Here is a 60948-nt window from a genome sequence, read left to right on the forward strand (position 1 = left end):
TGAAAAAAACACCATTTGGAAAAAGGAAAAGACAGGATTTTGAAGAGGTGAATGAAAAGTGCCTGATTTGCAAACAAAATTCATCAATGTTTGCAGGGGTCTATGAGGACACAGAGGTTTAAGGGAAAGCAGAAAGAGCTCCACACTTCAGAGAAATGCTCTGCTATGGGAGGTGATGCAAGAAGAGTGTCAATTCCCTGCCCAGCAAAGAAAACTCACAGAAGAAACCAGAAAGGTCTTTAAAAGGCAGATCTGCTAAAAGCCAACATGCATTAAGCCTTCAGCTGCACTGAAGGAAAAGAAAAAACCTCAACTGAAATGTATATTTAGAAGTTATTTGGAGGAAAAGAGAACTATGTCTTCTGCAGCAAAACAAAACAGACTTTCTAAGACACAACAGTTACAGGAAATAGTGCCAAAAAAGAATGCAGACCATTTAGGAGAGTGAGACTTTGTATAACATAGATTATTTTTCCTTGACTCCTTTCAACTGTAACGGGTGGTATCGGAGAAACTAACCCAAAAATCCTCTAAGTCAATGAAGAGGCTGCCATTGACTTTATCTGACAACAAATCCAGTCCCAAAGAAGATAAGTGCTGTGTGTGTACTTTCTGTCATTGATAAATGATGGAACTGAGAAGAGCTATTTTCCAGCCTTAACCAGTTCTTTTGAATTCAGCCAAGTGCAACTCATGGCTGAATGCAACATCCTCTGAAATACAGTCTCTGCCAGGGCAGCACACGGCTCTTTTAAACAGCACGATACAGCAGCATATCCTGCTGTAGAGATGAGAGCAGCTCAAGCGCTCAAACATTAATAGTTGGACTTGATGATCTTAATGGTCTTTTCCAACCTAGTTGATTCTACAATTAATGAAGAGCATGTACTGTGCTCTAGGGGATCTGATTGATCCCCCTGGCTCATGTTTGCCCAAACATGCATGGATATGTTTTAACATCTGGAAATCTCAGAACAAGCTAAGTGCTTGCATAACCTCCCTCAGGCTGCCCAGGATCTGGAATTCAGTCACAGCAGAGATTATATGGTTCCTTCAATCACTAGACCACCTCCCTTGGAAGATGCCAAAGTGAAGTCAGCTCAAACCTGTTTCATTGATGAGATCTGACATGACGATAGGCCAAGACCTCACAACCTGAGGGAATAGCCTTTTACATCAATATACAAAGAAAAATCTGAATCCATTACTTGCTGGAATAGACAGCATCTGTATGGTGTGGTCTTGATGATCTTAAGGGTATTGTTCAGCCTAAACAATTCTATGATTCTATGTCATGGTGCAATCTGTCAAAATAAATAACTTGGAAAGATCAACACTGGTAAAAGATACTGGGGAGAGATAGGCACTTGGCTTAGATGGGAAAAACCAAACTTTTCATCAAGGCTCTGATTTGTGCCCATAGTGCCTTGGTTATTCCTTAGATCTGACTTTTCAAAGACTTGCAGACCTGCTTACCATTGACAGACTTGCCTGCAGGTGAGCTTGGAAAGCACAAAGAGATAGTCCAGAGCCTGCCTGTAAGAGCTGTAATATCACTGCTCTTGTTTCCCTGGTAGAAACTAAGCCCTGCATTTAGCTTCAACACCCAGGCTTTGGCTGTGCTTGCTAAGACCAACTCTAGTGGCACATCACAGCAGTTAGGTTTGGTCCCTTTCTTTGAACCAGACATGGCAACACCCCTAGCCTGATCTACTGCTCTTGAACACCCATCCATGTATCCTGGGTGCTAGACCAAAACCCAGTGACTCCAGGGGCTTTTTGATGGAACTGCAGAAGACCCAGTCTGGCACAGAGATGAATGACTTTCTGATTGATAAATACTCCCTCTCTTACCTTTGAAATGCATATATTGCTGATAGCCCAGCTATTGCGTCGCATTGGAAAAGAGTGGGGACTTTTTGCTCTACCAGTTCTTGCTTTGAGCCTACCAGCTAGTTCAATGCTGCCATGAACTTTTGCCTTCTTGCATGCAGTATTTTGCTATCCAAAGCATGAAAACTATGAGAAAAACACCCAGCATCCTAGAAGGAAATTAGCATCCGGCAGCCTAATAACCCATTCTCTGCATCACTTGCAGGGTGGTGTAATTAAAGCCATAAAATATTCAGAATTGATTTCTGCATTTGGAAGATACATGCACAACATAACTAATGATGGCTGCTGCTGTGTGCCTGGGAGAGGAATTCTTCCTCCAAAAGGCTTCTCTCCCTAGGAAGCCTGCTGGTCCTATCGTGCCTTTCCCAAGGGAGATGAAGGTCAGATAACCCAGGCAGCAAATACATCCAGCTCCTGCCCAGCCCCAGCTGAAGCAGCCACAACTCAATGCTTCAAACCTTGAGATGGGCTGTTCTGCTGCAGGAAATCCCTTGGACATGTTTATGCTGACACCCAGATGCACACTCAAGCCCAGCAGCTTGTCCTGCAGCAGCACTGTGCTAATGCATAGCAGTAACCAGCCTCTGCTCACCCACTTGGTAGTGATTGAACTCGTCTGCAAAGCAAAGGGCACCAGACACCAGGATGCACCCACACATTCACAACACCTGTGGAATTGGTCTCAGCTCCCAAAAAAGCTGATGATTTACCCATGCAACTCATGGCACAGTGAAGTCTCCTCCTACTCTGATAATATCAGCACTGCTCACTGTCATAATATGGCCTCACAATTAATTTTTTATTTTAAAAATAGCTTTTTCTATGATTTCCCATAGACAGAAAGACTTCCCCAACCAAGGATGTGTTTTGGTGGTCCTACTTTTGTTTGGTACGTGTGAACGTTTCCCCACGTCTGTCATGATCCCTTTAAAGGCAGAACAAATTCCCTAATTTAGAAAGTTTGAAAAGAAGCATGAGAATTCAAGATGAAAAATCTTTTAAACAAAGTCATTGGGCAACAGTGGTTTAAGCTGTACAGTAAACACAAAGCATCCTATCTGCTGTAAGAGATCTTTAAATGCTGTATTAACACTTTTATTCCTCTGCTTTCTACCCTTATTCCAGCCCCTGCAGTGTCAGCTTTGCTGGCTCTCACTCATCACACTGCAGGGCAGGGTTATGAAACTCCCTGTAAAGCCAAAGCAGGTACTTTCTTATGTGTACTGGTCTGTTTAAGCAAACAGGGGAGGAGAGGTAGCTGCTGCAGCCAGAAATGATACAGACATGAAAGAAATAGGATCTATCTTGGAACCTTTGAGTAGGAGATCCCCAGACTGATGCCACCTGTCCAGTCTCCATTCATCTCAACACAAGAAGATGATGGTCCCTTATAGCCAAGGTCATTTCTGCTGCGCTAGACCTGCTGCAGAGCAGCAGTTATCCCAACCTATTACATGGAACAAAACCCATTGCCAAAAACCCTGGACACCAGAGCCAGTAACTGCAAGAGTTCATTTTAAAATCCAATGGTTTCTCACACTGTGTTTGATTATAAGAACCAGAAATTCTTGTACCATATGCAGCTAATAGAGCAAATGCAGCCTGAGGTCCAGCCTGCAGCCAGCTCTGAGCTAGGACAAAATCATTCCCACACTTCAGCTAAAATTTGCTGCTTGTTCTTTCAGATAGAAAAAACAGGAAAAGAATACCTGTCTTGTAGAGCACATCAGATGATCCCCCTTGATTTACAGCTACAGTCTTTAGGAGATGTAAGAAATAATAATGACCTGCTTCTGAAATGTCTTACTTCTGAAAGCCAAAACCAACCTGAATTAAAACATTCATTAATCAATGTTCTCCTCCCATTTTCCACCAGTTAAGCCTGTAAGTTAACTGTACCTTAAGAAACATGCCACAGCAAAGGCTTTGTGGGCTCGGCCTTGGCTGCTCACCGCTGGGAAATAAAACCTGCTTAATTTTTCTGCAATAATAACTGTGTAACTTGTTTCTGTAAGTAAATAGTTGAGGAAGGATGCGATGCGCAGCACAGAAGATTGGGCTGTGCCTGCGTTTCACCTACTGATAAGGGACAGTTTTGCTGTCCCTTCAAGTGCCTGCAGCACCAGCATTAACCTCTGCAAGCATCTGGGGAGAGAAAGGAAAAAGAGCCCTCCCAGCAAAGCTAAATCCCACTGCCAGCTGACATTTGTTTCTTTTTATCTATACATTTGTCTAATTAAGAAGACAAAGTGCCGCTTTAATTTTCATATAAACTCTTAACTTCAATGGGGACGCATTCTGCAAACCAAACAAGGATTTATTAAGATAATAAAGCAAGCACTTCATAAAAATTTAAATGCCTGCTACGAGCATCTTTTCCATGGAACGAAGAGGCCAAGAAAATCTCTTAAACTAGGCAAGGGATCTGCAGTAGTAAACAGCTTCAGCAAGCCCATGCCCAGCACATGTGGGATGTCCATGTGCACAGTGGTGGCTTCCCATACCTGAGGGTGCTCTCCCCCTGTGGCTTCACTGTGGCTTCAGCAGGGGTGTAGCTGTGTGCCAGCTTCACACCTTTTCAAGCACAGGGGTGCACTAGTTCAAATTAATGGTTTCATTTACAAGGACCTCAGACAGGGGGGGAGCATATTAGTTTCCCTGCCTTGTGCTGCATCATCTGTTTACAGCACCATAGTTAATCAAAGGAAGGGGACACAAGATCTTTTTTTGCCAGTGTGGCAGGAAAGAGTGTGAGGCATTAATTGACCCCTAGAGAGACAAAGTGAAAAGCTTATGGAATGAGTTGAATGTTTAACACAAGGGCACGTTTTCCTTTTTCAGTTCTGCTCTGGAGACTGAAAGAAAGGGTTCGTGCTCCCAGCCCCTGGCTGTCCTGAGTGCAGGTGCTGTATCACCCCCTTACCTGAACCCTTACAGCAGCAATGCAGATATTAATACCTATGGGAATGACTCACAATAATCCCTTAATCCCCATAATTGCAAAATGCTGACTAATGATTTTGGAGGCTGGGGCATAATGAATTGATTTCTGCATAGCATGCCTGAGGATGTTAGAGTGATCCGCGTCACTTATCTGGGGTAGGCAAGGAGCTCCCAAAGGCAACATGTCCTGCGTTAGTCAGGCAAAATGGTATCCAGGTCCTCCCATTGGTAACCAGGACTTTGAGGGACCAAGGATGTTGTCCCATGTGTCACATCCCCCATTCCCTCCCAACACATGGAGGCACCCAGGTGGATTTAGCAGTCACAGCAGTGCAGCAGGCTCGCAGCAAGGTGGGTGAGGAGGGAAGATGGCCCTTGTTACTGAAGGAAAACATTGCATTTACCTGACAAACTGTTCCAGTTATCTCTATCAAACCAGGTTTTCCACCCTCCCCTTTCATTCTGAGACAGAGACAGACCAAGAGGCTAAACATACATGAAAAGAAACAGATGAGCTTCCTACTCACTCCTCTCTACAGGAAGATTGCACAAAAGTAAGGACAGGCAGAGATCAGCTGGCTGGCCAGATGAGGAAAGGTGTGCTACAGGGTACTTTGTGATAGTAAGACTTGATAAAGTTTGCTCTCCATAAAGTGTGCTGTCACATCTGGGAAGATGGACAGCAGGTTCCAGTGGTGAATGTTATTGAGGACTGCTACAATGCGTTCTCAGTGATGCAGGAGAGCTCTGAACCTCCTTTCTTTCCCCTCCCTGAGTTAACCTGAAGCACAGAGGCAGCAGTTCCCCTAGCAGACCTGATAGTCAATAAGTTGCCACAAAGTCAGCTGATAATCAATGGTTTAACATATGGAATTTCCTGGAGAAGTTGAGCCTATGGCTATATTCACGCTACTGTGAACAATACCTCTAGGCAAAAAAGCAGAAGACCCATTTGCAATTTGCACAATCACTCCCAGATGTAGATACCTTTGTGACAACCACAGGAAAAGTGCTTTTAGGTAGAGGCAATAACTTCTGTTACAACTAAAAGCTATTGCTTCTCCTTACAAAAATCATTTTGCCCTTATACCACTACACCTCCAACAATGCTATCATAAATAATGGACATGCTTGTGTGACAAGGAAGTCTACACAACACCAAGGCTGCCACTCACTTAACATAGATTATTGTAGCCATGTTTCCTCTCTGCTGTAACAAACATTAAGTTTCCCCTCTTCTTCTTAAACCACTGTGACACTCATGACCACATCTGAAGAAAGCTCCCTGCAAGCCCCCAGCATTATGCAGCCTCATTAGTAGCTTTGAGTATTTACTTGGCTCATTTCCAGCTTGCCTGCATGATGTTAGACTGTCAGGCCTGTGCACTGATTCATACTGCTGGTGGTTAATACACTTCAAGCGCCAAAGGCAAGCCAAAGGGCAAAGCCAAAAATAGGTGGTAGCATCAGCTGGGAAAAGTAACCGATTGACTTAGTGTCAGTGACCCCATGATGATCCTGTTGAGCTGCTGTTTTAATAGAAGGCATTGAAACTAAGACTTCATGCCTAAGGACATATTTCTAACTTCATGGAAATGACCATTACCCAGCACTGTTATTCTGTGAGTTGTCTTTTTAATGATTGCTAATCTTGTTTAAGACAAGAAAAACTGTAGTTTACTCCAACGTTCTGGGTCTACAGGGAAGTTTCATTTTGTTCCTTTCCTTTCTCCAAAGCACCAGATGCTAGATGGAATTAGACAGCAGTTTGAACCAGAATGCAAAAATATAGCCATAAGAAACATTTGTATTGCCTTAAAAATGCTGCTGGAACCAGACATCCAGATGCTGGACCTCATTTGAACCAGCTTTTCTTTTTTCTTCACTGCAGCAGCATTAAGGATGTTGACTAAGGATGTTACCAAAGTTGTCTTACATATAATGCCTCCAGGACACCTGATCAATGACCATCTCCCGTTTTTAGTGAGCAGGGAAGGAACATTACCTTCAGCTTTGTGTGGAAATGACCAGTCTTGACCTCTTTATCTTAGGAAAATGCCAGCCCACTCTTCATTTTGTGGGAGTCAGTTTTCTTCGAAGTGTTTACTCTGACTTCCCAAATCAAATTGTCACCTAGAAATTCTCCATCGCTATAGCAAATTGTAAGTGATAAGCATTGTCATCAAAGGAAGCAATAGATGAATAAAAAAACAGTTTTATTTTTAACTCATCCCTTAAAAAGCATAATGACCCCAGAGCTGTCCCACAGGAGTTATCCTTTATCACCGCTGGATGGATGTAAATGTTTCTGGTTCTCAAAGCCCAGATCATCCATATTCATGGCAAACACATAAAGTTTCTGTCAAAAGGCTTTAATCAGACACAAGGCAGAATGCAGGTTACTCTTGCACCAATAGCTCCTGATATGGTGATCTATAAAGTGTCATAGCAACCAGTCCTGCAATGGGCTGAATTTTCCCTGAGTTATGCCAACAACTCAAACCACGTCTTGGGATGCAGGCCAGAGCAAGGAACCAGCCCCAGGGACTGTCAGCACCCTCCTCTTCAAGCTGCTAAGTTCCTAAGTTAACTTATATGAGGGAAAAAAAGGCATGAAGTGAAAAAACAAGGAGTTTGGGCTGAAAATGTTCTTTCCCCTGGAGATAAGCAGTACACAGAAGCTGAAGCATTATATTCATGAGGAGACATTGAGAAGGCAGGTACTCCACTGGTTGCTGGGGTGGGATCTAGTTTTAAACATAACACTCTTCCTAGCTGTCAGCCTTGACAGCACCCTTAAAGATTAGCTAGCTGTGCTGCGACTTTTGAAACGTACCAGCTTCTAACAGGAGAGAAATATCTATCCTCAACTACAGTGCTCCAGCCCAACAAAGCTCGTGAGGGACCAGCACCAGAGAACTCTGTACCCTGGAGGATCATGAAGGGGGGCTATAAGGATGCTGGGGATGGACTCACCATTAGGGACTGTAGTGATAGACAAGGGGTAACGGGTTAAAACTTATGCAGGGGACATTTAGATTGGATATAAGGAGGAACTTCTTTACTGTAAAGGTGGTGAGGCACTGGAATGGGTTGCCTAGGCAAGTTGTGAATGCTCCATCCCTGGCAGTGTTCAAGGCTGGGTTGGACAGAGCCTTGGGTGACATGGTTTAGTGTGAGGTGTCCCTGCCCATGGCAGGGGGGTTGGAACTTGATGATCTTAAGGTCCTTTCCAACCCTAACTATTCTGTGATTCTATGACCTGGACATTCAGGTGTAGCAGAAACACCAGAATAACAGTGTGGCCATGATGTAGCCTCAGACATGGAAGCCCAGATGTTCTCCAGCCACAAAGCATCCCACTGCAAGGCACAGTGTTATGGCTCCCACTATGTCTGCAAAGGGCACCATGGGACTCCACTGCCTTACAGCAGGCAGCTCCAACAGTCAGGCAAGACAGCTTTTCACACATTGCTTTTCCCGTGTTTCCTCCCAAGTCTACCCATCACACTGTAACCAGCCTTCGGACACCCCTCATCTCCTTGAGACGCACATTCTCATCTCTTCGCACACACACCATGTGCTTCCTGTGCTCTGCTGGGGACAAGGAGAAAAGGGGAAAGGGGTCATATCCCCCTTCAGGAAATGCTGATTGGATTATTTCAACCTCCTCCTTTCAAAATGGACCATTATAGACCAACAAATAGCACACCCAGAGGTGACATTCCCCAAATAAACGATTACTTAAGGATTAGTCACGCAGCTGTACCGCAGGCATATGGCTGGCTTTGCAGGAAGGATTATTGCAGCAAAGACGAATACAGATGACTAAAGCAGCCAGGGCAGGGATCCATCCTTCTACTTCAGCTGGGTATAAAGCTTCTGCCTTGAGGTCTCTTTACCGATGTTTAGCACCTCCTAGGTGTTTTCGCAGCACTGCACTTGGTCATTATGAAAGGAAAGGAATCTTTTGCAAAAAGAAAGAAATGATACACAAAAAAAACAGTGATTTCCCAACTAATCCTTGATCAGTGCACTACAAATCTTTCCCATCCAGCTGGTGGCTTCTGAAGGACAGCAGAAAGACTTTCTTGGCAGAATTCACAGTGGTACCAAAGGGGGGCTCTTGTCACAGCCTGAGCACACATCCTTCAATACAGACTCCGCTCCAAAGGGCAGTTCCTTCTAGTGAGCTGAGGGCACGGTGTTCATATCCTCCTTCAAACCCAGGAGCTGTACTTGCTTTGAGGGAAACTGCTCTCTGCAAGGCCCTAATCCACATTTCAGTCCTGATAAGGGCTGAAAAAGTGCTACAGGCAACTTCACTAAGGTTTCAGATCAACCCCTTGTCTGTTGCTTTAATAATTGCAGTGTTTGATATAGTGGAGACCAGCAGTTTCTTAGGATGCAGCACATACCCTTTGGTTGCTCTGCTTATTCCTATTGCTAATTTACTGAACTCATGACTCTGTCAGGAAAAACCCATGGGCATTTCTTTCTTTTGGAGGGGGAGGATGAAAAGGGTGATGAGGCTCACCTCTAATGCTGAGCCACCAGCAGATGTAAAGGCATATGGTGCTTCCCAAGAAGAGACCAGACTCCTGCTCTCACCTAAACCCATGCATAATCACTCACTACTTTTGTCTTAGTGCCCATAAAATCATGAACAACGCTGTTACAGAACAGGTTTGGGTGCAACGGGCCTTAATTTTATCAAGGCTCCTCTACCTTCATGATTTCAAACGCTTGCCAGCAGCAAAAGCAGTGTCAGGCAACCCGCAAGTGACCAGAGTGACTTGATTATTATTTCTCTTCTTACTTTTCTCCCATAGCCATAGCTCTTTTCGACACTGATTCCCCATGGTAGGAAGCAGATGATTTACGCGGGGTCCCTGCAGAGCTCTCGGATCACTTTGCATCGCTGTGCAATCATCAGCAGGTTTTCCTAATGGACACGCACCCGGAGGAGCGCAGGTGGATGCAGCACGTGTTTGACATCTCCGCGCCCAGCCCGCAGCTTCTGCTTGCTCTGCCATCCCGTGTTTACCGCTACCGAGCCCGATCCCGGCGGGTTCCGGCGGGCACAGCTCCGCCTGGCAGCAGGGCCCCGGGCAGGGCTATCCCCAGCGAGCCGAGCTGGGGGATCCCATGGCTGGTCCGAGGGGTCCCTCTGGTGATGGGAAGCGGCGGCGGCCGGGACCAGAGCAGGGGCTGCTCCGGCTCTTTCCTTGCTGAATGCTGCCCACGGACCGGTTTGTGTCCCGGGGAGCCGGCCCCAGCACCCTGCCCTCGGGATGCCCACCCGAGCGGGCAGCCTCCTCTGGGAGCCCCCGGAGCATCCCAGCGAGGCGGCAGAATCACAGAACCACAGAATGGTTTGGGCTGGAAGGGACCTTAAAGCTCATCCAGTTCCAGCCCCCTGCCATGGGCAGGGGCACCTTCCACTAGAGCAGGTTGCTCCAAGCCCCTGTGTCCAACCTGGCCTTGAACACTGCCAGGGATGGGGCAGCCACAGCTTCTCTGGGCACCCTGTGCCAGCGCCTCACTGCCCTTACAGGGAGGGAAGAGCTTCTGCCTAAGATCTCATCCCAATCTCCCCTCTTTCAGTTTAAGGTCATTCCCCCTTGTTCTATCACTACATGCCCTCAGAAAAGGTCTCTCTCCAGCTGTCTTATGCCTTTAGGCACTGAATCTGCTATAAGGTCTCCACGCAGGCTTCTCTTCTCCAGGCTGAACAAGCCCTGCTCTCTCAGCCTGTCTCCATAGCAGAGGTGCTCCAGCTCTCAGAGCATCTTCATGGCCTCCACTGGACTCATTCCAACAGCTCCATGTCTCTCTTGTATTGTGGGTCTCAGAACTGAATGCAGTACTGCAGGTGGGGTCTCATGGGAGCAGTGGACCAGAATCATTTCCTTCGACCTGCTGTCACGCTCCTTTTGATGCAGTCCAGGATACGGTTGGCTTTCTGGGCTGCCAGTGCACACTGCCGGCTCATGTTCATTTTCTCATCACCAACACCCCCAAGTCCTTCTCTGCAGGGCTGCTCTGAATCTCTTCTCTGCCCAACCTGTAGCTGTGTCTGGGATTGCTCTGACCCAGGTGTAGGACCTTGTACTTGGCTTGGTTGACCTCCATGAGGTTGGCATTGGTCACCCCTCAAGAGTGTCAAGGTCCCTCGGTTTGACATCTCTTCCCTCCAGCATGTCAAACACATCAACAGAGACCTGTGGGATCTGATCCCATAGTGGTGTGGGGTCCATTGGGTCGGGCAGCATTCATCAGGCTGATTCTAGTAAACCCCAGGCCAAGGCATGTAGGATTACTTGCCTCTATAGCAGTGCAGTTCATGGTGTGGCCCCACAGTATCCTTCCCTCTCCTCCACCTCAGATCAGGGACAGGGCAGCAGGTCACATCTTAAAGACAAAATGAGGCACTGCCCACACTCAAGTTTCTCAGGCTGCAGATAATCTGTCTTTTAACAGTTAGAACTTTCAAAAACAAGAAATACCATTTCTCCCTGGCCTTAAAGAAACGAATCAACAATCCCTCCACACAACATGGAAAGCAGGGACACAGTCACACAGCACAAAGTCCCACACATGCAGCATTTTGGGAAGAAAAGATAGAACGGGGAAAGAATGGATGATCTCAGTGCAGTGGGCAGAGGATGGACCAAAAGTGATGCTCTGATCACTGCAGCTCAGCAGCCAGTACCAAATGAACTGGCTTCAAACACCTTTCCCACAAATCACCTACAGCACACTCCCACTGATGTAGCCCAAAATAGCAAAATCTTCTTTTAGAGATTGAAATACAGCCACTATTTACATTTCCAAATGGCTAGACTGAAGGTATGGCTGATTCACCATCTCTAATGACCTGTCAAACCTGTGCGAAGGAGGTCAGATCCAAGGAGGATTTTCTAGGCCCTCCCCGGTCTCAGGGGAGACTGCAGAACTCTGCTAAGTGGAAAATAATGTGATGCTGGTCCCAGTCTTCTTTTCACATTCATTTAGGCAGGTGTGATGCTCTCAACAGCGGTAGCGATGCATTACTTTAACACTGGTGTCATTTAGCAGAGGGTCACATCTGCTTTTTTCCCTGAAGAGCCTTTAAAAAAAGCAATCTGTCAGACCTTCCTATTTGGGTCATTCCCAAATCATGTTCTCGATACAGTCATAGAGACAGATGTACAGCGTTTTCACCTTAAAGTGTGGTGATAAAAGAATACCTGTGGGAAATTTCAAGGGGTGAGAGCAGTCCTTCCAACTCCCATGGGGGGTCTGACATGACACACTCCTCAGGCAAAGGAGTTATTAACTTGTTTCATTCATGCCCTTTAGCAGGAAGCAGAACTAAGTGCAAATCCGAGTCCTGACTATTGAAGATTTCATGCCTAATTTGGCATCTTGGTTTTTTCCAGCTCTCGTAAGTCAGTGTTTATCATCTGAGCAGCTCAGCTCTAATGGAAGAAGAAAAGTCTGCCCCTCAGGCCTCCCTTCTGCAGAATACAGACGTTTGCAGTTGCACCCATTCAGAGGGCAGGGTGCTAGCTCTCAAGGCAGCAGGAAGGGGTTTTATAAACCAATGAGGACAGTGGCTCAGCAAACCCTGCTGAGTCATCTCTTAAACAGACCACATGGATGGAGCTGCTCATGGTCCAGCACTGACACACTGCAGAAACGTCCCATCTGAATACATCCCAGATGGTGGCAATGCTCCCTCCGACATCTTGACTCTCAGAGCTCAGTCTTGACACCTTGTGGCTACTTTTGCTCCATAACTACTGTCCTTATCACAGTATGTTAGAGATTGGAAGGGACCTCAAAAGATCATCTAGTCCAATCCCCCTGCCAGAGCAGGAACACCTAGATAAGGTTACACAGGAACGTGTCCAGGCGGGTCTTGAATGTCTCCAGAGAAGGAGACTCCACAACCTCCCTGGGCAGCCTGTTCCAGTGTTCCGTCACCCTCACTGAGAAGAAGTTTCTTCTCAAGTTTAAGTGGAACCTCTTGTGTTCCAGTTTGTACCCATTGCCCCTTGTCCTATCATGCAGGTATTGCTGCAGCCTTAGAGCTCTGCTGCCCATGGTGCACTCGTGCTTTAGTGCTTCCTCTGCCTGGAAGAAAAGTACTAGGGAGAAACTTTATGCTGCATTTTATTCTTAGTTTACTTTCTTCACATTAGCACTGCATCAGGTTCTGCTTCAAATGCTGGTCTTATTCCCCAGTGAGGCAATCCTCACCCTCAGAGACGCAATTCCCTCCACAGCTCTCGCAGTTATTAATGGAATTCTCTGCTTTCTTGGCACCATTAACAGCCAAGCACTTCGGAGCAGAGAGCCGGTGCCCCATTGAATACAGACAGGCTGCTCCTGATTCTAATGGGCTCAAACTGTGCATCTCCACCTGCAATGGACGCAGGTTCTTCACCTGATTTGCAGAGGGCAAAAGCATTCAAACAGCTTCCAGCAAGATCTGAAGATCTAAGTGTGAAATCAGTATTAGGGATACCAGGTTTGACCCAATGTTTTACTTGCACATTCTCCCTTTTCCCAACCCAAGCTGGGAAAGAAGAACTGAAATTTGTCTCACAACACTTGCATGCCAATGACAAAGCAGCAAGGACCTTGCATTTCAGAAGCTCTCTGGAAGCTTTGGTGTTATCAAGAAACGTTGAGGAACGTCAACACCTTCTCCAAGTTTAGCACATCACAATGTGCTGCACAAAGTCCATAAGCTTTCTGCATCCAGCTCTGGGACAAGAAAATCAACCGAGACTGAGACAACTTCCTAAAGAGTCACATAGCTGTTGCCAAGGTCCAGCACATGCAGAAGTATTTGTTTCTGCTTTGAAGGTTTACAATGTTCCTGTGATATAAATAACGGGGACATCCACCCCTGTCATTTCCACCTGCTGGGAGTGGGAGGACAGGGCTGGAAGGGAGAAGAGCGGTGGCTCCATCCAAACAGCGGTCAAATCTCCCCATCCCCTGGCCCTGACAGCCAGCGAGTGAAGCTTCTTTGTGGCACCCACGTAAAGGTGAGGCTGTTCAAAATCGCCCTACTGTGGCTCTTGGAGGATGATTTTCCTACATACCTGAAGGAAGAAAATGGGCCCAAAACAAAATTAGGCTATAAACATATGAAGTGTGAAGCTGAGGGCTCATGGCACCTTTATGATGCCTCAAAATCCATTAAGAAGTCAGTTTGTTTTCCAGAAGGATTCAGTTCTACTTAGGGAAACAGTGGAGGTATTCACTGCACTTAACTTCAGGCTTCCTTGAGAATCCTCTCTCTTTTCCCCCCTCATGGGGAGCAAAGGCAGGCATGGACCCCACGTCTTTAGCCCATCCAGATAAGTCGGTGCCTATATACCCAGAGATGGCATTTACACACAGTGCGCCAGATTTGGGATGGAAAAGCGTAATGTTTTCCCCTGCCTAATTTTGGGACAGAGGTGAGGGAATACTCATCCTTGTCCAGAAAAAAACTAATAGAGCCGTGAGCACATCAGGATGTCCCAAAATTAGTGGGTGATGCACAATATTAATTCAGTTCCTAACCCATGTGCACCAGGATGTTGCCTTTAATTAAATTAGCATAAGCTATCTCTGACATTCTGATTTAATATTAGAGACTCAAGGCTTTATCCCAGTAAATGTAGAAATTGTGAACTCATCTCGGAGTCGTTGTTTCATGTTTCTCTGTGCACCCACTGTTTGTATTGTCTAAATGATCCAGTTTGCCTTTGCCAGCTGGGAGGTGTGTGTTACAGACCAAGCCAATGCCTGGTTCTAAAAAGGAGAGAGTAAATTATTACAGTGGTTTCTTTATTGCAGAGTTGTGAGACAGAGGAGCCTTACAGCTGTCATCTTCCCAAAAGTCATCCTGAGCCTAGGGAAGAAGTGTTAATTGAGAGCAATTTGTGCTGGGCTTGAATCTGCTCCTGCCCTGTTCTCTAGGGCAGAGCTCACATAGGTCCCTTGACCATTCTGCAGCAAAACAAGGAGGGCTGCACAAAGGCTCTTCTCCCTGGGCTATTGCCTCTCTTTTAAAAGCAGTTTCACACTGTCAAGTGCTGTGAAAAATGCCACGGATAGCTGGGAGCCTTATTCAGTATGCAATGTACAGCGGGAATAGGTCACGCTGCATTCCTCATGCAAGGAGCATCCCTGCACTCCCTTTGGGTAGCGCTTGTTTCACACCTCTTGCACGTGAAGCCTCTGGACCACACTAACCCACCAGGCCAGGATCTCATGTCCAAATCACTGCCCACCACCTCCTGAAGGCCTCCCTCCTTGCTGGGTTCCTGCCACCCAGGCAGCTGAGTGCCAACCCAAAACCCACCCTGGATTCTTCACCAGATCAGCAATTTGCTTCAGATGGTGCTCTGCTTGCTGGTTTTCTCATGTCAATAAATGCACTGAATGCGAAACAATATCATCCTGACAGTGACTATTTCTAGCTCTACAGCAGATTAAAGCTAAATCTGCTGATGTTTCAAAACTGGCAAAATCATGCATCTGTGGCACAATTTTTCATGCTAGGCAGTTTGTTATTAATGGTGGGATGGCTCATATTAAAAATTCTAGGTTTATGAAATGCACTTTGAAATGCTTGACCACAGCAACATGAAGCTCGCTTGCCTTGCTTTGTTCTTTAAAGGTAATGGGAACCTACTCTACTTCAGGGTCATTACCAGCCTGGTTGTGACTCTGCTGCTTTTCTGGTGCCATTGCATTGAATCATAGAGTGGAATCATAGGGTGGAAAAGACCTTAAGATCATCAAGTTCCAACCCCCTGCCATGTCTTCTTTTGATTCAGCAGCTGGATCTGTTCTGGGTTTTTACAGTCCTTCCACACTGGAAACTCACCCTTTTCTCCTGCTATAGGTCTAACTGTGTACCAGATATTTCATCCTACAAAGACTATCATCTGACCTGTGATCAAGCAAGCAATGTCCATTTGTACACAGAGAACTGAACACATGGAGCCAGAATGCTGCCTTCTAGAGACTCTCTTTGTACTACTACTGCTGCTTTCTGGCCCTTGCAGAAAAGCCTCCTACTGTTTCAGGAGCCATCCCATTTATCCACGTCACGCACAACAACCTGTGATCACACACATTGCAAGATAACTTCATATATTCAGGCTCAGGAAAAGACGGGTGTCCCAGCTCTCCTTAAGACAGCTCACATGGCTCAGGAGGAAGACTATAGGCTGGGGAGGGTGGGTGAACCCTGCCTTGCAGCCCATCTTCCATCCCAGGACAGTGGTCACGATGATGCGACTGGGGTTGCTCCTGGACAAGGCTGTTCCCTGTGGACAGCCCACGTTTTGACAGTGCCAACACCCCTTGCTAGAGCGATGGATTCACATAATCTCCATCTCTCAGCCCATATAACATTTAATGAGCCAGACCGGCATTATGCCATCCTCCCCAAGACAGCAGCAGAGAGTGCAGTGTGCTGCGCAGATGATTAAAGCAAGATCCATGTGATTTTACAGTGAGGCTTGGTAGGATTCAAGGTTTATTTTTACTGTGAGTTGATAGTTAAAAGCAACATTAATTTCTGGTTGTCAGCTTTTACTGGCAGTTAGCATCACTGCTCTCCACACTGTCTCAGGGCCCATGGTGGTCCTTTTTGATGCTGGCATCTCCCTAGTGCTCAGCTGGGGTTGCTTGCAGAATCCAAAGCTGATGGAAGATTATAATCAGTGCTGCAGGAGCAAGAGGCAGCACCAGAAGTGCTGCGTCTATCGATGCTTCACAATTAAAAACTGAGTCCTACTGAGCCTCCTTGTAGGTATGCTGAGCCTTTAATATCAAATAGGTTTGCAGATTTAAAACAGGCTTGCAGCTTTTGGTGGAAAGACCCTGTGAGGGAGCTGGGTACTGCTCCATCAGGCTGCTGGCGCTATGACTAACTGTAACTAGCAATGCTTTCAGGTTTGCAGATGTTACATTTCAGCTGGGCTTCATAAGGGGCTGGCTATCCCAAAATAGCGATGGTCTTACCTGTGGCTTCCTGCCCAGGAAGGGCTTGTTAAGGTTGGACTTGATGATCTTAAAGGTCTTTTCCATCCTAGTTGATTCCATGATTCTATAATTGTGTGGCTGATTTGCTGTGGGGCAAACACCTGATGTTTGCCTTACAGTGTTATGGAAACAGCCAACTCTGCTCCAGCAAAGCATCTTTAAACAGTGCACTTGTGAAGAGGGCCTATTTTTTAAGCAATAGGTCAGGCACCTGTCCCCTGTTAGCTCCACTCTGCAGCAGAAGCAGGGCAATGCTGTCTGACTTAACCCCAGGAGGCATCTCTATCACATCCCTGCACTACAAGGTGTGCAGGTACTGTTACCCATGGCCTTTAGCAAAGGAAATGCAAAAGCATCAATATTCAGAGTTATTTGCTTTGCCAAGTGGAAGCACTTGTTCTCATTCCCCTGTGGGAAACCCAAAGAGAGTAACAGTACCTGACACCTTCCCCAAGGGGTGTGAGCCCTCTTAAACTGCCCTGCCACAATCTAGACAAGAGGTTAGAAGAAACACACGTAATCATAGCTCAACTTTAGGTAGCAGAGGTGGGATGCAGTTTGCTCACTAGTCTGCACCGGCATACAGTGCTGCCTGCACATGGATGCCACCGCAGGTCTCAGCATCAGCAATAATGTCCACAAGCATGGTCCATCAAGCTGCTCACCTGGTTCAGCATTTCTCGTTCAAAATGTGATTATTCATAGCTGCCCAGTGCTGTTGGTCTGGAATTGAAACATCTTTTAAGTCTGAATAGTTGAGAACTTTGTAAAGGATGTGAGTGCTTCACAAGTGATAAGGCAGCACTGTGCACAGAGTGGGGCTGGTGAAGGTCCTAAGTGGGAACCGTTACCTGAAGCAAAGAAGAGTTACTTCTGAGTCTCCTCACTTGAACACAGTTTATTTATTCCACCTAGCTGTAACCGTTTGCCTGAGACAGCTTAGAGAGAAGCCTTGTCTGCTTGTCAAGTCAATGGAGAAGTCTGTAACTCCAAAAGGATGCTTCCACTCATAAGTATGCTACATCATTTCTGGGGTTACCTATCTCTCTCCACTGAGTATAGAGAGCAAACAGAAGGTATTCACTCTGTTTGATAGGATGAACAAACGCTTTGATGCATCTTGGCTACTAGTGCAATCACTGCAGCAGGGATTTTTTCAGCAAAATGTTTGACTTCAAGGGAGTTTTTTATGGGTTTTGTGTTTCTTATCTGAAAAATTCAAGTTCTTCAGAATTCAATCTGTACGGGGTGTTCGGGGCAGGTTTCAGCAGGTTTATGTCAAAAAATAGACTTTAATACAGTTTCAGAAACAGTCAGGCTGCCTCGTTGCACAGGTTCTAACTGGAAAACTCCCAACTTCGGTTTTCTTTAAAAGATAATCCAACCTTTCAAGTTTAACAGCCAGTATTTACGAAAGGCCTCCTAAACCAGCAAACCCTAAATGGTTTGATGGATATCATCTTTCAGCTCAATCATTTTTCCAGGTTTTCGGTTAGCAAAACTTTTCATGGTCTTATCATGACCTTATCGAATTGCCCAAGCACAGAACAGTCCTACATAACATTCTCAAAAGGCAGGGAAAAGAAGATTTCCTGTTCTGACCAACTGAAGTTGCAGTGATTGCCGCCGTGTTGAGCTCCGCCGGGCGCTCAGTCTCCTGAAGGGAGAAATGGCAATTCCTCGGTTGATTTTACTTTATTAATTACAAGAATATTTGGTCAAATAAAAGAGGACTCTCCCCAGACCGTGCCCTGATCCAGCTGTGCTCAGAAACATGCAATCTGATTATCCTCGTTTGAGCAAGCTGACTGTCAGGGTTTGTGACCCAGCAGGAAGACGAGTTATTAACAACTCAGGTATTTATAGTGCAGATGTCAGTAATTTGGAGTATTTAATCACAGCATACTTTGATTTGTCCTTGGCAAGCTGGTTGTGCCAAGGGTCAGGGATGAATATGGAGCTGGTCTGGGACTATCTAATATCATTTGATATTGCCTCATTCTTGTATATGAAACATACAAGAAATACTGGCTCCAACCTCTAACCAAATCATGCTGAATTAACTCATCTCCATCCAAGGCCAGATCCTCTATATCTAAGGCTCAGCTCCCTGTGGTCTTAAAGAAGCTCTGGATGGGGATGATTTTTTTTTCCTAACTAAGGGCATATATTCTGCTTTCAAACAGTCTCAGATATGAAATTTCTCACATATTATAAAAAGGTCTTTTCCGAGTGCCCAGAGAAGGTGCACAAGCTAATCCTGTGGCACTGAGATGATAAAAGCACACCCTGAAGGAATGAATAATTGAAGCCCAGCCCTAAATATTAATAAGATACAAGGGGAAGAGGACATTTCCCTCAACTTTGCACTTACAGAGCTGCCTGCTTGCATTTGAGCAGAGATACTCTCACAACCACTCCAAGCTCCTTATCCCCCCCTCTCCCTCCCCTGAGAAGACTGTGGAGCTTCAAACTAATGCTACCTTCATCTGAAATTCCCCAGCACATTTTGTATTCAAATCTCAAGAGGAACATGGTGGTTTTTATCAGAAGATGTGCTCCAAATGCAAATGGAAACAAAGGATGCTCTCTGAGTCCCCTGTCACCATGGAGGGGAGAGCAGGATGCACAGAGGAATGGGGCACAGTGAGCAGGGGCTTGCTCTAGCTCCGGAGATGCCCAGGCAGGGCTGCTTGACACGATGCTAGCATGATAGGGGGGATATTAAAGGGTCATGGTAGACCCTCTCCTCTTGGTTAATGCTCTGGTTTGGGATATGTTTACAACACTCTGACCCCAGACTGACATACCAACCCTGGGGTTAAATTTATTCTTCTCCTTTCAGAAGTCCAGCTCTCAAGGAATGTGATGGTTAATGCCCTTCCTGAACATCAGAGCATCCACGCCTTCTGACCACATAACACAAGGCACATTAGGGAGACCCCCCCATCCCTGCAGCTCATGACAGAGTTGTGTGAGCTCCCGAAGGATGGTGTGACGTGATGATGGGACAGCCAGAAAACAGGTAGGATAACTCATTGCATCCCTTCCAAACATGTGACATGAGCCTACACCAGCTGTCCAGGCTGCATATGCCAAACCAACACATCCCACTGCCAGGATGCAGCCATCCTGCAGCCACCAACCCCCTGCTCCTCCTGCAGCAATGCAGAGAACACGTTAAACAGAGAAAACATAAGAAACAGGAGGGGTTTTATGGGGTCAGATGGCATTACCATCTCCTTTCTTTCCAGTGCTGATTTTCATCGGACAGACATCACTGCCTCTCAGAAGCAAATGTGTCCGTGGGCATCCACCACATCCCAGATTTAGAACGATTTTTAACAAGCTGCAAGGAGCAAAATAAACAGCACTTGATCTGCAAACTCCCCATTCTTGACAGCATCCCCAGAGGTGGTGGAAAGCTGAGGAGATAGCTCCTTGCTTTAATTGGTACATTAAAATTCTTCCAAGCCGCTACACGACTGTTAATAGGCAACTTAATTAAGCACTAACCCAGTTCATATTTCTACCCTCCAGAGGCTCTTGTTTCAGTTTTTATTTTGTTTTTACCTATTACATCCAAAGCCATGGGGAGTTTTGTCCTAATCATGTAAAACAAGCTGAGGGCAGTGACACCAGGCAACTTATTTAACTCCTGACACCTCTGCCAGATGCCCAGGCCTGCAGTTTCTTCCCTCTAAAGAAGACTCTAAAGAGGGCTCTGGGAATGAGGTGTGAATTGGAACAAGAATGAATGTCAGTAATCCTTAGCACCAGCAGCCAACTCACCCCCACTGACTGCAAAAAAGGAGATAGTGCTGGGCAAAGCCAGGTCTTCTCCAGGCATCAGGTACCAACAGGAAGGTGGGTTTTAGACCAAATGATGGAGGAGCCTCATTCACTCTCTCCTGAGCATCTTCCCAACTGCAGGTGTGCTCCATGCTATCCTCAGCCACACACCACACAGAGGAGATAGCTCAGAGCACCACAGGAGAGGAAGTACCAAAGGAAAGAAGATGCCATCCCCTGATCCCCAGGAGACCTTTAATAACCTTTCATAACCCCAACCCCTCATCACTACTCACTGTGTGCATCCTGAACGTCAGGCTGGGTTGGTGGCTTTGCTGAGGAGGTCCTCAGCAATGATGCTCTCAGAAGTTTTCTTTCTAAGGCTGGGCTGGGGTAAATCAAAACTTGCTCCAATAGCTGTCATGGAAAAGGATGGGTTTAATAGTCACACGAACAATAGTGGGGCTTCCATTAAAGGTGAGTTATGAGCCATTTAAGTTAAAAAACAACTGGATTTTACTGCTGCCAGGCACACTTAAGGTAATACCCACACACTGAGGAAGGAGGGGTGACTGCAGAGAAGCCAAGTAGTCACCCAGCCTACGGAGGGAAGGAGCATTTGTTGCTGGTGATGAATACACATGAATACCTCTGCTCAAGGAGAAATGGTCTATTTGCCTCAAAAGCCTTGTACACCAACAGACACATTGACAATGCACACATCATGGCTCCTGATTGAATGGTAAACCCCATGTGGATTTTCCTCACTGAAAAATATGGTCTGTCTCCTGCTGCAATGTTTTTATTCCAAAGGAAATAAAGAATTCCAGAGCCTCCAAACACAGCAGTAGCAGAGCTGAAGACTTCTGGCACAAACATGGACAAACAACTGGGCAGGGGACAATGAGGAAAGTGCTCTGGTGACATGAGTCAGGGTGGCCACACAGACCTTGAGTACAGCTTGCATTTGCTGAAGTCCTGTCCCACGGATAGAAACAAGATCAGGTGGTGGTGAGGTACAACTACCCACTGAGCTCCTGGGACGGATTAAATCATCAAGCATCCCTGTAAGAGAGGCTGTGTAGTGAGCAGAAACACGCTTTGCAGCATGATCTAAACCTATGAGACACCCACTGGGTTAAAAATACTGCAAAACTGAATGGCTTGAAATAGACCATTGCGAATCTTGTTAATGAAAATGCCCCCCTCCTTCCCACAACAACAGAAAAAAGCCAATATGAAAAAAAAAATGACACTTTTCTGTTGAACAGTCTAATTTTATGGTATTTTTCTGTGGGTGGCACTCATATGAAAATAAAACCCAAACCTGATAGGAACTTGGTCTCCATTCATTATTCTTGCTCCTCTCTTCCTTAACTTTTTCCTTCCACCAAGAGAGGGGAAGGGAAAGACCACCCAAGGTAAGCATGCACTGATGGCATAAACCAAAACCTGGGAGAAGGGAAATTAAAAAAGGCATCAAAGCAAGTTTAATTCCCATTGGAAACCTGAGGCTCAGAGAGGAAGGGATATAAAAGGTAGTTGTGTTTTCAAGGTGTGAATAGGGGGACAGGTAGATGCCTTGGAGTGAGGAAAAGTGTGTCAACCAGCCCCGTCCATGAAACACACTGTGCCCCTCTGCTGAGGTGCCAAATCAGAGAAAGGGGTGAAGATCTCCAAGCTGTGACATGGCAGATTCCCTGTAACAAAAGCCCTCAGGGGTGATGTGGCATGGAGGGACGAGCTGGGGGGTGAAAGCAGGAGGTATCTGCTGAGGCTCCCTGGGTTGGCGCCTAGAGAAGACAAGTCTGGATTGCTCCACTTCTGGCCCTTGTGTACTGGAGACGTTGGGAGAGGAAAGAGCAGTGAATTTCTGGCATCTGAGTGGGAATGGCCCCAAGTTGACATCTGACTGAAAAGAGGAATCCATGTGGGGAAAAGGTCTAATAAGGCCACTCAAACCTAGCAGTTTTTGGTGCTGTGTTCCCCCTCCCCATTGAGATGCCTGAACCAAACACAGTGGATTTGGGTCAAGACAAAAGCTTCCCTGGCTGCTGTGTCTTACCATTTGGTAGAAATCCTCCTCTTCCACGTTCCTGTGGGAAGCACTTGCCCTTGAGTTTGAGAAGAGACCTACCAGGGCTAGGTCTTTTCCAGGACATTCGAGATGCCGCTCTTGGGAACATCAGCGGTCAGCAGTATCTGCTTTAGCTTCCACCACTAACCTGGAGAGCAGCATTCAGCCTCAGAGGTCTCCCACCATTCCCCATTTGTCAGAGCACAACCTGGTCAGACCCCTCACTCACCCTTTGTCCCCATGGCACAGTCAGTACCTAGAGGCAACAGAAGCTGGCAGGTATGTTTTCCTCAGTCTGTTCTAGTCCACAGCACAAGCTCATGAGACAGTGTGGCCTGGCTTATGTGTGAGCTGGGTTTCCACAGGAACAGCTGAGATGAAAGCAAGTACATCCAGGTGGTGAGGGCAAACCACTTGGATATGTAAATATATGCTCCTACCTGCAGGGGCTGCCATGTGAAAATGACCTTTCCAAGCACTTACCACTTTTGGTTTATCACTTTCTTGGATAACATAGCTAGGAACCTAGGCAACTTTGTTTATCTTCCCAGGCCTTTTCTGTTTGGCTGCATGATACTGCTTCCAATTTCCAGAACTCCTGAGGGAAATGCTGATTTCTATAAATCCCAATAGATATTTCAATTAATCTCTCCAGAGATTAGTATTTCCACCTCAGAATTTCTTGGGAGAGAAAGGGGAAGAAAATTCTGTATACAGACATTTTCATATGCACTGAACATCTCTTTAAAATACCAAGAATTTGAGTTGCCATTACCTAATTGCTGTTTCTAGATAAGATATTGAACTTAGATTTGATCAAAACACCTTCAGCATGTTAAGAATTACTTCTTTTAGTAAACATATTCGTACCCCATCATGTAACATCATGGACGACGCACTGATGCACAGTGATTTTCAGACCACAAAGCAGCGAATTCTCTGGTGAGGGAGCACTCCTGTTTTTAACTTGCAGCAGCTCACTTCACCACTAGATGTCTTTGAGCGCTGCCTGGGATACAGAGCAGTTTCTGGTGCTCAAGGCCAGGCCGCTTTCAACCCTTCTTTTGTCCATTGTATGCACTGAGGTTTTTTTAACTTAATAATTGCTTTGTGTCCAGGAAGAGCTGCAATTCCATGATACTGCCCGCACACCCTGCACTGCCAAGGGTTATACAAGTATAACAATAGACAGAACTGGCCTGGGTGGCCTGCACACATAAACCTCTGCCGAGTGTCACCACGTCCCTGCGCGATCTGTCACAAAGCACAAGAACAACTGACTACTCTGGTCCATAATATCTGTCCAGTGCCTGGCACTAGGCAACCCTGCACATGTTTTGTTGCTGTCTGAGCTGGATGCACACATAAAGGTGGAATTATCTAGTTCTTGCCCTTCTTCAAGCTGTCACACCCAACACGTCAGACGGCAAGAGAAGGCAGATGGAGCAAAGAGTGGGTTGCAATCTTTTATTCAGTAATCAGTCCTGCTGTGTGGTAGCATCTTAGGAACTGGAACCAAAAAATGCAAAAATACTGAGTTTTCAGCAGTGAAAAAACAGGCAGTATAAAATATTCCAGTATTGCCTCCTAGAACCATTATTTCAGTAAGAGCCCTGTTTCAAAGGCAACATGCTTATTTAATTTGCTTGCTTTCTATTCTCAATCCCTCCCCCCCAGAATTGTTCAGACAGTAATCTCGTGACCCCCATCCCACCTGCACACATTATGGGGAGCCAAACACCACATGAATCTCCTCCTGATTCCCAAAGGTTTACTGAAGAACATTCTCCCAGTGGTGTCAATGGCCAAGAAGACACGGATCATTGTGATACGGAGTGGTCCTGATGTTCTACACACTGCAGACAACCGTGGTGCTACTGAGCTCCGAGAGGCTCCGTCTCCCGAATGAGCCACTGGAGAGCTTCGTGCCGGCCTTGCCTCTCCAGTTCTGCTCCAACTACTTCTCTGCACTTCCAATGGTAGTTGTCCACCCAGTTGCGCTAGAGAAAGGGGTGGGTATGACATTCAGCATAACCACAGAGGAGTCGGTACCCTTACAAGCTGTGTTCGGGCAGACATTTGTAGGCCCTTGTGTTCTTTGGGACTTAGAAGTTAGGCTGCAATGGGATCCTGTCCCAGAGAGACAGAGCTCTAATGTATGGAAGTGACTTGTAAATTTGATATGAGTAGGAACTGAAGCAATTGGTCCCAGGTCTTCAGAAGAGCCAAGGTTCAGTTCAGCTGACAAGTATTTAAAGCCTCTGAAAATCAGTCTCCAGCAAGCCAGAAGAGCTACACTGGCACAGTCTAGTAAACAGCTTTGCAAACTTCTAACTGAACAATGCAGCCCTGAGACACAAGTTGCCCTATTGATAGAACACGTAACCTTACAGCAGATCTTGATACTCTTCACAGTCCTCTTCAGAAAAAGGAAACGCAAACAGGATTGTCATTCAGAAAAGGAGGATGGGTTGAGGCAAAATAGAGTATGGTAGAAAAACAAGGTGAAACACTAGTGAAGGTGGTGGGAAACCTGAACAGTAAGTTTAGAGTATGAATCTATTCAGGACATAAATGCTGATGAGACGTATCACTGATGTCTGCTCAGAGTCCATAGGTACTGCAAAATGTGGTGTGGCTGAATGGGACTGACCATAAGCACATGCAAACAACAACGTAAGACATAGTGTAAGTCTCTGGGGAGAAAGCATTATAGTCTCACAGAAGTAAATTAAGGCAGGAGTAGGAAAAGAGGAGAGATGATAGCAGCAAATAGGTCAAGGGAACTATCAAAAAAATCATTGGAGGGGCTCTTGCTGCCTGTGATGACATAGAATAATTTAGATGAGAAAGACCTCTGGAGAGCTAATGGAGTCCAGCCTCCCACCCACAGCTGGATCGAGTTTAAAATCAAGACAGACTGCTCAGGATGGCTTGCTGGATCAATCAAATTGAACAGAGGCCAGTGGTTTTTATAAAGACAACAGAAGAAGGTGGTGCTAGTTCAAAGAAGGCAATACAAACCTATTGTTTCACTTACCTCTTTTTGTGTCAGCAAATTAACATCAATCATTTTTGTCTGGATTGGAACCAGGGTTAAGGGTTCAAAAGTCAGGCTCCCTCTGTTTTTGAAATTATACTGCAGCAGAAAGACAAATAGGGTTGTAAATCTTTAGGAACAGCTCCAGCCAGACCACGCTTACCTCCCAGTTCATGCCATCACTACAGAAAAACCCATGTAACATTCAGATGAGAGGGTAGCAACTTACTGTTGAAAAGAACATTTTTCTTACAGCTCAAGCAAAGAATCTCAACATAAACATTAGTTATTTCCTTTCAATAGTTGCTTCTTTAAGGTCATGCCCCATGTCACAACCGTACAGGACTGAGCTTGATACTGTACAGTCATCTTCAGTTTGGCATTTCTAAAAGCATAACCCAGCCAGACTGGCAGTTATAAAGTCAAAATCTGTCTGCAGTTTTGTTTCTACTGCCACTGAGGACTCTCTATCAGAGAAGAAAATCCTGACTTCAGAAGATCAGCTAACTCTACAGCAATAACTTCAAGGGGCTGAACAAAGGTGTTCTGACATCCACACGGAAAACATTTTGAAAGTACTATCACATAGTTGTTTTATATGCATGTATGTGTTTGAAATACACATTTCAACCTAAGGAAACTCTGCAGAAGCAGAACTGTCATCTGTGTCTCTGTTAGCAAGGGACACTTAGAATCAGTCTTCACCATAGTGAGGTTTCGGAGACCTTATGTAGGATTCAACTGTCCGCAGCATGGTCCCACCTCAAATTCCAGTACTTTAAAGGTTTATAACCAGTGAGTCATGGAGAAAGGTGCATCTGGAGCACGTCATTCACCTTGGTTTCAGCAGGGATCACAAGGACGACATTTTCTATTCGGATCCCGAAGGACCCATCTTCATAATACCCAGGCTCTGCAGAAACAGACAGTAATTAACTAAGCCACATAGCTGCACTGTGCAAATACTTATTCCCTATGGCCAAACTTCCACTGCATGGGTTTAGTCCGCTGAAGTCACTAAGCAATCTTGACATCAAGCATCCACAGAGGCAAACAAATTTCTTACTCTACTTAATCTGCACATAAGCCTTGAGCAAGGTTAAAGCAAAAGTTCTCAAAGAGAGGAGAAACAAGACAGACAGCCCTCAAGCTCAGAAAGTCTCCTTGCAAGAGAGAGCACAAAGTACATGTGTTCCAAATATCAGATACTAATGGTGCCCTTACAAGTTGTGTTCAGCCAAAGACAATACTAATGCCTTTACAAAAGGCAAGTGGGTAACACCTTCCCCAAAACCACTTATTTTAGAGAGCGCTCCCAACTCCCTGACAGGACTTTGCAGCCCTGAAGGAATGTGCTGTCTCTCAGCAAGCCTTAACAGGCTGCTCGTTTACTACTGGAAGAATACAGCATGTAAAGATTTAATAGCTGCCTCAAATAGCTCATAGTAAAGACAGGATTAGCTTCTGAAAGCTTGGTGTCCAGCTTGTACTGCAGCCAGCTCTTCCACTGCAGAATGGGAGGCAGCATGCCAGAGCCTAGCTGGTCAGCAGCACAGCTCTGCTGAGGCTTGCACTGTAAAGAGCAGGCAGCAGGCTTGCAGCACCTGACTGCAGAGATGCTTTATGGAAGGTGAAAGAGCTAAAACAAGGATCTTTACCTAGAAAGTTTAAATGACAATTAAAATAACACGCTCAGGAGGCAGGACCAGAGTTTACGATCCCATCTTTCTTTTACACTGCTGTCAGATTTATTCCTTCTGCATCTTAAAGAGTTTGGTCCTTCCCCAGTAACCAGAGAGAATCACCAGTGATAAATACCATCAGAGACGATCATTCCAGCCTCCAAGGGCTCGTCTGCAAAGGTTTTGTAGCTAATGCCACAAGGACCCTCATGTACATTTAGGAATGAGCCAACTCCATGCCCTGTCCCGTGCAGGTAATCCAAACCACAGTCCCACAAGGCAGAGCGCGCAAAGGAATCTAGAAGGTGACCTGCAGGCCAAAGGGAAGAGATGGACATGGAGAGAGAATGTTATCAAGTCAGGCACCCAGAGAGCAGCTGATAATCACCCTGAAGGTTCAAACCTGGAAAACATGCAAAAAAACCCCCAATCAACCAACCAAAACCCCCCACCATCAACCAAAGAAAGCAAGTCATTGGATTGTTACAAGTTACAGGGCAGACTGGGCAAGTCTCATGTTCAAGCCCTTTCTAAACTAAAGAGCCCCTGTCTCTCTGATTGCACAGTTCTTCAGAAGATGGTCTGTAACAGAAACATTGCACTGCTGCTTGCTCCACTGGGGATTTCAGAAAACAATCTAGTGGTTAAATCTTCCACTGAGAATTCAGCACCTTTCTTAAAGGTAGCTGCACTAAATGAACTCAGACGACTTGCTAATTGTATTTGGTGAACTAATCAGCCAGACTTCTTGCCTGGATGGCCAGTCATTTCAGATTGTTTCAACCAGAATGTAGAGATTTCTATTGCCTGCCTGTGAACATCAAGCCCGTATGTTCAAGCTCAGACACCCTGCAGTTTCAGTTGCGGTTTCTTGTACCACTATGCCGCTGCTTTTTCCTCTCCTACCCAAGAATGCAAACTGAATAAAACTCTAAAAAGAAAAGTCTTTGTGCAAGGGGTCTCATCAGGGGGAAAACAACTCTGCAACAAATTCACCAGGGGTGAATGTATGTCATAGCTTCTCCTGCACAAATCAAAACAGCTCCTTCCTGGGTCATTTTTCCATGCTGCTCACTGACAAAAGAGATTCCACATTAACTGAAACAGAATGACCCTGTCCTTTTGGAGCTGGAAAGTGACCTCTCACTTTGATAGGACCATGAGGAAAGCATAAAGACAACTTCCAAGGACAGAAAGGCCACAGATGTGTTAGAGTGACACTGAGTGATACAAGTCAGTATCAACCTAAACGCATTTCAAATGCCCTTCAGACTTTCTCCCTCAAAATTCTCAGCACTGGTTGATGTTGAGAGAGGTGGCATCCATAATCCAGATCCAAAATACTATGATGGAAACAGACACAGAATTACATCAACATGTGCCTAACCTGTCAACCATAACATTGCTCTCAGACCACCAGTTCTCCAGAGGTCACTGCTGTGGTCAAAACACTCCAACTCACAAACCCACCTTTGGTTCCATTTGGGAAGATGGCTGCACTCACAGCTATATGTCCCTTCAGGACATAGGTGAAGCATTCCTGTCAAAGAAATGTGTGCCATAATTAAAGAGGGAGAGTCAAAACTTCCCCAGGAATAGAAAGAAAGACTGCATCTTGAGCAAACTGCAGAGGACCTGGGAAGGCTTGCTCATGCTTCACAGTGGCTGGCAACACCAAAGCAAACCATGAGCAGAATGACTTTAAATTACTCTGAAGATATTTCTCTGCTAATTATGGAGAGTGTCACTAACTCAGAGCACAGGTTTAACAGCAGGATTCACCTGACCTACTTGACTGATTTTCTCTGTGGCTGTAGTTTTACTTCCTGAGCATACCCTACAGCACATTTTCATCATCCGGTGAACTATAATGATGAAATTAGTTTTAATTAAAGAAGCAATTTAAAATAAACAAAATTACATTGCTGAATTTCCAACACAGACCTCCTTAAGTAAGTCTGAGACTGGTTTTTTATATGGTACACTAGACACAAACCACTACTGCAGCCTTGCATTAGACACTGAGCTCTGCACTAAATTAAACCCCCATGTTGGACAAGCCAGTAATATCTATCTTCAGCCTGCTGATTCGATTATTTAGAGAAGACATGTCACTTTGCAGATGAGAGGTGTGCAGTTTAAGATAGAAAGGTGTCATTCTCTAAATCACTTAGTTTATGTTTTGGAAGTATGAAGTCTGACAGCCTCCTTTTCACTCTTTATCAAGATGCTGTCACATACTATTAAATAAATGATACTTGATATTTTGACTACATAGCAATAGGACACACTACTCATTTGTCTAAGTATCTCTAGTAATAAGTGTCAGATCACAAGCAACACTGAGATGCCAAATTACCTTTTCATAGGCTGATGGTGTGCCAAAATGCATTGTCCTGGTCACATCTGTTGTACCATCTCTTCAAAGACAAAGAAAGATGTAGGAAGCAGAGGGATAGGGGAGAAAGATCAAAGTGAGAATGCACAAAAAAAACCAGTCGCACTGCAGCAAAGCAACCAAGCTCATAATTGGGTAAAGTCATCTGCTGATGATGTAACAGCTCTTAATCGCCAAAATTCCTGAACATACACGTCCCAGATGTAGCAATAAGGACTTACAATTCAAAATGTTATCTTTCATCCATAAGCATCCCAAAGCTCTTCGCAAATTAGAATCTAAACTGCACATAAAAATGATGCTAATTTGAGGTTTAGCAACTGGTACCCATCCATAGAGAACAGAACAGAAAAGGCCAAATTTGTATGGAAGATGATTCATCAGCAGTTTAAAAAGATATACCTATGCACAAGTGACAGCTACCAGCTCAGGGAAGAGAAATATAAGGGGGTACAGTGTCCCTTCCATCCTCAGGGAGTCTTGTTCTAAGATTTCTACAAGTTATTCAGCATTTGGATAGGGGTTAGTCTGAGATGTCTGAAACTGGCTCTAAGTTCCTTCTAACAAATATCAATTTGAGCCGGCTGTCAAAAATAGAGGCTTTTAAATAATGAGTTCCCTTTGAAACACTCCTGTGCCTACGCTTTTCCCCTGCACACACAGGCCATGGTCACAAAGAGCTCACGGTTTAACTTCTTAGCAGGGCCAAGCAGAGCATCCCTGTCACAATGCTGTGGTAAGTGACATTGATGTCCAGCTTATATTGTATTCAAAGGGCTGCTTTTCACAGTGGCACTAAGGAAATCATTAATTAGGCCATCAGAGGAAGGAAAAAAGATCTCCTTGTAAAAATCTTATCAAAGGATGTCTGTATGGTTCTTCTGCAAAGTTCTTCCTGACTAACAAAAAAGCATACCTCTAAAGACAAAAGCTCATCTCAGAGAAGCAGCCAGGCCTGTCCTGCATCTTAGTGAACAAGCCACTTCTCATCTATTTACACTGGTTAAAAACACCACTTCTTTCATTTTCCATGGAGTCAAGAGTTCCACAGTAAACAGCTGCAGAGATCTGAGGCCACTGAATGTCACTGTCAAAACAGTACTGAGTGAGTCAACAGACATATGATGCCCTCCCCAGAACACACCTCAGACCCAAGTATCCACTGCAGTGAGAAGCCCTGTCTCTGAGTCTCTCTCTGGAAAGGCAGAGAACACCACAGGCCAGTGCAGTACTGCCCTGCTTTGACCTCAGCATCAGTCAATCTGCCCACAGGGCAGATCTGGCAGGGGAGGTGCCTCACTCATCTGTGCAGGCTGCTGTGTAGGCAGCCCACACCTAAACAGGGCAGTCAGGCCTGTGCTAGAGCACAGCTACCATTACCCTGGTAATGGGACTTAGGTGAGAACTGTACTTTTAGACCTTATCCCGTACCCCAGATAAGGCTTGTCAGCAGCCCCAGTCTGCTGCTCTGAGCCCAGCTCAGAGCCTCCTGTCACACATCAGCCACCCACTGACTGATGCACTTGGCTTTATAAAGGGGATACAATGAGCAGGCTCTCTGTGAAATGGCACTGTGCTCAAAACTACATGTCGCCACGCCTGCCATAGCAATGGGGAGCTGACCCTGCAGGTGGTCATGGGGAGCAGAAAATACAGCACCTTTCATCCCACTCACTTGTATTGTGCTCCTGAGTCAAGGAGGTAGATCTCGTTCACAGACAGTGTTCTGTTGGTCTCAGGAACTGGCCTGTTCAGTTAAACACAAAGCTTTTTGTTCCATAGGTTTAAGGTCTCCATCCCACGTCTGCAGTCCAGAAACCATATTAAGTGCAAGCTTGGATGTGTCTGCTCTGATTTCTTGTGACAGTGATGGAAAACACACATGCTGAGCCAGGGATCATACTGAGGAGTGTATTTGTCTACAGTAAAATAGCACTACAGTACAATATAACTTTGTTGCTCCCAGCAAAACCCTCAACATCTGTTCCTGGACATATTTCAGAACAGTCTGAAGTTCATACTCCTCTTTCTCAGACTTCTACCCCCAAAATAGCCCTTTTCTATGGCCCCTGAGCAGATCAGCGTGATAACACATGCATGCTGCCAGCAGAGAGAGATTTTAATTTAGTAAGTGTGTAAGCTCTGGTGGAATAAAGCGAGATGGCAATCAACATCTCCCTAGAGTACTCTGTTGTGACACCACAAGGAAGCCTGACAGCTCCTTCCAACTATGTTTGCTGAAGGATGAAAGGAGAAGCTGCGTTTCTCTTACTTGTAGTGAATGATGGCTCCATTTGGACCTGTGCTTGATATGGTAGCAAAACTCAATTCAACAAAGTCTTTCTGTTGGCTGAAAGAAAAGATTGTGATCACTACAGTACAAGTGAGAGGAGCACACAGGCACCTGAGGTACCTGGAGTGCACCATCATCAATTTCACATCATCTCAGCCTTCCCCTTAGCCTTGAAAGCCATCTGGGCGAGCATATTTGGGTAGGAGAGTTGTACAGATTGAAGCCCTATCCTCCCAACCATGTGGAAACCTGCTTTCCGTCTCTTTCTTACCAGCAGAAAATTCACCACCCAGCCCACCTATGGAAGACATGTCCTGAACAACTTCTTCTTTGTTACTTATTTACTCAAAGGCATTTTTAGAAGTCTTGTTGATGTACGTACGTATGTGAGTATCTCTCAATATAAACGGTGCTCACTCTCCATCAGAAGAGAAGGAAATTTAACTCTCATATCAGCTCCTCTGTGGTAACAAAGCAACTGTCTTATATTTAAATGTCCTAACCTGCAGTATTCCTCATTGCTATCTCAAAAGAAAACCAGATAGGATCCAGTGGGCTGGGGTTTCTATCGCCCAAGAGACCCAATTCTTTCCCAACTCTTTCAAGCATTCAAAGAAATCCTGTAGTAATGGTTTGTCCTCAGATAAAACTTATCTGCAAGTGAGCTGGATTTCTAAGGAATGAAATAAAAACAAAGGATAAAAACACCACCCAGAAACCATCCTCACAGGGGATTTACGTTTTACCTGCGGAACTCCTCGGCTTTGTCTGCAGCAATTATTTCTGTTACTGTTCCCTTTGGAACCTAGTGGACAAAGATGTAGGTTGAATTAGCACACCAAGAAAATGCTAAATGCTTAAGCACTGACCCTTGTCTGTGCATTACGAAACCCAATCTTGAAGTGACATCTTTCCAGGCTTTCTGTCCTCATTCCTCAGTACTGACAAGCACCAACCTAGCAATATTGTGCAGGGCATGTGAGAAGAGGAAGCAGAGAAACACAAAGCAGTATTGCTGAACCCTGACTAGGAAGCAGTTAATGCACTGTTAATTTCACTGAGATACGTGCAGAGGTAACATCTCACAAGACAACATCTCTTCACAGACAGGTTACCCTAAGCTTAAACAGTTATCTCCAACAAACCATGGTATTAGCAGAAATTTTATGCTTTTAAATAAGAAATGGAAGCAGTTACAGGAAAAACAAAGGACGTTCAATTTTACTTTAGGCATTTCATAAATTGAAACCTGTGACAACCTCCCCAGGCCTGGGCAACAAGCAAAGGGAAGCAAGAGCTAGGTTTCATAGCCCCTGAGGCAGACTTCTTGAGGTACTCAGACATGTAAAAAGGTACCTTTGGGAAGCCATCAAGCCATCTCCATGGATAAAGTCAATGGACTCAGACATGCAGTAGCACAGAAGGAGCACAGCTTAGTAAGCTGCTGTGTAACGCTGGGCACTCTTCACCTTCACTGTGTACTTCCAGAGAAAACATGACTAATTTGTCTTTATCCCATTTTCACTGCACATGGGCATGACTGCACCTCTCCATTCATAAACGCCAAATTTGTCCATACTGCCAGACAATACTGATCACCATGAGAATAGTGCTGAAGTATTGCACCAAAATGGGTATTTCTTCATTATTTATACTACCAAGCCAGCACAAGACAGTATTAACACTATATTAAGCCTACTCGGGTAATTTCTCACCTGCTCTGGCTTTGGACTGTGTAAAATGAATGGGGGCCTTGGATGAAAGCATGACTGAAATCCCCACCAACAAAAAACAGATAAAACCCCAACAGGTTTTCCACTTCTAGCAAAGGCACTATAAAGACTGTAAAATTTTATGCTCATGAAGAATTTTACATGGCAAAAAAATCTCCAAGTTAAAAAAAATGAATACACTACCTCTTTCTCCAGCCAGTTAAAGAGCTCGCACAGGGCAACAGCATCTTTAATCTGTGTTAAAATAGGCAGAAGAAAAGGGAATTGAGAAGAAAAAAGATTTATCAAGCCTCAGTATAAACAGGTTTTAAGGCAAAATACTTTAACCTGCAAGTTTCAGAAACACTAAGAGATGATCTAAGAGGTCTTTCTGTGTTCTGCCTCCTGTGATTAATAAAAGCACTGGAAATGTATCTGGACAATTAAATAAACATTAATAAAAGCTTACTGCTGGAAAGTATCGTATTGTGAAGAATTACCAAGTACACAGCAAACCCTACGTGACTTTCAATTCCCTTGTGCTTCAACACGCAAGATCTTGCGTTTCAGCTTGTGGCAGGTAACCACGCGACACAGCTGGTGATGTGACAGGGGAACATACCCTTTCGGCACATGGCACCACCGTCTGTCACACAGCTTCTGACTTCTCTCTTGCCTGATAACCCCCATTTTTAGTTCCTTTTTTCTACATGCTTACAACATGCAGAGGCAAGGAGACAAGTACAAAAGAGGAGGCACAATTTTGTCCTCAGGTGGCCGGTGACAAAGTGTCTGTTCAGTACAAGTATTTTTACTTCCCATTACCTAACAGGCAAAGAAAAGCATCAAAATAGAAAGTAGCAGTTCCCAAGAAGCTAGCAGAAAAGATGGAACAAGGCCAGAACTGCCAGCCCTGCTTTAACTGCCACATTTCTCCTCTTGCGAAAATTGCTGCTTAAAATTTAACAGGAAATAAACAAGAGAACATTTCAGCCCCACCATGAACCTGTTTCACAAGTAGCTTTTTTTGTTTGAAAATATGCAGCTTTCTGGGAAATCAGTCTCATTTCCATTGTGTCATGATGATGACACAAAACCAAGAGTGTTTTGAGGACACTTGACTGCTCCTGAGCATCTTGAACTGTGTTTTGCACCATGTGTCAAAGAATTTCTCTGTGTTCTCTAGGCTGTGTTTATACAAGTCATAACAATTTGAAGACTCCACTGAGAAAGACAACAGAACTAGCACAGGGGAAAGAACAGCCTTTTAAGGGCTCATACTCTAAACAACACTTCTCAAGTCTGCAGGGTCTTCCAACAGAGCAAGGCTGGTTCCTCACACTATCACAAATGTTGTTCTTCACTCCAAGGGAACGCTAAACAAGCAAAAAACACTGCTTCAGCAGCAGTAGATATGTGACAGAAAACCACTTTTACCCTGCCATCCAAATTCTTATTTACTTTTTAGCTGAAACACTAAAACTGGATGAAAAACGTAATTTCTCTCCCTAAATGTAAAGCAAGCCTCTTGCCATGTGCAAGGAGACTCTCAAAGCTTCACTTACATGTGCTCTTCTCATGCCTTCTGTTTCGGATGCATTCTTCACAGCTTTTGCAATGCAGATGGGAGTATATGGGGTGAGGTATCGGTAAGCCTGCAGTAGAAGGACAGGGATTACTTGTGGATTAGCCAGATGATATAATCCTACAGGTTTAATAACTCAGCCTGGCCACAATTTGTACTTTGGCAGTCTCTCTCAACCTTCAGAGCAGGGAAATACTGGTTGCCAGCAGGCAGCTAAGTGCACTGGTGAATAAAGAGGAGAAACAGTCCCTGACTGAAGGAAGAACAGCCACAAGGAAATGCAAGGAGCTTGTCATGAAGCAGGGTGAAGATTTGGATATCCTAATTAGAACATGTATTAATGTCTGAGCCATGGGTTTCCTACTGCTGATGTACACTAAAGTCCCAGACAATGAGAAACACCAATCCCAGGGCTAAGGTGGAATTTAGGCTGCGCAAACAGACCAAAAGTCACCTTGACTTGTTACCTGACTGTCACCCAAGTAGCAGGAAGCAAAGGGTATCCAGACCAAGTTACAAGCACTGGAGTTGAACCTGGTGGGCCCCTCAAGGGTCTGGCTCCTCCAGCACCGAGTATCACCACTTCTAATGATCAGCAGCTCTAACATATACCTCAAGGCCCTAAAAACCATGAAGGGCCTTTGCAAAGCTGAGCGTTATATGCTGTCCACTTCTGAAAGAAGCTTACATCAGCAGTTTTGAGACAAAACTTTCCTATGCCTGGATGGGATGGCCCCACATTAAGAACTAGTAACTGATCCCTTACCACCTCCCCAAACATCAGCTGCCCTTAGATTAGTAGGAATGCTTGGCTGGCTCTGAGCATGTCTTCAGAAATTCACTGAGGTGACTTGCCCAAGCCTTGTCACACTTGGCATCAGAAGAAGGATCAAAGACGAAGTCTTCTGCCCCAGAGTTCTCTGCTCTACTCATTATATATGAGGATATGGGATGAGCACCTACACAAGCACAGGCTTGGCAGATCTTCAGCAAAGACCAATTTCACACAAATCCTACAGGTCTAAAAACAGCAAGACAATTGCACTGTCATGCAGGAATTAAAGTACTGAAGAAGCCACAAGTCAGGAAAGTTCTTTTATCAGATTCAGGACAATACTTCTCTACTGTCAGATTCTTAGACTGGTTTGCCTTTTACAGATACTGGTAGGTTCTACTGATCTTCCATGAAAAGCATATTTACATGCAGCTGTAGGCAAATCTATAAAGGGTTTGCAGCTCCGTGTTTAACAATGGACTGGATTTCTGCCACTGTCAATATTTAGCTTATATGGAAACAGACAGTAGATGGACTTCCAGCACTAGGGCTCTTCAAAGCACCACAGACCAGCTGCTCAGCTGGTGTAAAGCTGAAGAAAAAAGCCCAGCATGAGGAACCAGGAAACCTCTGGCTCTTTCAATGACTCTTTCAGTGGTTTTTAATCAAGACATTTCAGTCCTCCCTCTCATGCTTTCTATTGCACAGACCTCCTTGAGGCAGGGACTCTCCCATTGCAAAGAGAGGGCATGTAGCACTGTAATGACTCAGTATCAGCTGAAACTGCTAACAGGGTAAATAATGTCACTACAACTCATTACATTCCTTAATCTAGGCCAGATCTGCTGTACTTCTCTATATGGATGCTCTGAGCAAATCATCTACAGCAATTTAGCTAAACTAGGGTTAGTCAATTAACTCCAACTACAGCAATTCTACTCTGAAGTCAAATGAGCAACAATAATTTATCCTGAATGCTCCCCAAACCCTTTGCTTTCTGCTACCCTAAACAAGAGGCCATTTGCATCTAGAAATGGATTAAGGTGTCAGAAGATTTAACCCTGAGCAGGGGCAAAAAAGGGTCTTGCTCATGTACATGTCTTCTTCAGTTTTAGAACAAAAAAAACCCTACACAAGGCAAACTTCACATTTCCCACAAGTCAGTGCAAAGGCACAGAGAGCCACATCCTATATTAAGGGGATACATTGAAAGTAACAAAACTTTCCAGACCTGTTTGTCCTCGTGCACCAAGTGCAATGAACCCGTTAAAGTATGTAAGTGAATGTCTTCACTGGAGAAAAATAACTCCTTCTAGTTTGGCCATGAGAGCCAAAGAGTGTAAGCAGAGATGTGTGCTGGCATCAAACTGTGGCAGCCTAATGACACACTAACAGACCCTGCTCTTGGGATTTTGTTTTTCGGAAGACACAAAGCTGATACCAATCTTAAAATCCCTGTATACAGAAAAAGCCTTCAGGTCCCATAAGTTAGCTCTTTTGTCATGGGTATGGCTGTATCATACACATACCTGCAGCACACCCCTGCAGTACATGAAACAGGCAGGAAATATCCTTCCCCTGGTATCTTCTTTCATGACTACTGAATATTAGGTGGACTTCAGGACTTCCAGACTGTCAAGTTCAAGGGTAAGATGTAGCAAGTACAGCTGTACTGACATTATTCTGATGTCCCTCAGCAGATGCACTCACTGTATGGACAACCACTGCCTGCAGGTTATCTGTGTCCTCACAAGGTTCCCTTGTACAACAACTCTATCGCCCTGTATTTCCTGTCTTCCGTATAGGATGTTGCCTGATATCCTCAAGCCACTAAAATAAATAAGGGGAATGATCTTCAGACCTTCAGATCAAGCCAAATGCCTGCTCCTGAATGTCCTGCTCAACTTTATTGCTTCGGTTTCTGCAAGTTTCCAGCTCTTACTGCTGGTCTGCATAAGGCTGATGCTCCAGCCCTGGGCAGCATGACCCGAGTTCACCCTGTTCCCTCTCTCCCTGTACTGGCCTTATCTTAAGCTGACAATTCTTTGGGTAAATCAGCTTAGCGAGTTGGAAGGGCAGCTCCACTGAGAGCAACCCCAGGATTAACAACCCCTCAATACCTCAGCATGGCTGGATCCCTTCCGCACAAGCTCCAGCCTGAATCATCCTTTGCAGACAGGAAGCTGAGTCCAGCTGCCCTCATTAACACCATTCCTGACCACGCTGAGCAGAAAAGAGGAAAGCATTTTCCTTTTCAAGGGCCACTAACCTTGGGAATGGCCTCAGTCAGAGCATAGCTTGCTTTGTCACTGAGCCACACTCTGTCCTTGGGTGAGAGGCCTGCACCAACAGCCTGCAGCTCCGACAGGATAGATCCATAAGGCATCACCTGGATTTTAAACTCAGGCTCCAGGGTAGAATCAAGCTGTAAATGTTCCCTCACAGCTGGGTCTATCATCCGGTCACCATCAATGAAGAGTCTGAGAAACAAATCAGACAGAAATTGTAGGTGGGACCATATCTGACAGTGGTTGGAGTGAAGGAGAAACCACTCTGGTGACATTTCAGGAAGAAAGGAGTTTGTTAATTTATGTGCTACACTTTAACCTATATTGTTTTAACCACTGGCCTTCACACTGCTTAAATCCTGCTTTGAAATTAAGAGGTACCACCCTGTTGAAAGGAAAGGAGCTGACAGCATTTTTGTTTGTATGACACATTCAAACTGGCTGCATCCCATCACTGCACTTCAAGCAGGAGAGAATAAGAGAGGCAAATAATGGCCATTCTTTAATTTTTAAGGGCAACATCTGGAAAGGAAAAGCTAATGTTGTTCTATATATCACAGAGTTCTCACTTTCATTAAATTGGAAAGTTCAGATCAACCTTCACATACAGCCTGTACTCACCCAGCCAGGTTTTACACCTCAGACACATCTAGCTAGCAGCTTGGAGATGCCTCCAAAAGACTTGTGCTTGCTGAGGTTCCTTATACAGGGCAGTCACAGGAAAGAAGCCTTCTGTCATAAGCCAGTCCTGAAACTTTTCTACACAGTCCCTGCAGTTTTGAAGTGACTCATCAATAACAGTAAAGTTTTCCAACATGCAGCCCAGCATTGGCTCTTACCACCATTTCACCCAGGGCTTCAAGGGCCCTCTGTGTTACCTCAGGGTGACAGCCAGAGGGGTCAGCCATCATGCCCAAGGTCACCCAGCAAGTCATTTGAGGCGCTGAGGAGTGCAGCAGACCCCTTGGCTGCCTCTCTAGCTCTGATCAGGTGAGGAGAGTAATTAAAGTTGAAGACAAAAGTGCTCAGAAAGGACATTAAAGTGCCTAAGCATAGGCATTTTGAAAAGACAAATGCTTTGCTAGAACAGCAATCTCACAGTAAAAAAAATGCATCTTGGGGGGACAGAAGAGGGGAATACAAGCACCTGATTGTGTTCATTCCTATGACGGCGTATGCAAAAAACACAGGATTGTACTCAACATCAGAGCCTCGGAGGTTGAAAAGCCCTGGAAAATAAGAACGCCAAGAATCACAGTCCTGGTTCATCTGTTGCAACATCAGAAAAAGCCAAAAATAATCTCAGTAAAGCACAGTCAAGCAATGAGTCGTCACGGATGTAGGCCGTGGGTCCAGCTCCCACCCAGCTGTCCCATGTCCTGCCGCTTTGCCAGCAATCCTAAATTTTCGCCAGGAGATGGCACCAGAACTGCAGTTTAAACGCTCCCATCGGGCAAGAAAACGGGGTTAACTTCTAAAGGAGGGCTGGCTTGGAAGAAAGGTAGAGGCAAAAAAGACAAGGGGGGGAAAAAAGGAGCTTTTGCCCTTTCTGGTCTGTGCAATGCAATTAAAGTTCACTTCTCAACAGCCAGAAGACTTCAAAGGTACACGTTATCTCATCCCAGTCCTCCTCTTGATCACTGAGGGAAGGAGACACAATAGGCCAAGACTAAAATACTCCCAAAAGGCCTCTCATTTGGGTGCCTACACCACCTCAGATTCTGACTGCACAGTCTCACTTAACTCCAGGCAAAGTCAAGAGGGGAAGTAGATGTTCAGCATCTCCAAACTCCTGATTTTAGGGTCACATAAAAAACCCCAGGGTATCCAATTAGCTGAAATGAGTTACTCAAGGCAATAAGGCCAGCCAGCAGGACAGCTGGGAAAAGAACCAACATGTCCTAAATCACAGCCCAGCACTGTATTCACCGAACCGTGCAAATTCTGCCTCAAAAGTAAAAATAGAGTTTGATTCTCCCCAGGGAAGGAGGAGGTCACTTGGAAGCAGGAAAGAGCCACAAAGAACTCTTTACTGCATGGGTACAAACTTCCTCGCTCAGCCGACTCCCAGTGCAGCAAAGAGTCAACAGCCTCCTCTGTGGCTCTCTTTCGGTCCCCAGAAACTCATCTGGAGTTTAATGCAGTGAATTGAATCAGATGCAATTAAAGACAATTTCTCCCCCTTTCCCCTTTAGGACAGGAAATCAACCAGGCACCTGGCAACAAGCTTCTCTTATAAACTCTGGTCCATCTTAAAACCTTTGATTCATAACCAAGCTTGGCTTTGCTGGAGACATTTAATCTGAAACCACCTCAGGGCACCAATTTATCATTAATTTAATTGGAGATGCGCCTGAAAAGGTGAGACACACAATCTCTGCTCACGCAGGCCTCCCTGGGGAGGAGTCATATTCACCACGATCCGAAGTACTTCTTTCATGAAACAAGCTCTTTGCTCAGTGTCCCAGATCCAGGAGAGCCCACAGACCACAGCAAGCTAGCTTCACCCAGCACCACAGACATTGAGCTACCAGTGCTGCTGCTAGCAACACACGACCTTCAATTCTACCTTTTCAGATCATACACAGGGCACAGGCATTAGCAGCACTCAGAACCTACCCGTGCCGTGTTCCCACTGCATCAGTCTGTGCACTGGTGATTTCTGCATAAAGGACACACAGAACTAGCAACAACAGTCCTGGGGAAACCACTGCTGGTTTTGGCCATCCTCCCTACATAGACACTGGGCTGGGAGCCAAGGTGTGCAGACCTAGTCATCCTGGGGCCCCAAACACAGAGGGGACTCTCCAGCAGCACCCCACGACCCTCAGTTAAAGTGATCTGGAAATACAAGTTGAGCCCCAACTTATTTGCTTACTCAAAGCATTTGCCAAACACTGGAGAGGGAGAGACTGACTTAAAAAGCAGTGACAATTAGGAAGATTACTGTGAATGCTGTGTACTCCACCCTTGCCTTATGTATACAAAGCTGCATGTTGCATTGCTTTGTTTATAGCCCAGACTCCACAGCAGAAAACAGTCTCCATCTCCCCATAGGGTAAGGCAGCATCAGGGTATTTTACAGCCAGAAGATCTCACTGGTCTTTTTTTTTTTCCTCCAAACTGCCTCAGGCTTTGTATATAACTCCTCTCCCTTTGCCTGGGCTGCTTTTAAAGGTGGTGATTTGCATTTTCCTGGGCCAAAAATGTACTCAGGAGCTGCCCTGGTGTAATAAGGCACTGTGTAGAAATACTGGCTTGCTGTTTATGACTTGCTATCACCACTGCACATCATACAAGTTAACTGGTCTCTCACAAACACATTGGCTGTCCTAAGAGCCTCTCACCCTCGCAGAGTTCTTCCTTCCCAAGGCAGGAAGGGCATATATTTTGTCAGAAGAACTGAGAAAGAAGATGCAAAGACTTACATGCTACTTCATCCAAGGCCGTTACCACAAACCATAGGACTTTTCTCTCAGCCATTTTTGAACGGAGGGCTGCAATTTTGTCTTTCCAGCTGACCCCTGCAAAAGACAGTATGAACAGCTACAGTCACCACAGCTTTACTGGGCATGATGATGCAAACACAGACCAACACGTTGGATTTTGGAGGTACCCAAAACACACTGTGCTTGTAATAACTGACATGAGCCATCTCAAACAAGCTGTCCTCCAGACACACATGGATTTGTTTTGAGGTTATCTAGCCGCTAACAAATGGCTATTTTAAGTTTTGAGGACAGAGGTGCTGCAGTGGTGTTCTTCTCCCTACATTGTAAGAGGAAAGTAAAATGGGGATAGGGCAGTAGAAACAGCCCCTGTCTGTTGGGAGTTAAGCTTCTCACCTGTGTAACTCAGGTCAAGTGTGATGAGAGGCTTGCAGGGGCGCTGAGGACAGTCTGTCCAGATTGTATCTATCAGGTTTTCTTTGACAGGCACAAGATCATGGCCAGCACTTCTCAAGGCTTTGGAAATCCTCTTCCACTGGTCTGCCAAAGGGAAAGGAGTCAAGAGTGACAGCTCTGAAGAACACACCCTGGTTCAACCACAGCCCTATTCACAGGGGGCAGACTCAAGACTCTGAATCTCCTCCTTTCCTTCCAGCTTCTCCTTCTTCCCATTCCCTTAAAAACAAAGCAAAAGCTACTGCAATTAGAGCTCCACAAACACAGTCACTACAGCCAGCAGCAGGTACAGAACCTCACAGTCCTGGAGTCTCATGCTTGAGGTGGAGAATTGCTCCAGATGGAAGACAGATGCTGTACCCCAGAGGGTGCTGTAAGGGTGTCCTCTACCCCAGTGCAGAACCATGCTAGATCTAAGCTAGATAAGAGACCAGATGAGCTTCCACAAAGCCACAAGACTGATCCTTAGTCAATATGAATCAAGCATATGTCTTCCCTTGCCTCCAGTGACCTTTGAATTTGGCTTAGGGAGGAGATGGATACTCATTCATCAGATAAAAATGGTACTTCTCCAGGAATGTGCTTCTTACAGGGAAAGCTGCAGCTATACCAAGACCACAAAGCAGGAGTAGCAGCATGAGTTTTGCCTGAGTGTTCCGGCTCCCAACCTGGCCAAAGCACTCAGCAACTTCATACTGAAATACCTGTGCCAAGCCACAGCACAGACAAAAAGAGGTAGACCAGGACTCTGCTTTTCAGGTATAGTCACTGCTAGCCCAGGGACTAGCTCTCATCCCTTGTGTTTTGGAGTCAATGCACTGCTATGGAGCTCTTGTGATACACGTCTAAAACCAAAATCCAACCTGTTTTGCGTAACAGTCTAACCCACCATCCAATCTGGGCTGAAACACAGTTATCTACATATCATCATACAACAGCCTAGCTAGAGAAGCAAGATCTAGTTGCTCAACCCAGAGTTATAAAATAAAGTAAAACCAACCAGCTGGAATAATGAAAGGGTCCACTCCCACCTTCGAGCCTTCTGGAAGGACACTTACTAGCCAGTCCTCCTGAGTTGGTGTATCTTTCAGACCTCCAAGGATTTAAGGGAAGAAAAAGAAAAATAGGTTCAAAGCATCAGTCATACTGAAGCACTCCCACACAACCCACAAAGTCCATGTTAATGCATCAAATACATCTACTAATGAATGTCTAGACCCATGGGCAAGAAGAGTCACAGGACACTAAAGCAGGAGCAGTGTATCCAAGACGTTTCTAAGTCCCTGCATGATGGGAAATCCCTACAGCCCAAGCCATAACCTGTCCAAAGTGACCAAATGGTCTGTGATTGTCCCATGTTTATCAGTGGAGCAGTATCCCAGCCTCCTGCATACCCATTTTCATGAGTGTCCAGTTGTTATCCATTTGATGTGCAGCTTGCAGGAAGTAGCGTCCATCTGTCCACATGGCTGCATGATGGTCAGTTACTATGGCAGTACCTAGGCAGGAAGGCAGAAAGATGCAGTGATGTAGAGGAGGGCAGTCACCATGCAGAGACACAGCAGGCAGAGCATTTGAAATGCACCCCAGTTCTCAGAAAGGCAGCTTTTCTCACTGTTCAAAGGTTAGTCCAGTTTCAGTGGAGATATTGTTCACCCTGTACTACAACTTTCAAAATCCGGTCAGGGACAGTATGCACAAAGATGCAGCTTAATGAATTGCCTCAGATGAATTCAACTTAAGCAATCTCAACCAGTCAGTGGAACTGGGCAAATGGGACTTTCCAAACCTCCTGTAACAGACTGTGGTCTCCAGTTGGTTGTTGTCACAGCAACACATACTGTACATCCCCAGATTCCATCCCATCCTTTTGAGGTGAGGAAGCCTGGGCTCTGGCCATCCACAAGAAACAGCTGTTAAAGGCCAGCAGACATGGGTATCACTCCAGCTGTCAGCTGCATCCCTTTCCCAAATGTTATAGCTCTAACAGAGATGGCTGAACAGGAAACACAAACATAAACTTCTGCTGGTTTCAATGTCTGTCCCATTCCTGACTCCAGATGGAGGGATGCAAGCAGACAGCTCAGGGGTAGTGACATCTCAGCAAGGCACCCTAGCTGCCTTGCCCTTGGCAATCCAAAAACAAAATGCCTTTTGAATCTCTGCATCTTGCCCATGCTCTCTCACACCAGAAACTGAAGCCCAGATTAGCAGAGCAGAGTTTCCAAATGGGAATTAACTGCTTTCTACCAAACTTCCCCAAGACAAACTCCATTCTAAGCTACTTCATTCTGTGAAGACGAAGCAAGAAACACAAGGTTGAGCCCCTGGTGAAATCTCACTACTAGGCTGGGAACACAGACCTTCCAAGAACATAACAAGGACCCAAAATAGAGAAGAAGGTTACGAACAGGCCATGCAGAAGATGTGAAATTAATATAGGATTCATGTTATCCATTAACAGCAGCTCAGAGCCATGGATTTATAACCTTCCACATGAGGTCCCAGAGTAGTTCATAGGAAGTGGTGAATGGACTCTCCAAACACATAGGTAGCAGTATTTATTAAACCAATTTGCAATTAGAAAGGAAAAGACCTCAAAAGACTAAAGTGACTTTCCAACAATCACACAGCAGAGTAAGCTGCAGAGCTTAGGGCACAGCTAGAGTAAAAACTAGGTCTTGTGAAACAGACCTATCCTAGAGCCAAGAAAACATCCTGTCTCAGCAAGATAAGCAAACTTTTCCACAGTGTTGTTTCCAAATGCAGTTTCTGGCTGTGTTTAAACAGAGAGGCCAGCTGAAGTCCACCTACTATTCACCCAGCCCAAACGGTCAGTGTAAAAACCTGCACATCAAAAGGAATGACTGTAGGTTACAAGCACCACATGAAAGAGTTAAATAGGATTTTATTTTCTGAGGTTCATTCAGGGGTCAACCATTTTCTGAAAACTTGTTATTGAGCTGATATTACATAATTCCAGCGGGCAGCCAAGACATAACTCTGCAGATGCTGAAATGGGAAGAAAACAGTTCAAACAAGCTGGAGAGGCTTCCTTTTCCATACTGCCTCTGTGTTATGAATGAGAATATTTCTTTATAGGGGGGCATTATGTACTTAAGCAAGAACCCAAGTTCTGGAAAGGTACCTGCAGAGCCATCAAATCCAGAGATGAATGCCCGTCTGCAATCACAGGGTGCAATGTACTCGCTCTAGGAAACAAAGAGGCAGCAATTATTTATAGCAGCAGGAAGGGGGGGGGGAAATCAGCTGACGACAAAAACTTTGATAAGCCTTTTCTCCTAAAGCACACCACAGAGAGAGCAAAATGAGTTAAAAATCCTGGGCTCTGCTCTACTGAAACATTTAATCATCTGTGATTAAATTGCATTTATGTCCAACTGCTTTTGGGGTTTTTCTTAAGCTGCAGCACTTTTCTCCCACAAACATCTGTAAACACTGAAGTGTTTCAGAGTTCGCAGATGTTTATTTCACACTCAGCCTCCCCCCACTTTGGGCAACAAACAAATGCTGCCTTTGAAGCTGCAATGTGAAAGGAAGGGAAACCAGAAGCACCCCTTGATCTTGGAGACCAGGGTAATCAGCGCATAAAATCTGTGAGATTCACCACCTCCAGTGAAGTCCCCTCACTGGCATTTATAGGAATTGCTTGAAGACTTTTGTTTTCCACTACAATGACATCGAGATAAAATTATCGAGGTAATAAAACTAGAAAAACTTTAACCCTTAGGACCTTTCATAATTAGGTGCTGATCCTCTCACTTTTTCCTTGCCTACTCAAAACTCAACTCCACCATAAACCACCAAGACCGTGGTTTATATACTATGCACAACGTGCTGTGGTATGGAATACCCCTTTGGCTAGTTTGGGTCAGGTGTCCTGTCTCTGCTTCCTCCCAGCTTCCCCTCCTCCCCAGCAGAGCATGAGACTGAGAACGTCAAAGTAAGCATTACTTAGCAACAACTAAAAACATCGGTGTTATCAGTGGTGTTCTCAGGCTGAAGTCGAAAAAACAGCACTGAACCAGCTACTAGGAAGGAGAAAAACAACTGCTACTGCTGAACCCAGGACAGTGGGCAAGAGAGAATCAAGGATTACCAGTCCATCCTCATCCCAAGCCCCACCACAACCTGTGTTTGTGGACACATCTGTTGGCAGCGTTACAGACGAGTCTGAGAATGCACAGATACCCAACATCCACAGGAGATTAAAATTAAAGGAACTGTACCTTGAAGTGGCCCACACACCATTTTTATGGGATACCATTCTGGTAAATTGGGAGGTCAGAACTGCTGAGTAGGGCTGGTAATTAACTGGTGCAACTCAGCACATCAGCTTAATCCAGGCTGACAGCACTGATGTTTGAGCTGCAAAACGCCTGCATTTGTATCTTACAAATGGTCTGAAGCCAAAACCTGTTCTTCTGCCCATAAAGCTTCCCTGCATTCAGCTGTGCTATGGGAAAAGAAACATTTTAGGGACTGAGCTGAGAAATCACAGCCCAATTCTCAGGTGGTTTTAGTTCCTACTGTGATAGATACTGCATCTGCCTGTCTCTGGCCAGGGCTACTTTAAAATCACCTGACTGTTAGAAAATACCCCCTTCAGACCTGTACTCCTTATTGCTCTTAAGGAAGGCAGAGGGTTCAAAGCACAGGAGGGAGTATGAAGCACAATTCAAAGCACCTAGGGCCAACTCTTATTTCTGCTTCACATCACCCCATGGTCAAAAGCTCTCCAGAACAGCTATGCCTCTCCCCTCACAGGAGACACCACAGGCAGCAGCTATCAACCATTCACCACTAGTTTTGAAACTGAGCCTTGGAATAAAACCCATGACCCAAAAGAAGATCTGGCTAAACAGTATTTGCTCCTGGGTGCCAATATATCTTGGGATATATTCCCAAGAAATCCTCTATTTTAACCAACCACTAATGGAAGTTGGCAGAAATGGGATGGGTATTGAGACCGTGGGCACCCTCTTCTCTGAGCCAGTCCAGTTCCCTGTGCCTTCTCCTCTCCAGCCCCACAGACCCCACAGGGCTGTGACATATACTCAGCAGAGTATAGGATGAGAGGGGTCAGGATACCTACCTCAGGGATGACTGCCCTCTGCACACCTCTAATTGGATCCACCTCAGCCCACCACAGCACTACCATCACCACTAACCCCCTTTAATGTAACAACATCAGCAGATCAAGAGGACAAAGTCAATCAAGAAAGGAATCAAGTGCTCATTTCCCCAGCTGTTTATCTCATAGCAGCAGGACAGAACATGAAGGCAGAGTCATGTAGATCTGACAAGGATTCCTCATTTCAACTTTTCCTAATGACTATTCAGCCTGTGAACTGCTACAACTCCCCCTTCTCCTGCAGATCCCAACTCAAAGCTGGGACACAATCTCCAAGGGTCAGAAGCCTAAAGGGGATGCTCAGAATTTCCCATTGTGGATCATACTACTAAGTACAGCTCAAATCAGACCAGCAATTTCTCTTCCCTTTCTCTTGACCAACACAGCAGAGACTACAGGGTACTTTGCTTGTGCAGACAAGGGAACTCACATTCATAGGAAGGGTTAACACTGAGCTGGCTGCATTAACAGCACAGAACAGAGAAATTAATTCAAAAAAATTGAAAAGAGAAATCTTAAAGGAAAAAAAAAGAGAACCCCATCAGTTTTAGACCCAGCAAAAGCTGACCTAAGCTAATAAAGACCTTGGCTGTGTGGGAAATACCTCATGCTGTCCCACTTCCAGACAAGTCCAGGGAATGTTTTGAGTTTACAATGAGGCAGATGGGCTTTAAAAAGGAGTATGAGGGATGTGGAGGGGAAGATGGTTCATTCGTCTGTCAGTCTGAATTCCTGCACACCCACCTGTTCTGTTCCATGCAGCAACCCCCACTGTGCAAAGATGAGCCCATGTTTTGCATAAGCTAAAATTACAAGGGGAACACCTGCGTACGCCACACAAAGTAGAGGCCACAGCAGTCAGAACTAGGTATTTCCCTGGGGCTTGTCTTGCAGATCTGATGGCCTTCAACCTGGCTCTCCTCGGGCCTTTCATGTCTGCTTTGCACCACACCTGTCAGTCTCTGACACACAGACAGAACTAGGGCTGCATCACAGAAACCCTCACCTAAGCCAGGAAGAAGCCCAAAGAAAACCAGTGGTGCTGATCACCAGAGCCTGCCTGGTTGGGCCATTAACATGTTGAAGCTTATTCTATCCTAGTGTCAACCAAGATCAGCAATGAAAAATGAAGCTCACTGCACTTACAGCTACAACACTGCTGTGTACTTGGAGGGAGGTCAGTATTCACTGCCAAAAATCTAACTGCATTGGCAACATCTAGAACAGGTCAGTACAACCTGCGCACAAGCCATCTCTTGCTTTATAACTTCGCTGATTCCTTGGCTCTGAACAAGTGTGTCTCAGAGGAGCCAGCCCTGAGCAGAAGACAGCATCTCTGCCAACCCAGAGGCCCTGAGCTGGGCAGGTGCTTCCTTGATGTGGAAGACCAGCCAGATCTGACCAAATTTGTTTACACCAAGTCAAGGCCTAGGGGTGGAAGCCAGCCCCAGTTAAGCTGTGACTGGCTCCAAACTCAAGCTGTAATCCAAACATCATTCCCTCCCATTAAGAAGAAATCTCCTCCAATCTCTGAATATTCCCATATGGGCAAACTCCAGATTCAATGTAAACTGAGTGACTCAACATAAACTGGATCCTGCATTTACCACTGCAACATCCCAAAAGCTCAGAGAGGCAATTTTAACCAAACCACAAAGGATTTAGGTGCCTCATTCCCAAAAGCATAGCATTTCACCCCTTCCTGATCCTTTGAAACCTCCAGCCACAAGATCCACCCAGAACTCCTGAAAGGAAGCAGGTTCTTTCTAAGGACTTCAGCCCACTTTTGCCTGGGACTGCCCTCCTTGCTCACCAGCCTTTAGACCACCAACATTCCTAAGGAATCAGCCTGCTTCTTCTGACTTCATATCAAAAATCAAAGCAAGCCAACATTTAGGGCTGGCTGGAGGAGCCACAAATCCAAGGTATTAGCATCCTCGGTTAAATCAGAGTCAGAGCCAGATGTGTTTGAGAAGTTCTGCAAGTCCTTCAGCTCCTTACACAACTATACATGGGAAGCAAAGGACACAGATGGTGGCAAGCATTCTGGCAGTATTACAACCTAAGCCTTCTAGCCTTGGCAGGAAAACCAATACTAAAGTACCACAGAGCTCAGAGCTCAAACACTCACAATGTTACAAAGAGAAATTAGTAAGTTGCAGCCTCGGGTTGTATCAGCACCAGTGCAATCCAGGAGTTCCTTTGCAACCTAGAAAGGAACAAGGTTTCCCCTAATCTTAACCCCATGGTAACACCAGAGGAGGGAAAGTCCTCTTTGTTGACAAGGTCTCTGATCCCAGGACAGCCTCAGGAACAGCTGAGTGAGGCAAGGACCTCAGTAAGTACTTTGGGCTGTGCGGAAGAAATGGCTCAAGCCACCAAAACTTGGTCTTCTGAGTCACAGAGGCAGCTGCCCAAGAGCAAGAGCTGACTGCAGGGGTGTAAAGTTCTTATTTGTGTACAGGAAACAAACCTTTGCTTGGAACGTGGGTGCAAATCTCAGCTTATCACAATTTACCTGGAATCAGTAAGTCTGTTGTGGGATCAAGAGGAGGTTCCTGCCAATGCCTAAAATTGCACTAATTCCCAAAGCTCACAGACAAAATCCTGCATTAGCTATTCAGGAGGCACCAGAATCAGCAGCTTTTAGTAATCGTTTCCATTCAGATAGATTCGCTCTGCAGAGAAACCTGACCAACTCGCCTGGCAGGAAATAGCAACATGGGGTTCTCTGCTTAACTGCACTCTGTCAAGGAAAAGCAAGCAACAGAAAACCCCAGAAGTCCTGAGGGTCACATTCTTCAACTCACATGACAGCATTTAATGTCTAGTGAAATGAAACCAGAGTTATATATGGACAGAGGCAGCTTGAGGCAGGAATGCAGCAGACAATAGCAGCTGCAGAAAAAGCCTTCCCTCTACCTGCCTAAGTTTGGATCTCCCCAGGAGGAAACACGATGCTGCACATACAGTCCCAAGGCACAGGCAAGTCTGGACTCAGCTCACCCCAGTGCCAAGCCAAGGGCAAAGGTTCCGACTCAGTTGCATTTTGCTCTCACACACCCTGGGGTAAAAGGGAGCTTTGGGTGTGAGCCAGAAAAGCTTCAGGTCTTTTGTTTCCTGAAAATGGCTGAGAAGGGAAAAACCCTTGGCAGTTCTTGGGTCTCCTAACAGAGTGAGCAGAAGAGCATGTGAGCAGGCAGGCGAGGTAAAAGGCAGTTCAGCCATTTAAAATTCATGTCATGGGCTATAAAACTCTTACCAGTGGAAGCAGCACGCAACAATTAATGCCACGAGTTACCACCCAGAGCCCCCACTTCCCTCCTGGCTTTCATGCTCAAAACAAGCTGATGAAGAGCAGCACTGAAGGGGAAGTGTTGGCATGGCCTGCTCCTTCCCTGCACCTCCAAATGTCCCTCTGCATGGGATTTGAAGGGCTTTTGTATAAGACAGCAAATTCAATCAAGAACTGGATCTAGCAAAGGGAGAGCTCTGCAACTAACCCTTTGCAACCTCACTTAAGAACATCTGTTGATCAGGAGGTGTTAATGGGGAAACTAAAGGCTAGATAATGTCTTTTCCTTCCCCACTAAATCCATTCTTCCCAACAGCCAGGAAAGGGATAGCAAGTGCGCTGGCAAGCTCCCTTCTTTTGCAGCATGAGCTCCCTGGAAACAATCTGATGAGAAGTTGCTGGTGGAACATCCACGTTGATTTGTTACAAGAACATAAAACCTCAGCCACCTGAACAGACTACAGAAACCTTTTCCAACACAATGTTTCTCAGGTTACCCAGACTTTTATGCTAGAAAAATTAAAACTGCAATCATGAGATGGTTGAGTTTGAGATCCTCAGGACAGTAAGAAGAGCGTGCAGCAAGCTCACTGCCCAGGACTCCATGAGAGCAGACTCTGGCCTCTTCAGGAACCTGCTTGGTAAGGTTCCATGAAATATAGTCCTAGAGGGCAGGGGGTCCAAGACTGTTGGTTGATATTCAAGGATCACCTACTGCAAGCTCAGGAGTGTTGCATCCCAACTAGAAGGAAATGCAGCAGGAGGGCCAGGAGACCTTGGATGGATAAGGAGCTGCTGAGGAAACTTCAAAGGAAAAAAGAGGCTCATAAAAGGTGGAAGCAAGGACAGGGGGCCTGGGAAGAATACAGGGATGTGGTCCAGGAAGCTAGGGACCAGGTTAGGAAAGCTAAGGCCCAGTTAGAATTAAACTTGGCTAGGGATGTGAAAGATAACAGGAAGGAATTCTATAGGTACGTAGCGAGTAAAAGATAAACTAGGGACAACACAGGCCCCCTCCAGAAGCTGTCAGAACTGGCTACTCTGTATTCAGAGAAGGCTGAAGTTCTGAATGACTTCTGTGCCTCAGTCTTCACTGGCAAAGGCTCTGACCGCATCACCCAAGTCTTGGAAGGCAGACGCAGGGACTGTGAGAATGAAGACCTTGGGCCCACTTGTAGGAGAGGATCTGGTTCGAGACCATCTTAAGGACCTGAACATGCACAAGTCCATGGGTCCTGATGAAATCCATCCGCGGGTCCTGAAGGAGCTGGCAAATGAAGTTGCTAAGCCGCTGGCCATCATATTTAAAAAATCATGGCAGTCAGGTGAAGTTCCTGACAACTGAAAAAAGGGAAATATAACCCCCATTTTCAAGAAGGGGAAAATGGGTGACCCAGGGAATTACAGACCAGTCAGTCTCACCTCTGTGCCTGGCAAAATCTTGGAGCAGATTCTCCTGGAAGGCATGCTAAGGCACATGAAAAACAGCACGGTGCTTGGTGACAGCCAGCATGGCTTCACTAAGGGGAAATCCTGCCAGACCAATTTGGTGGCCTTCTATGATGGGGCTACAGAACTGGTGGACAGCTGTAGAGCAGATGATGTCATCTACCTGGACTTGTGTAAAGCGTTCGACACTGTCCCGCACGACATCCTTGTCTCTAAATTGAAGAGACATTAATTTGATGGATGGACCACTCGGTGGATAAAGAACTGGCTGGATTGCTGCACACCAAGAGTTGTGGTCAATGGCTCAATGTCCATCTGGAGACCAGTAAAGAGCAGTGTCCCTCAAGGATCAGTGCTGGGACCGGTCTTGTTTAACGTCTTTGTCGCTGACACGGACAGCGGGATTGAGTGCGCCCTCAGCAAGTTTGCCGATGACACCAAGCTGTGTGGTTCGGTTGATACGCTGGAGGGAAGGAATGCCATCCAGAGGGACCCTGACACGCTTGTGAGGTGGGCTGATGCCAACCTCATGAAGTTTAACCATGACAAGTGCAAGGTTCTACACCTGGGTCAGAGCAATCCCAGGCACAGCTACAGGCTGGGCAGAGAAGAGATTCAGAGCAGCCCTGCGGAGAAGGACTTGGGGGTGCTGGTTGATGAGAAAATGAACATGAGCCGGCTGCAGTGTGCACTCGCAGCCCAGAAAGCCAACCATATCCTGGGCTGCATCAAAAGGAGCGTGACCAGCAGGTCGAAGGAAGTGATCCTGCCCCTCTACTCTGATCTCGTGAGACCTCACCTGGAGTATTGTGTGCAGTTCTGGTGTCCTCAATATAAAAAGGACATGGAACTGTTGGAACAAGTCCAGAGGAGGGCCACGAGGATGATCAGGGGACTGGAGCACCTCCCATATGAAGACAGGCTGAGAAAGTTGGGGCTGTTCAGCCTGGAGAAGAGAAGGCTGCGTGGAGACCTCATAGCAGCCTTCCAGTATCTGAAGGGGGCCTACAAGGATGCTGGAAAGGGACTCTTCATTAGGGACTGTAGTGATAGGACAAGGGGTAACAGGTTAAAACTTAAACAGGGGAAGTTCAGGTTAGATATAAGGAGGAAGCTCTTTATTGTAAGGTTGGTGAGGCACTGGAATAAACTGCCCAGGGAAGTTGTGAATGCTCCATCCCAGGCGGTGTTCAAGGCCAGGCTGGACAAAGCCTTGGGTGACACAGTTTAGCGTGAAGTGTCCCTGCTCATGGCAGGGGGGTTGGAACTTGATGATCTTAAGGTCCTTTCCAACCCAAACTATTCTGTGAGTCTATGCTTCTAAATGAGTGAACAAAGGATGACTTTAGTTATCCCTGGCTTTTATTTTTTGCAGGGAAGGAAAGTGCAATCACTCCTTTAATACATCCATACCTGGTGGGCATCTCCAGAGGGCACTATGTAGGCTTGGACAGGCTCCTGGACATACTTGGGACTCTTCATCACCTGCCGCAGTTGCTTCAGCAGCTCTGTTGTAACTTTTGGACTCATCTTCCTACCTGTAATTAAAACAAAACACAAAACTTCAGAGCTTCTCCAGGTATTCCAGGCCACTCATGCATACAGGCTAGAGGCAGTCACCACTGCAATCTTCTGTTGAGGACAACTGTGCCAACATCATCCCTCTCAGCCCAGAATTTCTTCTGTGTTGTCTCTTCACTCACGTTCCTTGAGCATGAGGGATCAGGTTGAGGCCAGAGAGTCAAAACTTATTTATCCTCTAAAGGACCTCTCCCACCCATAGAAGGACTGACATCCCAGTGGTGATACAGACAAGCTCAGCATGCCTGCTGACCCTTCCTACATGTGGACAGCAGCAGGAACCAGAACACCTCAGACATGCCCTATGACAGCCAGGAAAGGTCTTGGCATGTGATGTTGATGGTCCCAAGTACCCACAGATCACAAGTAGCCCCATGTATCATGTGCACAGAGAGAAACTTTCAGTCTTTTCACTCTGGGGGCAGAGATGCTGTGGCTTACAAGCCACAGGAGCACAGGCTGCTGGAAGAGTAAGTCACAGATGTCAGGAACTCAGAAATGGAACGGTTAAGAATGCAATTTTTACAAGTTTCACTATAGCCCAGGGTTTCAGAAAAAAGAAATTTGCCAAGGACATTCACAGGGATGTGTTCACTGGCCATATTTACCTGAGGGCTGCATGTTAGTTCATGTAGCAAGAACACAATGATAACGGGAGGAACTGCCCATTGAGTTCTCATAAGTGACTGCCAGAGGACAACTACAGAGGCTTAAAGGAACCTTCTCTGAAGACCTTTGGCAAATGCTCTGCAGATCTCAGCTGGTGGCAGGCAGGCAGGGGTGGGGCACAGGCTGGATGGAAGGCAGCAGATCAGAGGGGAAAACAAAGGCACAGGCCAATCCCTGTCCCTTGCTGTGGTTTTGCAGTGGATGTACCTTTGGCACTGCAGTGAACACCAGCCTCTCAATTTGCTACCCAGAAACCATCAGCAGCTGAGGCCTGCTGTGAGCACCACACACTGTGACACAGCAGAGCATGCTGCCATGCTGGCACAAGTGAAGGCTGCAGTGGAAGGCACCAGCTGACTGCAGAGGATGTTCAAGATGGGGGCAGGCCTGGCTGGAAAACCTATGAAAAGCAAGAAACCTGAACCTCTACATAGGTTTTCTCGAGCTTTTCTTCACTCACATCTCCAAAGGGTGCCCAAAGTGGGATAATCCCCTTCCTGGTTCTCTACCCATTCCTCTCAAGTTTTTAAGAACATACTGGGATGTTGCAAGTTTAATGCTGTCACTGTCCAGGGCAAGGTCGGTAGGCTCTGTGCTGCCTGAATGCCATGCTATGCAGCATTTAACTCTGACAAGCTCGTTTCACAACTCATTTCACAGCCACATCCACAAACAGATCATACATAGGAGAAGCAAACAGCATGCAAATCTCCAACATTTTTTGCTTATCCAAGTATTTATCTAAACCTCAGTAACTACCAGGAGTCCCAAGTGACATTACCGTCTTATGCCAAAACCCAGTAAAGCACAGCCCCTCTCTGTGATATTTGCCATCTAAACAGGAAGGCAGAAAGCTCCCTCCATTTCACAAACCATAGGAAGAAGTGATTTAACCAAGGTCACCAAGCAGCACTGTGACCAAGTCAGGAACTGAACCAAGACCTGATACATTTTAGGTGTAAAAATCTCAGCCCGACACCACCACATGTCTCATCACAGGAAGCTTGGAGTACACCAGACTTGTGTCTGACTGATTGTCTGCCCACAGGTACGTGTTTTAAAACCCAAATAACCAGAAGCAAATCAAGCTCAAAAGGCACCATACACTAAATTCTCAAAGTGGTATCTTGACTCCAGTGGGCTTAGATAACACCTCAGATTGATTTCCAGGACAGATTTCATAGTTTATACACTGTTCACAAGATATACTGGACTTTATTATAATACAATTGTTTCTGTCTGTCCTCTGTAACAAGCTGCTGTAACATTCTATAACTTTGCTGCTGATTTATGTTCAGACAACGGAAAAACACAAAGGAGAGAAAGCAACAGCACAGTGACCAGCCAGCAAGAAAGAATCTCTTTCTACAGACTTATAAGGACACAGCTTCCTTTCTTGACCTATGCTTTGTTTTCAGGAGCCTGAAAGTCTCATTCAAACAGGGAAAGAATGACAAGGCTTTGCCTTTTAATAAAGCTCCTTGCTGACAAGTCATGGTTTTCTTATCAAGCAAAAGACTCTCAAGGACATAACTAAGTACTCTCACTGTTGAAAGACTGCTTTCAATATTAAAACACAACTAAGCCAGATTACCAACAAAACCCATATTGAGGAGAACATCTATTTTAGATACTCTACAGTATAAGAAATGGCTTTAAAAAATCCTCCACAATCTTTCCAATAGAATTGTCTTCAGCTTCCAGAGAAAGAAGCTCTTTTCTCCCACACCTTTGGTAGACATTTACTCCGGTCTCCCCATAATTTTTAACAGGTGACCTTTCCTTTCTGTGTCATAATTATAAGCCTCTACAAAGTTAAAACAGGTTCTCTAACATTATTTAATCACCCCAGTGATTAACACCAAACACAGCTGAAAGAAGTTCTTTACTGCCCAGAGAAGTGGTGAATGTTCCATCCCTGGCAGTGTTCAAGGCCAGGCTGGACATGGCCTTGGGCGACATTGTCTAGTGTGAGCCACCCCTGCCCATTGCAGGGCATTGGAACTGAAACATCTTAAGGTCATTTCCACCCCAAATCATTCTATGATTCTACGATTAGCAAGTGCAAGAAACAGTCCCATTCCCTGCCCTTTCTCCAATGTGTCACACTCCCATGTTACCTGCCTCTGTAGTTCCCCACGTCTGGATGCCTCTTACCTCTGCTTACACAAAATACCATTCAGCTTTTTGCTTGGTCTTCATAAGCTCCACTGTGCCTGAGAAAGCAAAGGGCAAAACTGAAGCAGCTGACAAACTTTGTCCCCCATAAAACATTCTAATTCTCAAGGATCTGGAAGCACATTAACACTATGTTCCACTGGCTAGACTGGGGATGCATAGAGGGTGAACCATGGGGGAGCAGGAAATGTCAAGGGCCAGCCATCTGCTTGTCAAGACTTACAATTAAATCTTACAAGCATGTGCTGGTTTATGCCAATTTATTTTCAGAACCATGAGGTCAGAAGTGATTTCCCACTTTACAGATGGGGAAACTAATGCAGAGCAGAAGTAACATGCAAAGTACTTCTGCAGCATGATGATAGAGCTGGATCCCAAAGTATGTCACTGTCTAGACATATATTATCTACACCTCACTAGACCACAGGAGCCAGTTCTCCAAGAGCCGCTGCCGGATCCTGCCTGGAGAACACCTCTATCAGACATACAGGTCAAAGAGCAGCCACAAAAATGCTGCTGGAGGAAATAGACTTCTCCTCCTGCTTCCTACATGCACACAGAGCAATGGGTTGCTGCAACCCTGGGTGCAGGCATGGCTGGGGACATGAGGCCCATGGTGGGGAAGTGAGGCAAAAACAGGTGAAGCTACATCTGGGTTTGCCTGTCTGCTGCATTAGACCACCCTGAGTGCTTATGTCCTGTTTGCTTCACATACACTCATTCCTCTGACAATTTCCTCTTCATTTTCTCTCTTTTATGAATACACTTGTTCATATAATCATAGAATAGTTTGGGTTGGAGCAGATGTTAAAGCTCCTCCAGGTCTAACACCCTTCTAAGGGGCAGGGACACCTTCCACTAGACCAGGTTGCTCCAAGGCCCATCAAACCTGGCCTTGAACACTGCCAGAGATGGAGCAGCCACAAGCTTCTCTGGGCACCCTGTGCCAGTGTTCAAAATCAGTATGTCAGCTTGCACCACCAGGAACCAGCGGCACTGTGTCCAAGCCAGGCCCTCCTGCCCGGGCTGGCCGCATGCAGGGCAGCCCAAGCACTCGCAGCCCTTCACTGAGGCACAAACCCCAAAGCTTGCCCCCCAGTACCCTGCACACCAAACTCACCGAGACGCCCAGCCCGGCCTGCGCCTCCCCAGGCCCACACAGGCTGACAAGACCCATTGGGCCTGGACTCCCTGACCGGGCCTGCCTAAGAGAGCCCAGGTACCCCGGCAGGGCCTGGGCGCCCCGGACAGCCGGAGGGAGCGCGGCTGGCGGTGCCGGTTGTGAGGCCGGGCCCAGGCCGTGCCGAAATCCCTGCACTCCCGCTCGCCGTCCTCCGCCATTGCCCCGCAGCACCCACCCGGACCCGGGCCTTCCCCTGCCCCCGCCCCGCCGCTCCTCACCTGCCGCCGGCCCGCCCGCCGCAGCGCCGTGACGTCAGCGATCACGTGGGCAGCTGCGGCCACCCGCCGATGACGTGCCGGCGGATGTCACGGATGGGACCGGGATGGCTGCACGTCTTGTCCCGTAGTCCCAGCCCGGTGCTCGGCGCCCTCCCCGCTGGGGGAACCTGAGCAGGGAGCTCCGGACGCAGGGCTCTGTGCTCCGGTCCAGGGGGAGGATCCGGGGGTGCTGCAAGCAGCGGGAAGTGTCGGCGTTTGGCCGCTCCCGGTGCCTCCCCGCGGTGTAAAACCGGAGCGGAGCAAATGGCTTCGGGGCTGTGTCCGGGGAACCTCGGCCCTTGCATGCGCTCCGCGCTGTGACTCCCAAACACACCGTCCGTAGCGGGGATTTCAGGCTTGGCTTCCCTCCCTCCCGCCCGGCCTGGCTCCGGAGCCGCCAGTGCTGCGGAGCGGCCGAGGCGGGCGGGAAGGAGGCAGGGCCCGGCCCGGTGTCCCGGAGGAACGGGTTAGTGAGCACCGGCACCGCTCGCTCTCTGGGGCTGAGCACAGCGGCGGAAGAACGGCAGCATCCCGCATCCCATCCCTATTCAGTGCCTCAGCACAAGGCTCCACCATCTACTTCTCAAGCTAGCTTACCATCAGTTTTGTGCTTGGAAGGGAGGAGTAACAACAGTGTTTGTAACAACAGTGAATGAAACTTGTAAAATACGGCTGTTTGTCATGCATGCCCCGATGAAAACACCTTCCACCACTCTCCTCTGCCCCTGGCAGTGTTTTACAGGGGGGTGTAAGTCAACCCTATCGACAAAGCCAGGAGGCAGTTACAGAAATGCGGGAATGAGAAGATCACCAAGAAGGGCTATAACAGAGTAAAAAAGCTGTTTTGTATCTGCATCTGGGCTGGAGGGGTTTGCTTGCAGCAGTTGGTGCACTGCGGACCTGCTGTCCCCCATGCTGGGACAGAGCTGCAGCCACCCCTCTTTGTATGAGAAATAAGAGAGAAGGAAAACGTGGAGCTCAGTGAAACCCAGCTTAGTTCAGGGCCTCCCATGCATCCTGGGGACTCATAAGGAGAGGAGGTGCTGGGCTGGGCCCTTAGGACTAGGAGATGCTCAGTACTAGCCCCTCAGACATACACAGGCTGGGCACTACATGCAGCATCCCGCTGGCAGGGGAGAACTGTTTGGATAAAAGGTCAACCCGTGAAACTGGTCTTTGGGCCTGTCGGTATTTTTCTAGGGGAGAAAAGGTGCAGCCAGCAGCTACTTTGCCCTTCATCCTTCTTCTCCCTCAATCCACACCAATGGCATAGCCTGCGGAGCTTTACCCACAAACTGACAAATGTTTGATGCTGTGCCTAGTGAGCCAACACAATCCAGGCTTTTACCGAGCCACCTGGGTCTCCCTGACTACTAATATATTTCTAATGTATTTCCAGGGGAAGCATGAAGCAAAAACAAGATGAGAGACCCACAGAATAATTCAGGGGGGGGAGGGGGGAAGAGGTTTCTGGAGGTCTCTAACCCAACCTCCTGCTGAAAGCAAGGCCAGCTTCAAAGCTAGAGCAGGTTGTTTAGGGACTCTCCTGCTGGTTTTTATGTATCTCCAAGAACAGAGAAGCACAGCCTCCTGTGGTAGTGCTGACCACCCTGGAGTGAAACGCTTTATTCCTGATAGCCAAGCAGAATTTGGGGGTTGGAACTTGATGATCTTAAGGTCCTTTCCAACCGTGACTATTCTGTGATTCTAATTTCCTCATTGCAGCTTGCTCCTTGCCCTTTTGCTATGCACATCTGGCAAGGGTCTTGCTCCCTCTTCTCTCTGTTCTCCAGGCTGAGCCATTCTAGCCCCCCTGCAGCCCTGCTGCTGCCCTCTGTGGCTCTCCACGTTGTGGAGCTCTGCCTCACACATCTCAGGTAAAACCTAGGGCATAACACAGCAATACCTGTGATCTAACAGAAGAGAATAAAAGGTTTGTCCTGCAACCAGCATCCCATCATTGGGAAAGGCCATTGGATGGGGCCAGGGCTGCAGGCTGTCCTTGAGGAAGGACAGGAGAGAAGGGGGAAAGCCGGTGAACATGACTGTTATAGTAGGAAGAGTTTTCTTCCCTTATTAATCTGCTTGGGTGATGCTAATTGCTGTTTCGTGGTTATTCTCCCCCATCTTCCAGCCTTGCCCACAAGGGACTTACACAATCCAGGCAGCCTGGGCTGGAAAGGCCCATTTAGATCATCACATCAGTGTCCCCCTTAGGGTAAATACATCCGTGTTTTGCACTTGTATTTCAGACCACGTTATGCTCACCCTGCAGAATGCTTGCTGAGAAGATTCATTACCTGGACATCAGCCAGAACCCAGCAGTGTTCATGCTAAAGCACATGTCAGGACATTTTAAAAGCACTGCAGGGCTGGCACAATGAACACGGAGATCATTTGCCGATGGTGAACTCTACAGCTGGATGCAGTCAGGGTTGTGAAATGGTCCCTTCAGCCTCCTCTGACTCATGGTAATAATTTGGGGTTACATTTTGCATTTGGCTGCAGCTCTTAATAGAGGGTTGTGGAGAGCTCTGCACCTGCTGAGCTCTGTGCCAGCCCAGGGAAAGGGAATGGGGCAGTGTTGTGGTTTAAGCCCAGCCAGTAACTCAGTACCGTGCAGCCACTTGCTCACTGCCCCCCTTTCCTCTGCTCCCCCCCGGCTCCTGGAGGGATGGGGAGGAGAATCAAAAGAATGTAACTCCCATGGGTTGAGATAAGAGCAGCCCAGTAACTAAGGTATAACACAA

The 60948-nt window shown here is 46.2% G+C and overlaps 1 protein-coding gene across 4 annotated transcripts; it reads right to left on the reverse strand.

Moving 5' to 3' along the window:
- Positions 1-24206: 24206 nt before the first annotated feature.
- XPNPEP1 (X-prolyl aminopeptidase 1) lies at positions 24207-58255 on the reverse strand. Of its 4 annotated transcripts, none has more exons than XM_061372637.1 (21): positions 58160-58255; positions 56705-56796; positions 53744-53874; positions 45576-45643; positions 43826-43926; positions 43432-43524; positions 42372-42515; positions 41955-42050; positions 39674-39755; positions 38508-38718; positions 35444-35533; positions 34083-34133; positions 32913-32971; positions 32146-32223; positions 31549-31620; positions 29835-29895; positions 28946-29015; positions 27612-27785; positions 26630-26706; positions 25794-25892; positions 24207-24753 (listed from the first exon to the last, which is right to left on the reverse strand). In XM_061372637.1, the coding sequence occupies exons 2-21, from the start codon at positions 56757-56759 to the stop codon at positions 24628-24630; spliced, it is 1938 nt and encodes a 645-aa protein (XP_061228621.1). In that variant the 5' UTR covers positions 56760-56796; positions 58160-58255; the 3' UTR covers positions 24207-24627. The 4 variants fall into 4 exon arrangements, with proteins under 4 accessions (XP_061228621.1, XP_061228622.1, XP_061228623.1 ...); XM_061372638.1 differs by having other exon boundaries at positions 56701-56796; XM_061372639.1 differs by lacking the exon at positions 56705-56796 and having other exon boundaries at positions 58160-58178.
- Positions 58256-60948: the final 2693 nt, after the last annotated feature.

This window comes from Neopsephotus bourkii, unplaced genomic scaffold (genome assembly GCF_033783945.1).
Source record: "Neopsephotus bourkii isolate Nb327-2 ecotype Australia unplaced genomic scaffold, CSIRO-AGI_Nbou_v1 NB_1615, whole genome shotgun sequence".
NCBI classification, from domain to species: Eukaryota; Metazoa; Chordata; class Aves; order Psittaciformes; family Psittacidae; genus Neopsephotus; species Neopsephotus bourkii.

Bases quoted from the DNA above. Each gene is read 5' to 3' on its own strand.
- XPNPEP1 (XM_061372637.1), bottom strand. From the start codon at position 56,759: ATGGTATTTTGTGTAAGCAGAGGTAAGAGGCATCCAGACGTGGGGAAC. The intron at 34,134-35,443 runs GTAAGTGAAGCT...ATTTTAACACAG, and splicing joins AAGGCATGAGAAGAGCACAT to ATTAAAGATGCTGTTGCCCT. The intron at 24,754-25,793 runs GTAAGTGAAACA...CCCTTTCTCTAG, and splicing joins ATTTGCTGACACAAAAAGAG to CGCAACTGGGTGGACAACTA.